General features: G+C 39.9%; 1 protein-coding gene across 1 annotated transcript; it reads right to left on the bottom strand.

Moving 5' to 3' along the window:
• Positions 1-35,620: 35,620 nt before the first annotated feature.
• Positions 35,621-66,196, bottom strand: ptch2 (patched 2). The gene is made up of 24 exons (XM_002937083.5): positions 65,629-66,196; positions 63,497-63,689; positions 53,009-53,198; positions 52,456-52,525; positions 51,924-52,015; positions 48,318-48,513; positions 48,099-48,220; positions 47,741-47,888; positions 46,610-46,741; positions 46,226-46,381; positions 45,987-46,079; positions 45,755-45,880; positions 45,070-45,188; positions 44,526-44,931; positions 44,119-44,431; positions 43,164-43,306; positions 42,501-42,681; positions 41,945-42,225; positions 41,543-41,680; positions 41,291-41,433; positions 39,592-39,691; positions 39,080-39,346; positions 38,335-38,850; positions 35,621-37,618 (listed from the first exon to the last, which is right to left on the bottom strand). The coding sequence occupies exons 1-23, from the start codon at positions 65,773-65,775 to the stop codon at positions 38,335-38,337; spliced, it is 4,272 nt and encodes a 1,423-aa protein (XP_002937129.2). The 5' UTR covers positions 65,776-66,196; the 3' UTR covers positions 35,621-37,618.
• Between the last annotated feature and the right edge of the window lie 693 nt (positions 66,197-66,889).

Here is a 66,889-nt window from a genome sequence, read left to right as displayed (position 1 = left end):
TATCCTTTTATTTATACATATTCTTAAATTTATAATTATTAAGGGCCCTAAAGGACCTCTGCTGGTTTTGCTTCCACTTTTTTTGCCCTCTAACATCCAATCTCCAGTCCATTAGTTTAACTATATGTCACAAACCATCAACATCATCACGTGATGTCAATTCAGAGGGTTTCTGCCCAGTTTTCTAAATGTTGAAAACCGCCAGAAGGTTTTGACCTGAAAAGCCAGGCTGTCCAGGTGAAAAATGGACAGAGAACAGTCTTTTCTCTGCAGGAGGAGAGAAGCTGATGTGCCCCTCTCAGCTCTGCCATGTTTTTGCACTAGCAGTGACTGTCAGCCTGTGTGCAGTACTTGCCTCAGGCGGCACTGGCTGATCAGTTACCAGGGGCAGCAAAAAGCCGCCTTTAGTAACTTTAAGAGCCAGAAGAGAGTGAGGTTTCTCTGCAGGTGAGGATAAGCCAAGGCTGTGCTTTTTATGACATTAGGCTGAGGCCCATGGCAATGCAGCCCAACATTAGACTCAGCCAGCAGGACACCTTGTTGGCCTTGCCCTCCTGGCCTACCGACCAAGGCCAGGGTAAACCCTGGACAACCCCTCCAACACTGATGCAGCCAGTCATTTTTTTAAACAAAGGCAGATTTTAACCAAGAAAATGCCTATTATGGAAAAAACATTCAAGTAAATGACTTGGTACACAGGTACATTCAGGGCCTTTATCTGTCAAATGAAAAACACTGGTGGAAGATATGTCATATCATAGGCCTAAATATAGAATGATAAATACCCAAACAAAGTAATCTGCATTCTCTTTATCAATAACAGCAAATGATATGAGACTATTACTGGTAAAGGGATAATTTATGAGTGGAGTTTGAGCTTATTTTCCTAATAATAAATATATACATACATATGTAGTCCTTGGAACAGAGATACTCAAGAGATGATTAGTAGCGCAAATTGAGGATCAGGTTAAATGCTTGTTTGTCATAGACTCTTTTGTCTCTAGATAAACCGTGATTGTGATCTTATCTGAACCGTCTATGACATAAATTCCTAAGGGTTTAATAGCCATTTAAAAAAAGATAAAACACAAATATGTTATCAGGTGTTTAAACAGAAACTAAATATATTCCTACCATGCACACAGATATCTTTCAGCCTCCCAGGAGATAATGGAAAAGTTAATCAGTAGGAACAAACAGCAGCACACCCAAGACCTTGAGCTCCCTGTTACGGTCGCATGCTACCCTGCCAACCATTTCCCCAGGAACTCTGTGACACAAGCACAGCATAGTGCCAGGCAAAGTCAGCATATAATCAAAACAAGGACTGTATGACTTTTAATGGCACAAAATAAATGAGTAAATGACAAATCTTATAGTAAGCTTGTAGAATACACACACGTATCCAAGTACAGTACTGTATATAGCCAGTTTAATGTCTGTATTCACAAATCTATAGAGATAATTAAGACATTTTAGGCAGTGGCACACTTGGCTTTTTTTGACTGCTTTGGTTATTTCAAGGTGAACCGTGGTAGTTAAGTCACCCTGCAATCTGGTTATTCTATCTTGCTTAAACCCATTTATCGTGCAGAAGGTGATGCGCATTTCAGGGTGTGGGGCTTGGAACGAGCACAGGTAGAAGGTGATAAAGGGGCTGGCTTTGTTAATAAAGATTGTATTTAGTCCTGATTTGAAACAATGCTTAGTGGTATAATGATAGGGGGAGCAGATCCAGAAAGCAGATAAATTGGGCTTCTTTCTCTGAGGAGATAAGAAGATACCTAGTAAAATTCTGAGATAAGAAGCCCATGTGGGAGCTTATATTCTGCAACAGGAAATCTTTATTTAATAAAGGAAACTGCAGGTAACTTATATCTATCTTATAGAGTAGAAGTAGCCATTGAAAATGTACTTACTGCAGTATTTAGTGTGAACTAAACCTTATGTTGTGCTATGTAGGGGAACATCCATCATCACTGGGTTGGTAAATGGTTTCCACCTAGACATTCAGTAAAGTGGCTGGTGCTTTAATCTATATCAGGAGAAAGTCATCACTTTTGATATAACAGGGGTAGGGCGACAAAGTTAAGCCACTGTGGATTTGAGGGAAATGGGGACCTTGACTGGGCAGATTGAGAAATGCAGGGGCAAGTATTGGGTGGCATAACTGGGCAGGTCTAACAACTGGAAAGACATTTACCTATAAATACATAGCCAGTAATTTTATAATAGCCTCGGCTAGGCTAGACAGAAATATAGTCCAGATGGCAACCTTATTGCCTCCTGCCTATTATTTTACCAGCCAAGCAGGTGAAAATGAAAGTTGTAATTTATAAGCGAAAAAATGTTATGAATGCCTAAAGCTAGCCATACACATAGCAATTGCAATCTTTCCTGCGACCATTGGTCACAGGAAAGATTGTTTGTTTCCCCCACTGACGTTCAGGGCTGAATTGCAGATATGGAGGTAGAAACAATAGGAATTCTACCTCCATTTGCCAATTCAGCCCTAAACGTAGATTTTGCTCGGGCGCCTTCAATGGCGCCCAATCAAAATCTAGCCCGATCGTCGAGATGACCGATATCTGCAGCCTTTGCAATATCGGTGTCTTTATTGCAAGCTTACTGAAACACATGGTATAATTGGGATTTTAAATTGGCCTAGCAGTGCTGGGGTCCTGGCACTCAGCCTAGTGTGTGATTGTTGTATGATAATTGGATTGTAAACTACACTGGGGTGGTGGCTGGTGTGAATGATGCACAAACTATATAAAATGCTGTTGAATATGTTAGAGATATAGAAATAAAGAATCAAAAAAGTTACATATGTAGTAAAGTGTAGTGAAGGGGGCGAATCTGTCCCATTTTGCTGAATAAAAAAACTTTGCAAAATTTGCAAAATGCATTGAAGTCAATGGCTTTTTTACAGTAGTGAATTTTTCCAAGCCACACAACTTTTTTTTAAACAATACATTGGAGTGTATGAGCGTTATTTTGCTCCAAAACATTACGAAAAAGGATTGTAATTGTTCATCTTGGTATTCTCTGCCATCTAGTGCAATATGCAGTTACTGCAGGTATTTGTTGAAAATGGGCAAGTATCACACATTCAATTTAGTCTTTCTTGGAGCTTTCTCACCCAGGTAGGAAGGGGATTTTATTATTTGGGGAAGCCACCAATATTAAGCTTTCTGTTATAGAACTCATATCTAAACATTTATATCGGCATTGGTTCCTTTTTGGGGAGAATAAAACATCCTGAATTTCATTATTATTTGCTTGTTCTAACCAAATGATGGCTGCACTGACAAATAGCTTATAGCTGGTCCTTTCAAGGTTTGGTAGGCACTAATGGGGCCCCATTTTCAAACCTACATTAGGAACCAGGGCCCTCTAGCTACACCACTGTCTTAAAGGAACAGTTACACCAAATGAAAGTGTATCAAAGTAATTAACATATTATGTTCTATTGCCCTGCACTGTTAAAAGTTGTGTGTTTGCTTTAGAAACCCTACCGTAGTTTATATAAGCAAAGCTCCTCTGTAGCCATGGGAGCAGCCATTCAAGCTGGAAAAGGGGGGAAAGGCACAGGTTACATAGCCCATAACAGATAAGCTGTTTAGATTCTCATTGCATTCTGGGCTTATCTGTTATCTGCTGTATAACCTGTGCCTTTTCTCATTTTTGACTGGCTGCCCCCATGGCTACTCAACAGCTTATTTATATAAACTATAGTAGTGTTTCTGAAGCAAATACACAACTTTTACCAGTGCAGGGCAACAGTACATTATAGTTTAATTACATTGAAACATTTTCATTTTTTGCTGTTAATGTTTTGTTGTTAATCCAGTATTCCACCAGCTGCTGTGAGACGCAATTGCCACCATACAGCTGAAGTCCAGTGTTGGACTGGGGTACAAGAAGCCCACCAAAGAAACTTGCATTGGTGATCCACATAAGGACACATATCCTGCCTGTTTTATACACTAGCAGTGTGCAGGAGTTCATTACAGAGGAAGCATGTCAGGCCTGTCAGGCACCCTAGGCAACCTGGCTGGCCACTTCACCCCAACCCCACTCATTGACTGTGGGGTAGGTTATGGGTGAATAAGGGGGAATAAGGACCCAGACTAGGGTTAGGCAACAGAAGATCTTTATTGTCCTAGATATTCTTGAAATTTTGCCAGTTATGGCACCAATGTTTTCCTATTCGTATGTATGAAAGATTGTATCTCAAATTCTGGCTCGAACAGAAAAGACCAACAAGAACTTTAACTTATATATGACTAAATGCAGATGAGATCAAACTCCTTGGCTTGAGTGATCTGTATTGAGTGATCTGTAAGTGAATTGACGGAGAATCCACCATAAAATTAAACAACGTGCTGCTTGGGTCTGCTAGGTCAGTTCTCAGGTCCATAGCCCATGGGGAGGTTAGTTCATATGTTTGCCACCCTGCCAGTATTTTACTGGCCTAGCTAGTAAAATACCAGCCAAGGCTGGAGTCAGTATTACAAATTACTAATATGTCCCCAATTGCATCACAGACCCACCCCTGACATCACAGACCTGCACCTTCTGAAACATGCCCCCTGCTTGGCCAGTATAAATTTAGCAAAAAGAAGGTAACCCCATTAGTTGTCCACAGTTAATCTAGGCCACCATGGGCAACTAATCTCCCCAATATGCCTTCCCACTGGCAATAAAGTAAATCAATGGTGGAAAGGCATACGCGTAACTTCATTTTCTGAAGTCGTTTTTTCTGTGACGTGTGTGCCGTTTTTTAGTCGCCTGTAGTTAATCTCAGCTACCGCGGGTGACTATTCTCCCCAAAATGCTAGGTTAGTCAGAGCAGGTGACTGTCAGCAAAAAAATTACAGTGGTGCAGTTCACTGTGCGAGGACATCCCCAGCCTGGCACAAACTGATGAGAATACCAGTGTGGGAAAGCCCTCTGAAAAGGCATGGGATTACATGGGTTGTACCTGATGTCACAGATCCCAGATAAACCATAAATAAAGATTAATTCAAAGTGCTCAAATAATTTGCAATGGACGCTTGGCAAAAAAACTTTTGTCAACACTACTTTGTCACAATCTTTCTTATAAGAAATATTGCAGTTTACTAACATGGCAATTCTGCCCCCACAACAATTAGTGGCTTTGCAAATAGTTTATAAACTGATTCCAGACTTTTGGCATGATTCCAGGCATTGTTATGATTTTATGATGTTCTGTGATGATTTGCAGTTGCTCATTTTGTTGTATGTATTTTTTTTTTTTATTATTTAGCTTTTTGTTCAGCAGCTCTTTAGTTTGTTACTTTAGCAGCTATCTGGTTGCTGGCACAATTTAACCTAGCTACCAGGCAGCGGTTTGAATGAGAGAATAGAAGATGGATAGGAGTGGGCCCAAATAGATGAATAATAAAAAGTAAAAATAAAGTTGTAGCCTTGCAGAGCAATAGTTTTTTGAGTTAGTGACCTTCATTTGAAAGCTGTAAAAGGCAGAAGAGGAAGGCAATAATTAAAAGAAAACTGTAAGAAATAAAAAAAAAATGAAGATCAACTGAAAATTTTCAAAAAACAGAATATTTTTTAACATACTAAAAGTTAACTTACTAAGTAATAAAAGGCACTAAGTTTGCCCAGTAGCTGTAACCTACAGCAACCAGTAAGATGTTTGCTTTTGAACAAGTGACTAGTAAATGCTTCCTGTTGATTGGTTGCTATAGGTTACTGTTCCTAGGCAAACTTAGTGCCTTTTATTACATAACCCTGTTAGCATGTTCTGCCTCTTTCTTTCTTTTTTATAAGAAATGAAATGTATAAAGTTTGTTGCAGTTTTAGCAACATGACCTTTTCTCCCCAGTCTCTTTCACAGCACCAAGAATTCACGCTCCTGGTGGATAGCGCTATTGGAAGTGCACAGCATGCAACCACAGTGCCACTACCTGGAAATAAGAAGGAATTACAGGCAAGTCCCAGTAAAAGCACCTTGCTTAGTGCCAGAACAGTAGAACCCAATGTTAATATGTTGTAGAGGATCTTTTACTTTTTTTGGTTTAAATGTATCATAGTCCTCAATTTGGAACTGCAGTTAGTATATGTTAGATTGCTGAATAAATCTGGATCATTCCTTTGTAGTTCTTTCTGATGAAACAAAAAAATACTTTGGAGTACAGGCAATTTATTTTAGAAATACCAGCAGAGGGCAGCATGTGACTGTTAAAACATCCAAAGTGTATATATATATATATATAAAATAGCCATATATGAAAAAATAGCCAAATATGTGGATATGATTTTGCAGGGTATTGGGATCTTATATACAGGATACCACAGACTTTTTACATGTGATCAGTAGCATTGAGACTGGGGATAAGGATTTCCTTTTTGTTACCATGGATGTACATAGCTTATACACATGCATTCCACATGATGCAGGTATACATGCCGTCAGAGATTTTCTAAGCAATAACCCTAGGTATGCTGGACCACCAGTGGAATTTATTTTGTCTCTCCTGGAGTTTATCTTGTATAACAATTACTTCAAATTTGAGGAGAGTTATTTTCTTCAACTGGCCGGGACCGCAATGGGTCCAATGTAGCGCCCACTTATGCCAACATTTTTATGTATTGGTACGAGACTCAAAACATTTATTGTCACCCGCTTTTCCGTAAATATGGTGGTTACTTTAGGCGCTACATAGACGACCTGTTTTTCCTTTGGTATGGATGAGGAGCTTTTGACATTTGTTCAAGATTTAAATACTGTACCCTCAAGTATAAGGTTTACGGTACACAGGGATAAACACAGCATAGATTTTTTGGACGTGACTGTGTATAAAGGTTTAATAAATAATCAGCTCCATACAAAGTTATTCCAGAAACCCACGGACAGGAATTCGTTATTGCATTACACCAGCAGCCATCCACGCCATCTTCTGGATTCATTGCCCAAATCGCAGATGTAGGGTAACAAGTAAGCAAGAGGAAAGGCGAAAGGCATTGGATGATATGGAAATAAGATTCCTGGAGAGGGGGTAACACTAAGTAACACTAAGACATGGGCTGCATCACTAGATCGAGAGATAACTTTGAGGCATAAACTGGATTATGATGATGGTGTACTGTAGATGATGATGTTTTGTGTTATATGACCACTTATGATGTGCACACCCCGCTGATTAAAAAATCTATATTACAGCATTGGCCTATAGTTAAGACTGATACAGAATTGACAACAATTAACCGCAAATGGATCCGGTTTGGATACAAAAGGAATACAAATACTTTTGTCCCCTGCGGATCCGGTAAGCAAGTATCTTACGCAGACTTACGTGAACAGAATGGCAGTATTTAAATGCGGTAATTGTGTTATGTGTAACACTTTAATAACGGGGGATACTTTTTATCATCCACACACTGGTAAATCATACATCATCAGACACAGGCTTACGTGTGTTTCACGCAATGTGGTGTATATTATTAAATGCCCATGTGGGCTAATATACTGCGGGAAAACCTGCAGACAGTTGAAAGAAAGGATAAATATGCACCGGGCCACTATTAGGGCTACTTTGGACCCTAAACCTGTGAAGAAGGAGGGTAAACAGGACATATCTAAACAACCAGTGGCACAGCATTGGTTACATGCTAGGCATCCAGTATCATCTTTTAAGTGTATGCCAATTGACTGTATTTCAGGCCTACAAAGAGGTGGGGACATTGATCACATTTTGCTACAAAGGGAAGCGTTTTGGAGGTATGAATTGGACTGCGTGGCCCCTAGGGGCCTGAATAGCTCTCTGTCCTTGAATTGTTTTCTGTGAATACTTCTGTGCAAATGCATTTTGTTTATTAGAATTAATTAATGCATTTCTTCATATATATATATGGTTATTAATTATGTGATTCTTCTGGTTGTTGCATCTTGTTGTAAGAGAATATAATCTGTGACTAGGTAATAGTATTTTTTAGATAGATTCTAAATATAATTGGGGGCCCCCATTTATCAGGAAAGGAATTTTTTTGGATTAGCTGGCGCAGCGTATTTATGTATATTTGATTTTATTGATATGGTGTTTTTAATTATATGGTATTGAGGACACTGTGGGATATGAAGTAGGGTGCACCAATAATGTATTATTGGGTGATCACTTTGTACGATTTTTTTATATACACACAGGTAATTCGTACACATTGTATGCAATATAAAGCAATATACCATATAAGTAGGAGATTGGCTGTTTCACTGTTTCACTTTATTGATGCCGTATGATATTTTAAACATCATGATTTGTATTTGAGCACTCATCATTCACTTTCAACATTTTTACAATTACTATTTATTGCACGGATCACTTTGCAGCATCGACTGCTCACTTTACTGCAATAGTCACTTTATGGCATGTTTGCATTGATGTCATTTCCTGTTTGTTTGGTCACTATGGGTATAAATGGGTCAAAGGGTTGGAAAGCATGGTTGCCTTGAGAAAGGTCCTGACGGGGACCGAAACGTAACGTTGGCTGTTCATGTATTTTTCAATATATAATTGATTGCTTGTAATAGATCCGGTGTTGCTGGTCTTTTTTTCCATATATATATATATATACACACACACACACATATATATAGTAAGCACAAACAAAGCAAAAGCAAAAAAATGGTGTTTAATTCAATGTTTTGGCTTAGACTAAAGCCGTCTTCAAGAAAGTTGAATTAAACACCAATTTTTGTGCAGCTTGTTTCTATAGAAAAGAAAATTAGGCAATTTAGTGGTCCAGGGTTTGTCCCACCAGCTAAACATAGAAGATCTCAGGTAAGTACATTTACAGGGAGAGCAAGAGATTAGATTTTGGATTGGGGTGTCTGTATTGCATTCAAAAGCTACAGAAATTGTGTGGAGTGTGGAGAAGAAAACTGGTCATTTTAATCCAACATAATCCAGTTAAGAGAGTATGTGGAGGGTCATGTTTAATATTAAACTGAAATAAAGAATAGATAACATTGTACACCCAGATCCAAAATCTAGTTACAATGAGACAAGTTCACCTTATGTGGTGCATGGAGCCTGTTTGTGAGCAGTCTCTGTCTAAGGGCTGCGTCACATGGGGAAATTAGTCACGCCCAAATCTCCCTTGCCGTGGGCGACTAATCTCCCCGAAATGCCATCCCGCCGGCTAGAATGTAAATCGCCGGTGGGATGGCATACGCCGTGGCGTGATTTGCTGAAGTTGCTGAAGTTTCCTCTCAAGGAAACTTTGGTGACTTCTTCAAATTGCGTCACCGCGAATGCCATCCCACCAATCCATTTTAATCATATTCCAATGTTTTAATACAATTTATTTTACTTTATTACTGTATGGATTTAATTGACTGAGAAGACTCTTTCAGCAAAATGTGTTCATGGTCTGTATTTTTAGCCCAATTCATAGTATCCACAATTAAAGGCCACGGGCCAATAGAAGCTGCCGATATCAGTCCCTTGGACCGACTCGGCAGCTTATCTGCCCGTATAGGGGCAGAAACGAGCGGGCTGGCCGACCGATATCTGGCCTGAAATTGGCCAGGTTAAAAGATTCAGTCGGATCGGGGGCCACATCAGCTCGTTGATGCGGTCCCTGAACCGACTGCCCCATTGCCAGGCCCGGATTTGTGGAGAGGCCACAAAGGCCCCGGGCCTAGGGCGGCAGAAATCTGGGGGGGGCATGCCGCCCAGCCGCACAAAAATCTTGAAATGTGTGCTCCCATACGGAGAAATGGGGACTTCTCCCCATTGCTCCGTATGCAAGTTGGCCCACAGCGCATGCCCGTTTGCACCGCCCCCCCCCGTTCACACATGCGCACTACCGCTGGTCACGCACGCATGCGCACTCGGGGCGGGGGGGGCGTGCGACCGGGGGCGGCCTCTGGGCGGGCGGTTTTCAAATCCGGCCCTGCCCATTGCCGCCTACATAATCCGGGCTAAACTATCGGATTATTTTTTTTTTAACTTCAAGCGAGTGGATCTTACCGTGTATGGGGACCTGAAGTTTTGTAAAATTCGATTTGTTTTTTTTAAATTGAATAAACTTGCATATCAAATGCTCACTTATTTATTCATAAGGAAAACGCATTCAAATAAAAAAACTTGAATACCTTGAATTTTCGAGTTTACACAACTCGAATATCTCAAATTGAAAATATGACTTCACTTTGCTGACTCCAATTGACTTCTAGAAACTCGAAAGCTTTCAGATGGTGAATTTTCACATTCGTATTTTGGGTTTTTTACAGAGAGTAAGAGTGCTGTGTGGAAAGTAAAGGAGCTGGCAGGAGCACTAAAGGCTGCGGGATGCCTCGCTTGGGACAAGTCTTGAGCTCCAGCCTCATATAGAGATTGTTCTGCGTCTTGTTCAGCTGCTATGGATGCCTCATGCAATCAGTGTGTCCCCTGTGTGAGGACAGGTGTTTTTCATGAGCCTGCTACATGGGAGCAACTTATCCAAAGGGAGAGGTACTTTGGGGTGTTAAAGAGCTTTTGGGAAAGGGACATATTGCCAGGGACTGAATTGAGGGCATTTGTCCATCCAGACTAGAGTGTGGGACTATGGCACCTTGGAGACTGTGTCAGGGGTTGATACACATGGGTTCCCTGGGGCAGGATTTACATTTATCATCAAATATGTTCATGCTTTATTCATCTTTATAAAAAGTTATCTTGGTTACTGCAACTGTTTGTGTTTTATTTTCCTAGTGGAATTCCCCTGAGGTGTGCTCCTCAGTGCCCACTAGGTGGAGGCACTGAGCTGTAAATCCCAGTTCCCAGTATCTTTCCTGCAAGGAGGGGTTAGGTTTACTGGATTGCAAATAAGAAACAGCCAATAAATATTTATGTAACATAAGATAACAGAAACATGCTGACTGAATAAAGAAGTTAAGTGGGCCCTACCCATGCCTATATAAATACTTCTTCATTTAGCATTTTATAATAGTATCCCACCAGCCTTACCAGCAAAATGCTTTTCCGCACTTACAGAGCAACTGCCTTGTATATCATCAACGTGAATCAGTTTTCTGATCCCTTGAAACACTTGATGCCAAATAAAAAAGACTGGCCAGTAAGTCAGCCTTTAGATTGTAAGCGCTTATGAGCAGGGCCCTCTGATCTTATATTTATTCTGTAGCCTTTGCTTCTTATATTATTGTTCGAAATCAATGTAAATTGCTGGCACTATGAAAATAGATAAGTTATGATGATGACTGTCCAGACTGCAGGGCTCTACTGATTTGAGTCCCAAATAGGTTGCAAGAGAAGCTGGAGACAATTGAAGCATCTAACATTGTTGGGTCCAAGCAATTTCGACTGATTTGACCAATCATATATTTCTGTGCATGGACAATGTTAGCATGAAGATACTTTCAAAATTATTGGCATTTTATATTGTCAGATCACCTGACTATTACCCCTTCCACTGCATATATATTAACAAGAATTAATACAGGGTCATTTGTCATTTATAGAGCATAATTGAAGAGCTGGACCATACAAAAATGAGTAGATTTTTTTATGTGCAGGCCCCATGTGACCCTACCCTTAGAGACACCAAATAATGTTTGCCTTAATCAGCTTTTGGCTTGAAAATTTTATTTCTATCATTAACAGTCACTCTTGTATGATACATTTGCTTCGAGGCAATATTGTAAATAAATCCATTAAGCCACCATCTTGTACCCTTCTATATACCTAGTATCTGCTGGCGTCTGGCGTCTGTTTGATGCTGTGGCTGACAAAAGCCCAGATTAGCAGCACCCAGTTGAAACAGGAAAGCTACACAATGCTGACAATAGAAAAGGTGGGAAGCTGGGTATTAGTTACAGAACTGGGGGTGGGGTAACTCTGCCTCCCATCCAGTCCCAGAAACCTGTCCCCCCAGGCAAGCAAGAAGAGCAGTGACAAGACAGTTAATCAAGGCAGGACCACACAGCGAGAAGCTGCTTTCACCCACAGCAGAGAACAGACAATGCTGGGGGCAGGAGGTCAGGGGAATGCTGTAGGACGGTTAACCTGTTCACTTCCTTTCATACCAATCACTTTTAATATAAGCAGTGGGAAAAGAAAGAAGACATAGTAAAGCCGTGGTTTACAAGCTACACATTAACTTGCGTTAATCTCAGTGGTCGCTTTATCCATATTACATTGTTCCATGTTACACTGTAAATCTTATGTTTCCAATTCAACTTGTTGCTCAACTACAAATCCCAGAAACCCCTTCCAGTCCTATGCTTTAGCTCAGGGGTTGGGAACCTTTTTGGCTGAGAGAGCCATAAACACCACATATTTTAAAATGTAATTCCGTGAGAGCCATACAATATGTTTGGCTGTGGGGCAAGGTAGCGTGGGTGCCAAGGATGCCGGATGCGATGCGGAGGAGGGCGTGGCCTGCGCTCGGCAGAAAGAAGACGCGTTTTAAGGCTTTGAACACGTGTTCTATCCGCTGGGCGCAGGGGCAAGGTAGGGTGGGTGCCAAGGGTGCCAAGGATGCCGGATGCGATGCGGAGAAGGGCGTAGCCTGCGCTCGGCGGATAGAAGACGTGTTCTAAGGCATAGAACACGTCATCTATCCGCCAAGTGCAGGCCATGCCCCCCATTATTTTTTTTTATTAAAGATTTAGAGGTAGAGGATCTCATATCTTGAAAGCTGTTATCCAGAAACCTCTGAATTATGGGAAGGTCATCTGCCATAGAGCCCATTTTAGGTAAAAAAAATCTCAGTTTTGTAATAATTTCCTGTACTTTCTGTGTCTTGTACTTGATCCTAACTAATCTGAACCAATCCATATCGGTGGCAAACAATCCTATTGAGTTTAACATTTGTCTAATTTTTCAGTAGACAAAGTATAACCTGAAATACCCAGGTCTTGAGCATTCCAGATAATAAATCCTATACCTGAATAATAATTAAATTAGGCATGAACAAAAATTTGTAATTTTGTAAATATTTTGTTTTCTATTCTGTTTTTTGATGCCGAATAAAGCAAGAGCATTATTTGTTTAAAAGTTACTGCTTGGTAAAGGCAAACAATGTAACACGTATATGGCAGTCGAGTCACTACAGGTCTTCCTTTTACATCAGGTTCAATAGAACTGCTCATCAGAGTAACCAGTATGGCTGCTCCTATTCTTATGCATAAACGCAAGTATGCAGATCAAGGCTTCCTGGGCAGTATAGCCTGTGCCAATATTCTTTACTGGACATTTACATAAAAATAAATTCAATATAAATGTTTTGTTTTTTACTTAACGCATACAAAAGATATGATTATAAAGTAGCAGTTCTTATTGTGTCATAGGCTCATTGTTATATGCAACCATGTTGAGCTGGGCTGAAATCGGTTGGGATAAGTGTTAGCCTAAAGCTGGCCATACAGGCACCGATAATATCGTACGAAACCTCGTTTCGTATGATATTCGGTGCGTGTATGTCATGTTGGCGAGTCGACCAATATCGCAGGAAGCTGCTGATATCGGACAACTCGCCGATCGGCCAGGTTAAAAAAATTTGATCAGGCGCCATAGAAGGCGCCTGACCAAAATCTGCCGTCAGGGCTGAATCGGCAGAAGGAGGTAGAAATCCTATTGTTTCTACCTCCTTATCTGCTGTTTCAGCCCTGAACAGTGTGTGGCGGATCTGACGATGAAAGATCGTCAGATCGCCACGTGTGTGGCCACCTTAAGCAAAAGTTTGGATTTAGCCTGGAGATAAAATCCTTCAATGGATGTTTTGTTCATTTTCCATTCTTTACACAGGCAGATGTGTTATTTCAATATATTGTGGCTGGAGCAATGCATGAATGCTTGGGCTACAATTTCTTTACTTATTACACACGGCATTTCTACCAGCTATGCGCAATGCAGCAAATGTCTGTGTTGTATTTTTAGTCAGATGCACGGTGCAGCCGGTAATGTCTGCAACTTTATGTATAGAAGAATAATAATAATGAATGGAGCACATTGTTGGCACCCCTGACAGACTTTGTATTTAGTGGCAAATAACAGGCCATTTGCATTGCTCCGGTGTCTCCCTTGAGGTGAAGGGTTAATGGTTTTGTGTTCAGACAAAGGCTGGTGACATGATGAGTCTGTCTCTCTTCAGGCTGCCTGGGTGGGCTGCGGGACATTGTTCTGCAAAAAGAGCTTTTCTCCCCACCCTGTGGATTATTACAAGTTCACTCTATCACCACCAGAGAGCTGCAGAAAAGTTTTCGGTTTATGCTGACGTATCTTTCTGGGTGGCCTGGCCCTGAGTGTTTACTGACAATCAGATGATGGGGACTGTAAGAGCTAGGCCCAAATGCATGTTTTCTGGACCTGTCATCAACAGATCACTCTGTAGCAAATATCTTGGTGCTTTGTATACACTGCATTATCTGGCAAGAGAAACACTATAGGCAGAGGAGAGTGATCTTGCATCATTTGTGCCTCTCTTACCTAAAACAAAGCTCAGATTGCTCATGGCATGGTAATGAGAATGTAATTACAAACAAGTAAATTCATATCATTTTCTGCCAAAGGAAAGATGGCTTGGCCACAAAGGCCTTGCATAAAAACAAGTGAAAACTATAACAATTTCAACTGAACCGTAGTATAATAAATGAAGCATTCATGGTATTATTTGATACCAAGTAAATTACCGGGGTGCAACAATGTTCATATAAATCAGTGATGTTGGGGCTATTAGAGATACTGACACCAGAATTTAAACCTTTTTCACATCTAACATTGGTTTTGCATACTATTTATAATTTTACCATAAAAGTATTTGCCTGATGCTTTTTTTTCAACTTACTTTTTATTAGTTTTTACAATACATGTAAACCATAATAATTACACAGCTTACTTTATCAATATCTGAGAGAGAAAAGTAAAACATTGTAACTTAACAAATAGAATGGTAGCTCCCAAACCAAAAAAAAAACCTCAGACACATAACACATAATTATAGAGTATCAACACCAGAAATGTTCTTCCATATATTTTGAGCTTTGCCTGATGCTTTTACATTATACATGCCCCTCAAACAAAAGTTTGCTTTCAAGCCAGCAATTAAAAAATAAGCACCAGAATTCAGGCAACTGGGAGCAACATCCAAGGGGTTGGTGAGGAATATATCGCTCACGAGCCACTGGTTGGCCCTAGAAAACATAGACCTCCACACTTTCTCTATAGGAAGCAATAGAGAGTATGCTATGTCCTGACTGTAGTAACATAAAGCAAACTGTAGGGCATTTTCATATCCTTGGCTTTTCTAAGAAGACTGCAGCAAACACTGTAGAGATAGGAACAAGCAGTGTTTTGTATACATTGTGGTTCACGGTAGATATCATATATTTAAATATGAACTAAATGGCACAAGGAGAATTGTATCTTTCATGGTGCCAAAAATACCTTTCCCCTCCTGCAGCTACTGTCCATGCCACCCCCACATCTCCTACGGCAGAAGCTAGTACAGGTATCGGACCCCTTATCCTTTATGTAGAAATAAAACAGAACCTTGTAATTGATTCCAACTAAGATATAATTAATCCTTATTGGATGCAAAACAATCCTATTGGGTTTAATTAATGGTTTATTGATTTTTTAGCAGACTTAAGGTATTAAGATCCAAATTACGGAAAGACCCCTTATCCGGAATACCCTTGGTCCCGAGCATTCTGGATAATGGGTCCTATACCTGTATTGTCAGGGAGAGGCTTTGGTGTTCCATCCATATGATTGGCAAGCAGCAAAGGGCATCTGACACCTTTTATTCTCTCTTAAAGATCAGAGGCGGTGAAAACTCCTCATGTGCCATCATCCTTAAGCAACTTCTATAATAATTTTGTTTGCATCAACAATAGCTGTTAATAGCTTTTAAATTATATTAAACACTGTAGCACAAATAAAATGTCACGAAAACATACTACAACACTCTTATTTTTTTGAGATCTGGAAGTTTAGGAAAGGCAACTTCCAACCATCCTTAACCTTAAGCATCATTTTACTACAGAAGAGAGGGGAAATCAGTCTGACATTTGAAAAGACAGGGGGCAATAGGAATTCCTGTTTGGATTTGCTACTCTACTTATTTTAAACTGACCAAAAATGTTTTCTTACTTGTAGTGATGAGAGAAATTTTTTGCCAGGCGTGGATTTGTGTCAATATTCTGCGTTTCGCCATTGGAAGATTTTTTTGCAAAACAACTGCAAAAATTTGCTGCAGAATAAATTCACAGAGTGAGTAAAAAGTTGCACTATAGCCGTTGATCAGCCATGTTACTTGTTATAAAGACCCACATACAGACTTGTAATAATTTCTCTATAGTGATAGGCATGCAGCAGCAAACCTTTTGAACACCCACTTTTATGAATAGGTGCCTATGTCTAGCGAAGAGTGGGTAGTGAGTCAAAGGGCTGGAAATCCAAATTATGTAGATTAGGAAATGTTCTATAGAGAAGGCAGAAAATTAAGCAGTAAATGCACATTTTCTAACTGCTGGGTAAACCCAAGTACCGGCCCTGAGGTTAAGCCAAGCCTCACCAACCCTGGACCACCTGCCCTTCTCCTCTGTAAATATCTTTTATAGGAAGACCAGTCATTTTTTGCAGAAAAATGTATCTGGCTACCCTAGTCTGGATTGAAGAGAGCCAGGCAGAGTAACCCATAAAAGCTAATGACATGTTTGCACCTTTCATTACATAACTTCATAGTCTTTATGAGAGAAAGTCCCACATATAGAGCAGGTCAGGGTTGGGATCAGCCACACATTTTGCAGTCATTTATGGCAGTAGCTACAGGTTTTTCACAGTGGTCTCTGTCAACAGATGTAGCATACTTTTGTCTTAACAGCAATGACACACTGCACACTGCACAACACACATTTGTCGCCCCTGGGAGAGGAGCACTGGCAGAAAGCACCCCAAAATACTCACCCCTTTTGATGCATGTAAATGCAGTGATCCCTGGTAATCACAAAAATGCCTTCTTGCATATTTTTGCAGTTACCAGGGATCGCTACATGTAAGGTGTTTTACATGCAGTGGTTCCAGTGATTGTGAAGGGCCAGGTATGTATTCCTTGGTGCTGTGTGCAAAAATTGTCTGATCTGTCACGGCCCTAAGAATTATTATCTTCACCTTTTATGGATAGAAAGATAATCTTTCCTATGTCTGTTATCTTACTTCCCTTTTAATAACCAAATGTACTAACCAGTTGCATGTTTATTGGACTGATGATTTGTTTTGACTGTGCTCATATGACTTTACTTTCAGTATTACATTTTGCCCTGTTTAGTTTGTATACAGTATCCTAGTTAAAGCAAAAGGCAAAAACTACATTCAGTATGAATGTCGTAATTTGGAGTATATTGCCGTACTCAGCAAAATGATAATATTGGTGTCTCCCTCAGTAGACCGGTCATTAGAAGGCTCATAAATAAACCTTCTAATGATCATGATAAGGGGTGGAGTCTTAGAACAGTCTCCTCTATCCTCGTTATTTCAACTGTAAATTATAAAATAGTTTGGGACAAAGTGTAGTTGAGAAATCTTTCTTTATTCCCCTATGGACAACAATTTTGTAACAGATTGAAAAATTCAATAAATGCAATACGTTCTGTAACAATTTCAATACGCTAAACACTTTTTGGTTTATCCTATAGGAGTTAAACATAGTTTGCTCTTGAGGATAAGGTGTTCTTAGCCCTGAACACAGGGTGGCGCTAAGCTCATAAGCATGTCTGTGATACAAACAACAAATAACTTTAGTGAGACCTGGTAATTAAGAACTGAGCATCAGAAGTCTTCTGATTTTCATTTTATTACACAAGAGCCTAATATTAGCTTTTACATGTCAAAATATTACACAGTGTTATATGGACTGAGTAAAACATTTACTCCAGAAATGGTGAACTATTACATTAGTGGGTGAAGCCTTATATTTTGGATATAGCCACTACACAATGGTAGGAAATACTAACCTTTCTGGTTTATGCACCAGAAAGAGGTTCCGGTGTCCATGCACAGGCTACACAATCAAAGATGGTGAGGAAGGAGGGGAATAGGAGGGCAGTGACATCCAGGAAGTGCTGAATGGTAAGTGAAAGTAATTGCTCTGCCACAAATGGGGCAGGTGATATTTGATTGACAGTTGAGATAAAATAAATAGAAAAAAGAAGTTGGGTGCCTAGGTGAATTTGAAAAAGACATTTATTATACAACTTTTATGTCTGGGTGACAGATTCCCTTAAAGGCACTGAACTGATTTGCCCGGAATTTGATATCCACACCGAAGTACTAATTCCCTTCGTAACAAACCGCTGGTGACATCACTCCTGGCAGGGAAGGAGATTAGTGTATGAGTATTTGCCAAATGTGGGATGGAATGGCCGAGTTGTGCGCACACCTGTGGATATGAATTAGAGAGTACAGCTCAACACAGGCAACATTGCAATAATCTGTATGGAGATCATTTTTTTTTGTGTTACTCCTGAGAAAAATAAGTATTATGTATCGCCTGTAAAAGTAAAACAATTATGAAGGTCAGCTAGATTTGTTAAAATATATCTGATTTTACAACATTAGTTTTAGAAAAAAGAGGCTATAATGCCCCTCTCACCCCATCATAACCATACAGCTGTCCCTAATTTCACGTTATTCTCCTGGGCTTCATGTTTTCTTAAAACACTATAAATGCCTAAACATCAGACGAACAGTGCTGGCACTTGTCTATTTCCAGCAATTTTCCATCATTCCTTAATCTATCCCGGAAGCAAATTCCCAACAAGACTAGCTTGTCTCTCAAAAAACATTTTGAAGAAGAGCCCCTGCCCCTCTGATTCACTTAAATGAGAAAAGCCCATCAGTACCAACAATGCATGTTTTAGCCTGAAGATGCCTTAGAGTAGCTGTTTCTGGACTTTTTCAGTTCAGGCTCCCCTTGAAGGTCCAACCTTGGGTCATGCCCCCCTTAGCAAATAACAACACTGTACATGCAGGTGAATATTGGTGTAGAATTCAGCCACAGTCCCAAGAATATCTAGGACAGCAATGCAGTTTTTCACCTTAACTGTGTTCTACAGGGCAGGGATCTCCTTCCTCTTGCCTCTTTGACACTTAGCTCTTTAATACTTTGTATTTATTTGTATTTATTATTGCAATGACCCTTGTTTGTCCCATCAATTTATTGTTTTGCTGTACTGTGCTGCATGCATACGTAGCACTATATAAATAAAAATATACATACATACAATTGGCCTTTTAACTGGGCTTGTAGCTGTACCTAGAGAAGCAAATAGGCACTCTCTCCAAATCTTACACTAAATGGCATCTATTTTAATCCCCAATTTCTAAGCCTACCCCTCCCAACTGGGGGCAGCCCCAGGTTTTGGCAACGATTGCTGTAAATAGGGCAGGTTTTGGGTGCTTCTTTGCCAGATGATGAAGGTGAAGAAAATGGCCACTGTGTTGGCACTTGTGTCTTGGGGGCTGTAATAGTAGTGAAAGCAGGTGTCATTTGCAACCCTAGGGGAAGCAAGAGTGCGCTCCTTGGTGAAAAATCCTTGCTGCTTCAGAATGATGCACAAGATATGGGCAGGGAAGGATCCCTATGTGCCTCACCCCACCTGCCCTTTTTGAATCTAGTGCATCCACAGGCCTCACTAGATTTAAAGAGCAGTCCTTAGCTCTCAGCAGATTCTTTCCAGATCAGAGTGCAGAGGCCTGTGGTTATTCACACAATGCCCCATGCAACTGTCAAAATAAAAAAAATGGCTGATTTAAAATATATATATATATTTACCCAGCTAGTAATTCACCAGTCTAGCCAGTAAATAAGCAACTGAGACCAACATCGGACTGGTGTTCTGGGCCCACCAAGGAAATGGATCTCTAGGCCCCCAGGCTTTCTGCCACCAGCTAACATTGCACGACCCCCATCTCCACAGTACAGACCATAATATAGAAATGGCCTGTATTAAATGAAGTAGACATTAGACAAAAATCATAGCAGTTTCTCTTAAATTAAAAAAATTGTCAGTAAATTTATAGATTACAATTTGACAGTGCCAATATGAAATGATTACTCTGTCACTGACAAATCTTTAGGCCATAAACTAGAGAAAGAATGATTTTATGATTTGATAGATGGTTAAAGTAAATCAGGAGATATCATATAAAATGCCCATTGGGCCTTATATTAAAATATGTGTAATACGTGTAATATGTGTGCCTGTTTGACGTGAGAGAGGCCATTATACTCTGTATGCATATGGAATATTGAGAGAGAGAGATCCAAATTGCTAAGAATAGGGATCAACAGCACAAAATGGATCTTACCAAAGACTGGGTGGAAACTGCCACATATTTGGCGTTACACAAGAAGCATTGCCCAACAGCCCCTGGGCCTCTCTATGCCCACCTAGCCTTTATCATAGGGCACCTGTGCTTCCTGCAAAGATTTTAAGGAATTCAAATGCTAACTCAGTATAATGATGTTACATTGAATAAGTGCTCAGAGTAGACAACCCAAAACGGTATTTTGCGATACAATTTGAAGGAATAGCTTTTTGTGTCAATAGAACATTCCTGTTCTGTAAATGTTTTTTTTTACATATAGATAGGAGCTGACATATTGTTTTCCATAAACAGCACAGTGTGTGAGTTTGCATATTATTTGCACAGGACTCTCTTTTTCTACATATTTTTATTGCAGGCAAGGCTGCCATCAGGGGAGACATGGAGGACGCCTAGGCCAATCAGGGTGATGGGGTGCCATCAAAAAGGTTTCAGGTAAATGGATGTGCTCTAGGCTATGAAGCAGAGATTGTTTAAATCTTGAAAGAGTTTGGGTGGGTAAGGGGTGAAGTATATCTAATGATTTGCAGATATCTAATCATTTAATATTTGAGAGCCACAGTAACCAAAGGGTGATAGCTATTTTCTATTTTTAAAGAACTGGGAAAATCTTTAAAATAATGCTGCAGAGACTAAAAACGTGTAGTTCTTGCTGAGATAGTACATGAGGTGAGTCAGAGTTATTAGTCATGACAATTAAAAAATCAAATGGGAAAGTTTGACACTGGAAGGAAGCAATGTCATATTTGGATTGTCCTGTAACTATCTGCATTGAATTTCAGAATGCGTAAACAACCTATGCTGTCAACTACTGTGTCTGTATCCTACAATCCTCGCCCTGGTGCTGTCTCAAAAAACAGACTGCTAAGAAGAAATGTGAGTGCTCACTGTTCAACATAGATTGGGGGTGTGATTGGCGAGTGGCCCATGTCTGGTCACCCATTGTGCCCTGTGGTACCAAGGGTCCTGATCAAACATTTTAGGTTTTCAAGCTCCTTATGTCAAGAATATAATTTGTCCTAAGCCACAGGTCATTCACGCTCCCAATGTACATTTTTTGGACTTCATCCTACTGGATATGTTGAGCACTTATTTTCCTTCTCTGAATAAATCAGCTCAGTGCTATTAGTTCATTTTAAGTGCCACATAGAATCAGTGACATTTTAGAAGCAACACCGTCACAAAGTAGCACTTGAATTCAAAATTCAGGTCCAAAAGAAGACTTTACAGGGCACCTCCCTAGCCAGGACCAGAGTTAAAGATTTGCACCCCTAGGCCGCAGGGCCCACTGGCCACACAACACCTTCACCCACCCATTGCTTGCAGCTTCCCCTGCCACGTCTACTCCAGTACGATCGTTTCCTCTGGGGGCTGGGTAGTTAAAAGATTCAAATGGCTATCAAGATCTCCTGTACAGTCCTCAGTGGAAATGTTGCAGGTGGTGGCACACCACCCTAGGCCAGGGTATTTGTGGCCTGCCCAGAAATCTGTGCCTGTCTCTTGTACACTAACAGGGATCAACTCTGCACACTTTGGTCACAAAAATGCTGGCAGTAGTAACACCATTCTTAAGTGGAGATACTTATTGAAAAATACCTTCCACAACCCTGTAATCCTAGAGCACCAGACCATAAGATCTCCTCTAGCTAGTTCTCATTCATGGGGAGCCATTGCCCTGACTTTACTGGAGACCTCTTTCTCCAGGTTCTGGACTGCAGCTGTCCTCTTTCACTGAGGAGTTCCAAGAGAAAGCTGATGATTTTACTCCTACTTTTGATACAGTAGCGGGTTATCTTGCAGCGGTGGAGCCTTCCTAGTATCACCATTCTTTGACCCCACACAAACACAATCCTTACAGGTTGGTTTCATTTGATTTTCCTATGAAGATATTTGTAACATATCGCTTCTTTCCTACAACTGCTACTCTGCAAGGTTCAACTGTGTGTGGGGCTCAAGGCAGTCCTATAAGATGTGCTCTTCCCATAAACAGCATTGAAGTTCATTTTAAAATGTATCAGGCTTATTAGTTTGAAAACTATTTGCTGTCTTATGTTAGACATGAATATTTGTCAAAACTAGATAAAAATAGCATTGTATGTGGTTTGAGTCCTCCTGTTTTGCATACAAATTATTTTTCAGAACCTCTCATCTTAAAACAAGGTTACAGAAAGGCATCATCCTATTCTTCCAGGAATATGTCATTCAGCCCAATGATGTAACCTGAATCCCCCAAAAAATTTTTAATGTTTTTGGCTCCTCTGGGGGGGGCAGACTTACAGTTTGGGGACAATGCTAATGTAAGGCTATATGGACAGAACCCCAAAACCTCCCCTGTAAAAACACAACCCCCTTAGAGTGCCAGCAAGTAGCAGAAGATAAAATGATTACAATTTTCTGGTTGAGTCATGCTAAACAGGATTTAAACAGCTGCATCAGTTCAAATGACAGTTACTGAAAATGCTTGATAGATGCAATTTCAGTGAATGCAATTTGTTTTAAAGTATTAAGTGAAAACAATGGCAACATGTTTGGGATTGGAGGCCATATTGTAAACTTCATCATATCACTTCATTTTCTTTCTCTGTAAACATCCAAATACATATTTTTATTATTTGTCATTCTGCTTGTTCAGCAATTCGCAGCCTGTGTGGCACTGGCTACAGTTTATAACAATACAAGCACAAACACTTTAGCAGTACTAGAGAATGGTGAGAGAGATTGGTGAGAGTCAAGCAAAGCTAGTAGTGCTGCATTGCATCTGCAACAAATTGTGGCTGTGCCCGTGGTTATTGCCGTACCAAGGCTCAACCATGCGGGAAAGACACCATGGCCCAATAAAATGACATTGTTTTACATATTTGTAAATTATGTACCCCTATATCTAGCACTATGAAAGATGCTGGTGCTTAATAAATAAATCTAATAATAATAAAACAGCGCCCCCCACTACCCTTTATAGTTACACTACTGCTTATCGTATTGATCCAAAAGATCTAAAAATTTGTGTAAATAAAAACAAAACAAAACAGAAATAGTATGTTTCTTGCTTTTAAACCATAAATTGTAAAATATACATCAATTCTGAGGTTAACAAAACAATAACAATAATAAAGGCCAATAGCAATTCTTGTTAGACAAGCATTGTCTGCAGCACAGAAAGACTGCATTTGAAGGTAAGCATCTTCTTTAATCTGTTCCATGCATATTGTTTTTGTGCATAAGGATCAAGGTGCAAGTACAGGCATACAAATGCTAGAGAGAAAATTAAGACCTGTTATATCCACAGCTCAAATTATAAGTTGCACTTGCACAAGCAATTGATTTGCATCTAATGAATTGCACTCTAAATGACATTGAAGACAGAAAAATGTTATCGCAGGAGGGCTTGGAGCCAGTAACGTCCCTGTTTCCTATCAATAGAATATGATTATGGCTGGATTATGCTCTCTAGACACCTGCTTAGAGCCCCATCAAAGCCCCAGGGCCCACAGAAGCTAGGTAACATCATAGAAAACAGTATTGATCAAACTCTTTTGATCTATTGCATCAGTACTTTGGGTGCAAACAATATGTGACCCTAAGATACTTCAGGAGCCTTCGGATCACTACCCATGATTAAAGTGCCCTATTTTGTCTTTATGTATCTTAATTTATTTATTTATTTACTCACATATTGTTATTGGGAAGAAATTGTGAGCAAACAGTGAGCAGACTGAAGTCCTGTTGGCTAATATTCTTTACTCTGGGCAAGGCAAAAGCACATTTCTGGTGCCCAGAGCAAAAGGAGATGTTTCATTGTAATTTTTTGAGTTTATCTATGACATTTGCATCAGATTTAAGAGACAAACTTGACTAGTCTTGACATACTCACATACCATTAAAAATGTGGGTAAAATTTATATCACTGCTGTAATTTTATTGTGCCAGATAATAAAGTAATATAATGTATCTGTGGTTTTTATCTGGCGTAAGTACAGCAATGTCCTGTACTGCACCAGAAAGAAGCTGGGTAAAATACTGTAGATGAGACAGTGATATTTTGTGCACAATATTCATGATCAGACAACACATATTTATGGAACTCACCATGTGCTCAGTGAAAATAATAATGCAGCCTCTATCTGTTCTACTACATGGCTGAAGTACACAGAGAACAAGATGCTGAAAAATATTCTTGAGAAAGTGACATAATGGAGAGTGGAGGGTGAAAAGACAGCTTATAGTGCAAAAAAAAGCAGTCAGTGAGGCATAATTTATTACCTATTTAGAGATATCAGTGAGAACTGGAAGCTTTAGAACTGAATGAGATCTCCAGTCAACAGACAAATGTCTCACTCACTGTCTTTGACCTAATTCATCAGGTGGAAAAAAGATGGACAGGATCATGCATTATGTCTAGGAGATGTGGGAAGTTGCTAAACCTTCAATAACCTTGCAGGGACAGGAATAAAAATGTGGTGACTTTAGTGGTGCTGGTAAGGAAGATGAGGAGGGGGAAGGGAAAATAGGAAGATTTTGTTGTACAACACCTGGAAGCGCTCGCACAGTACCTGATCTGGGAACTAGCACTTATATTGTAGTGTCCTCCATCCTCTTGTGTCTTTGACTTATTGAAACTGTATCTTTTATTTATTTGTATTTATTGTTATACTTTGTATTTATTATATATTCTACTGTACAGCACTGCGTACATAAGTAGCGCTTTATAAATAAAGATATACATACATACATACATAAATACAACACCTGGAAGCCCGGTGTCAGAAACATTCTTCATGAGCATACTAATACCGTCACTGGAGTAAAAGGGATGGTGAACCTACTGTATATACTCGAGTATAAGCCGATCCGAATATAAGCCGAGGTACCTAATTTTATCTAAGAAAACTGGAAAAACGTATTGACTCGAGTATAAGCCTAGGCATCCATTTCTTTTAACACACCAGCACACTAGCTTGTGTCCGAGTAGTAAGGGCAGAGTAGTAAGGGCAGTGCCGGATTACTAGTCCAACCGGCCAACCATCTAAATGTTAGAGTTTTTCAGCACTAAAAATGTGCTCAAAAAGTAACCCTCAGCTTATACTCAAATATATGGATGCTCATGTAACGCGCTCGCACCCCCCACCCGTGGACGGAGGTGAGTGCGTGCGCACGGACACACGTCCGTCCACGGGGGTAGGGGGGAGGTATGTATGCACGGACACAAGTGGAGGGAGGTAGTGGGGAGGTATGTATGCATGGACACAAGTGGAGGGAGGGAGGTATGTATGTATGCACGGACACAAGTGGAGGGAGGTAGGGGGGAGGTATGTATGCACGGACACAAGTGGAGGGAGGGAGGTAGGGGGGAGGTATGTATGCACGGACACAAGTGGAGGGAGGGAGGTAGGGGGGAGGTATGTATGCACGGAGACAAGTGGAGGGAGGTAGGGGGGAGGTATGTATGCACAGACACAAGTGGAGGGAGGGAGGTATGTATGTATGCACGGACACAAGTGGAGGGAGGGAGGAAGGGAGGGTGGGTGTGAGCAACGAGCGCGTTACATCTGCACATCCATCTGCACAATGAGCCAGAGTAAGTAATTGGTACAATAACTTGTTATTTACAAAATTTGTAATAAGTCCAGCATCAAGAATTATTTTGCCCTTGTAACTACTATTGTAGTACTGTAGTGGGACTTGTACACTGGGGTCCAAGTACTTGATAATTAGTATGGCAGCTTCCTTAGCATTCCCAAACTTGCTTTTGTTTGCCGCTGTAGCATTTTTCTTTCCCTAAAGTTATCTATTTATTTATCTGTTATTTATTTGATTATTGAAACTTAGCAGTAGCTGCTGCATTTCCCACCCTAGGCTTATACTCGAGTCAATAAGTTTTTCCAGTTTTCTTAGGTAAAATTAGGTACCTCGGCTTATATTCAGATCGGCTTATACTCGAGTGTATACGGTATGTAGTATGTACTAAGTGTATCTCTGTAAATCTTTCACTAGGCAAGCCAGAACGTTTCTACATAGCGATAATAGTACTATTGAATAGTGTGCTTAATAGATTTTGACTTTCCTTGTCCTTTAAGCACCATTAATTTCTCTTCCAGGCACTATAACTGGTGCCCCTGTTAGGAGAAAACAGCACCAGCCCGGGGCAGCTGTAATCGATTCCTTCTTCTGCATTGGCGCGCTGCGCATTCGCAGTAGAGTGAAAAGCCTGCACCAGCCCGGGGTACAAGGTAAGCGATTTAAGTCACTTGGGGGTGCCTTAAGTCACTTAAGTCACTTGGGGGGTCCTTCTCCTTTAAGAGACAATTTTTCATTTTTTTAAATGAAAATTCAGCTCTGAACTCTCTGGAGTTGTAAGTTGTAAGCGTTTAGCGTGGTAAACAAAAGGGGCTGTGTAAATTAAAAATCAAACTGGAACAGTGCCAGCATGAATGTTTTTTTTCATGATGGTAAAATGACTACTTACTAAACTGAATGTGTGTGAATGTAATAGGAACCTTAGATAGTAAACTCCTTGGGGCAGGGACTGATGTGAATGATGTATAACCTCTGTAAAGCAGAGCAGAAATATCTAGTATAATTAAATCTAAAGCAACTGGACTTGTTAGGTAATCACTGAAGACGTTGCACTCATCCGAGCAGCTCTGCAGAAGCTGCTCGGATGAGTAGTGAAACGTTTTTAATGATTACCTAACAAGTCCAGTTGCTTTAGATTTAATTATACTAGATATACCATGACCTGGATGAATGAAAATCTTCATAGACAGAGCAGAAATGTGTTGCCATTATATAAATATCAGGAAATAATAATGAGGGCACCATAGATTCTACGGCAGGTCTCTGGAGTCACTTTTTCTGGAAAAAATGACACCAACCTTTATATGCTTTTATCTTGCTGCCCTATAAATAACAAAGGCAACAAGCCAAAAGCCCTATAGGTGGCACTTAAATAGTTAAAAGGCAGAATGCCCTTCTTTCTTTAAATTCCGCTTGTAGTAAGGAACTTCCATCTGCTGGAAGATGAGACAAATACCTCACACCTATCGACTGTATTGCCAGTAAAATCCTTTTGGCCACTGGCATTCCTGGAAGGCCACAGTGTCAAAACGCATTCCAGAGGAGTCAGACAGCAATGATTCTGGAAACTCTCCCTCTGTAAAGTGTTACAGTCATTTGCTCAGTCAATTTTATTGTGACACCTGCGCAGGAGCGGATACACATAAACCTGCACTGTCGGAACAGAAGGCAGTATTACACCCCAGATCAGGGGTAGGGAACCTATGGCTCGGGAGCCAGATGTGGCTCTTTTGATGGCTGCATCTGGCTCTCTGCCAAATCTTTAATAAAAAAAAATAATGGGAGGCATGGCCTGCGCTTGGCGGATAGATGACGTGTTCTATGCCTTAGAACACGTCTTCTATCCGCCGAGCGCAGGCTACGCCCTCCTCCGCATCGCATCCGGCATCCTTGGCACCCACCCTACCTTGCCCCACAGCCAAACATATTGTATGGCTCTCACGGAATTACATTTTAAAATATGTGGTGTTTATGGCTCTCTCAGCCAAAAAGGTTCCCGACCCCTGCCCCAGATCAATGTGGGATGTTCTGGCTTACACAGAGGTACTTTTGATGGCCGTGGAACATACATAACATACAACACTACCACATTAAGATTTAATTTTCTAAATGAATTCTACTCTGAACTGAGACCCCATTGCAGACGGTCCTGCTCAGCTCTGCCCAAATTATCCAGCATCATGGCAGTTTAAAAGCAAATTTTGCATTTTTCAAGTTTACATTCAATGGACTGTTATGTAAATGCTTAGGATAATAAATGGGCAAAGATTATTCTGATCAGGAAGTATTATTTATCTGCACATTTGTAGATCCACCAATGGTTCCGTTTTTCTGGGGGGGGGGGACACCTACATCGCACACCCAAAAAGCCAGGTTGTATTTATTCATATAGATCTTTGTTGTCCCCTGTCTATATATTTAAAAAAAAAAAAAAGACATAAAAAGGCCCCGCAATTAAATCTGGAGGTAGAGTTAGGGTAAAGGGGGCATGAACTGTTCACCAAAAGAGGTGAGTGGTCCGATCTGGTGCCTAGGGCAGTATCGGTCAAAGGTCAAAGCAGGGCTTTATGGGAATGTGTGGCCAGAGCAGATGAGATGGTCTGATACATCCCTTATGCAGGTCCCCCCAAAATTATCTCAGAGAAAAGATTAGTGGTAAGAATCCTGCTTACCAGCACTTACCAGCTCTATATCAATAACATATGAAGATTGGTTTCCACATTTGGCTTCCCAATATTAAAATGAATTTTAATAAACACCAGAAGGGGGGGGCAAATTGCTTTTTATTTGTTCAATCCTAAAAAAAATCCCTGGTTCCCTATTTGCCCTGTTTAAATAACAAAAAATATAGATTTTTCGTGATTAAAATAATAGGCCAGAAAAATGTTCAGCACAAGCTCTATTCATTGAAATCATTTGAAACAAGGTGGTATACTGCCCCTTTATGGCAACATATAGAAATAATTTTATAATTATATCACAAGAACTCGCATCACTCATCTCTTATATTGTCACTTACCAGAGACCAGAGAAGCCACAGGGCCCTTTGGAGGCTGCCTCCTAAGTGGATCACTTACCCCAAAATAGCAGAAAAATCCACTCCTTCATTCTCACAATACTGGGAAGACAACATGGAGTCAGCTCATAAATCAACTGTTTGAAATGCTGCAAAGGCATTTGTAAGAGGAAACTATATCTCTTTAATCAAAGCTTCTAGAACTAAAATTGAAGCTGAAATAATTGGAGCCTGTATGGAGCTCAATACAGGTATCGGACCCCTTATCCGGAAACCCATTATCCTGAAAGCTCTGAATTACGGAAAACCCATCTCCCATAGACTCCATTTTAATCAAATAATTCAGAATTTTGAAACTGATTTCCTTTTTCTCTGTAACAATAAAACAGTACCTTGTAATTGATCCCAACTAAGATATAATTAATCCTTATTGTATGCAAAACAATCCTATTGAGGTTAATTAATGTTTTATTGATTTTTTAGCAAACTTAAGGCATGGAGATCTAAATTACGGAAAGATCCCTGGGAATACCCTTGGCCCCGAGCATTCTGGATAATGGGTCCTATACCTGTACCTGCAAGACAAAATAAACTGCTGTTTATACAGAGACAAATCAGCAAAACACGGCATTAGCCCAAATTCAGTTAAATGCATTACCGAGAAGCACTCCCAATGTGAACTTTATACATCTGCTTCATGGTATAAAAACGGGGATACAAATGGCAAACTGTTGGCATTGCTGGCCAAGAGCCAGACCTCCAAACCCCAAAAACTGTCATTTCAGGAGTGCGAGCTGAGGATGGGAATCTCTTAATTGACTGATACTTAATAGCAGAATAGTTTTGTAAGTACATCCAAAATACATATACTTCAATGCCTTCTTATTTCCCTACCTGTCTTCAAGGGTATCTGGTAGGTATTGACTTCCTCTCAATTTCCTCTGCACAAGGAGAATGGCTAGGCAGAGTTATTACCCCGAATGAAATCAAATATGCTATATTGCATGCCCAAATGGTATCTCCATCGAAAGGTATAAAGCCCATATTGAGCCCATATTCTTTTCCCCCATACTACCCTCTTTGTTTAATGGGATTAATGACACTACGTCCCTTGCTGAACTGCAATGCCAAGCTATTTACTAAAGTCATCGCGGTGCATTTGAGTAAGGACACAGGCATCAATATTCGTAGGTTATACTCCTACCTTACTCTCATTCATGTCAATGAAGGTAATAGGACTGTACATAGATGTACGATGTACAGTACATAGATTAAGCAATTGTATAACTGTCCTTGAGCTAAAGTCCTTGTTAATGGGGTACTCTCAGCTGAAATAACCCTTCAGCGTGGGACAAGACAAGGCTGCCCCCTATCCCCAATGGTCTTTGCCCTGGCAATTGAGCCACTGGCTATCTTAATTCGGGGGTCATCAGCGATTAGAGGGTTGAGACTAAATACATTAAGGAAAAAATTCCTTTGCATGCTTTACCTTGCAAATTCCAACGTTGCTCTGAATTATTGTGGGTGGTCTTAGCCTTTGGATTGTTCTTGGACCTCCAAGTTAATAAGAACAAATCAGTTATTTTCACAACGGCTGCAGGAAACCAGGTTGTCATGCTTGTGGCTGCGGCCCTGCACTCTTTAGAAGCACTAGCCAGGCTTTTGTATGGAGGCTCCTCACCCCATTCCTGCACCACCACCTCAATGCTTACAGTGATTATGATTTTTCAAAAATCTCTCCTATTGACACAAGGATACCCACAAATATGCCCCCCCCCTGAACTCCTTTATTGGAAAATTGGAGAACTAAAACAATTTTCAATTCTCAGAGAGGAATTGGAGCTGCCAACCCCTCCGATGTATTTCAATTATCTACAACTTAGGCATGTTTTTATGCCCAGTTTCCTACCAGACTGTTGCAGCTGAAAAAGTCTTCTCTGGAAAAATACCTGCATAGACCTGACTTGAGTAAGGTTTTATCTTGGTTTTATATTCTATTATGGCAGTCTACCCCTGACCCATTAGCTAAGATAAAAAGGAAATGATGTGCCAGACCTTGACAATAAAATGTGGGACAATGCCGTAGAGCAAGTTCCATAAATAACAGTGTCAGACAGGTCAGTTGAAATGGTATTTATTACCTGCCTACTTTATGCCCCACAGACTGGCCAACTATACTCCCAAATGTCAGATTTATGCCGCAAATGCAACTCCAAAGTTGTCTCTTTCTTCCACATGTTTTGGGAATGCCCAGTCATTCAACAATTATGGTTCACCGTACTGAAATATATTAATGTAATGCTGTCTTTTCCCAATATTCTTTCTGCAAATGTCTGTTTGCTGGGGGTGCTGGAGGACTTGGGGTTATCATCATAATGTTTGTGCTACTCGCAATTCTTATTTTATGTAAAGAAAAATAACTTGTTAGACTGGAAGTCCACTGTAGCTCCATGCCCCACCTTTTGAAAGAAACTAGTTAATGAAGTGCTACTCAAACAAAAACTGATATATATGTCCACTTTAAGGGCTCTGGCACAGAGAAATCGCGAAATCGCCCCGCCGCGTCTGCCATCCCGCCGGCGACTTACATGTTCGCCAGTGGGATGGCAGGGGTAGGCAACTCGGGGAGATTAGTCGCCCGCGAACAGGGAGTTAATCGCGGGTGACTAATCTCCCCCGTGTGCCAGAGCCCTAAACAAAGTGGTGTGGGACTCAAGGGGGTAAGTGTGCAATCGTAATGAACATGCCAGGCTCGCATAAGCCTTATATATCTTTCCTATCTTCTCACTCCTCTTCTCTACTCTATTTATTTACTGTTGTTAAAATGTTGAACCTTAAAAAAAAAAAAGAAATAATTTTATACTGTATACCTTTTCTCCAATTCTCCAGGGCAAGCAGTCATGAAAATACTAGAGAATCCTGCAATAAGAATCACACCTGATCTGTACAAAGTGGAGCTGGAATCATCAAACACAATTTAATGGGTTTTACGGAGCTTTAGTTTCCAAGTTTGTCCTGTTTAGCTCAAGAAATAACACCAATTTTTTTCATGATTAAACAATATTGAAATGAAATATTCAGCACAAACCCTATTCATTGAGCTCAGTGGACTACAGTTCCCAGCATTCTTTAACTTTAGACTTAATATAATGGAGTATGCTGGTATGTGTAGTTCTTCAATTCGACAAGGTTGTCGGAGTGGAGAGCCTTCTGCGCATGCCTGGAGGCAGCAGGAGTCAGTCTGTGCATTAGCCGGGTTTTTTATTTTTAATGAGAGACCTGGACAGGAAGTGGGGGCGGGGCTTCACTTTGCACAAGGAAGCAAAGAAAAAGAATACCTTCTGACAGAGGAACCAGGTCAGAGAGAATGCTGGGACAAATGTAGGTAATTCTGGAGGCTGTTTAGAGCAATTTTACTAATAGAAAAAAAAAAGGTTTACTTATTCATTAATGCCAGTGTCCCCAAACTTTTCACAGCTGGTCACTATGGGGACAAAGGTTATGAAAAGTGGGCGGAGCCACCAACAGCTAATCCATTTCCACCCATTAAATTTCATTGGTTTATATTTAAACTGATGCCATTATTTAAGTATTAATTCTAATGTTGTTAGACTTTGAGGTTCAAAGTTAGAAATAGTGGGTGGAGCTGCCAACAGCCAATCACATTTCACCTATTTACTTTTAATGGTGTAATGTAAAATGCTGTCAGTCCCACAATTTTTAGGTCCCCAAACTTTGCAGAGTTGGTCACTGGGGGACTGCAGTTTAAAAATAGGATTGGGCCACTAATAGTCAATCAGATTTCATCCAGAGAACTTATGCCAGGGTGCACAATGTTTGTCACTGGGTGACTTTGACTCATGGTTAGAAAAAGGGGCACACCCACCAACCACCAATCACAATTCACCTACTGACTTTTATTGGTTTAAATTTAAACTGCTGCCATTCTTTAACTATTAATCCTAGGGTCCCTAAATTTTGCAGTTAATCACTGGGTAACTGAAGTGCCAGGTTAGAAAAAGTGGGCAGAGCCACAAACTGCTAATCAGATGTCACTCATTGACTTTCAGTGGGGAAATTTAAATTGCTGCCATTCAGAGACTATTAAAACCAGGGTCCCCAAACTTTGCACAGTGGTTTTTACTATATAACTGTGGTTGAAGGTAAGAAAAACTGTGTGGAGCCAACAACAGATCAGATTTCATTCAGTGACTTCATGTATTTCAAACCAAAATGAAGTTTGTTCTCCCTTTCTAGTTTAAACTAGTATTTCCAAAGTGAGGCCTGACCTGAACTCTAGTTAAAGGCACATTTGTGGAGAATGCATTATTTTCGTTCCTACATACTCATCCTACAAGCCCATCTTCAGATTTAGGGTGAACATTTTCATCAGTGTATTAGATGCTTTTGAAACTATTGCTGAATTTCTAATTTAGCAATAATTTGCTATGATTGCAACCATAATAAGATCTAACGGGCACCCTGACCAAATATTGGGCCTCAAAAAGGGAGCTTAAACCAAATAAGTGTGACAGCCACTGATTTAATCAAAGCATCTCTCAAACAGCGGGATACCACTTTACTCTGTTTGGAATCCTTAATTCCCCAAAAGATACACATACTAATGGTTTCCCCTCTGAGCACTCTGAAAAACAAACTTTTGTAGTGGTTTATACTATGAAATCCAAAGTGAATAACAGAAGGTACCACCAGCAAAAATGTGTAACTGTTATCAATGTGGCAAATTTCACTGTAAAATTTAGAGTGTAAATCACACTAGGGAACTAAAGGAGAACTTCCTTTGTAAAAGGGCCAGCACTTTTGCTGTTTACAAGGAAAGACTTGATTTACACTCCACATTTTACCTTAGTAAAAAATTGCCCCAGTCCATTTGTGAAAATCTTCACAAGATGTGAAGCAAACAGCATTGAACATTGAAGAGAAGCCATTAGGCCAATACTATGGTTACATTAGCAACCAAATTTTTTTTCCAGAGATGATTGTTACCCTGATTTGGGGGGATATATTATCTTTGTTCCAATTAGTACCATCTGTATAACATTGATATACTTTAAAGAATTCTGTCATGGGAAAACATGTTTTTGCAAAACACATCAGTTAATAGAGCTTCTCCAGCATAATTCTGTACTAAAATCCATTTTTTAAATGAACAGATTTTTTATATTTAATTTTGAAATTTCACTTGGGGCTTGCCATATTCTTCATTTTTCAGGGTGCCACAGCCATGTGACCTGTGCTCTGATAAATTTAAGTCACACTTTATTGCAGCACAGTGATATCACCCCCCATTTCCCCCCAGCAGCTGAACAATGTGAAGGTAGCAAGATACCTATTTTGTTAAAAGTGGTAGATATCAGAATAGCACTCAATAGTAAAACATCCAAGTCTGGCTTGGGACTCCTCCAGTTACATCAGAGTAGGAGAAACAATAGGTTATCTGAAAGCAGTTCTAATGTGTTATACTGTAAGCATCACTAGGGGAGAGACAGATGTGAATAATTAACAATCTCTGCGTGTATATAAAGATAACAATACTCTAAAGAAATCTACAATATTTACTCTGCAGGTACCTTAACACATTCACCTTCATTATTTATACACCTGTATCATTCACTGGGTGATGAATGGCACACCTCCAGCAATGGCCTAGGGCAGCAAAAACTATAAATTCAATCACCAGGTTTACAGGATGGAGGCCCTATAAATATATTTCTGTGGGAATGGTTGCTACCTTCTCCTATCTTCTTAGCTTATTTTACCATTAACACTGACATAAAGCAATTTTACCAAGCAGTCCTCCAATTACCTGACAGGTGACAACCTGATCTGTAGCTCCATGGACAGGTATGGAACCTGTTATTCAGCTCAGGGCCTGGCTGGATAAGGGGTCTTTTTGTCATTTGGATCTTAAAACATTGTCTACTAAAACATCAATTAAACATTTACTAAAACCTATAGGATTGTTTTGCCTCCAATTGGGGTTAAGTGTATCTCAGTTGCGATCAAGTACAACTTACTGTTTTACTATTACAGAGAAATAGGAAACCAATTAAAAAAAAATGTATGTATGGTAAATTTTTACACCTAGGACTAATTAGCAGATTTATCCTAATTTCAAAAATGGAGAATTCACAACGGTAAAATGTTTGGTGTATTTATATGAGAATTAGTCCTTGGCTGACTGGTTACTCTGGAAGTTCTGTCAGAGTAGGCATGTCTTAATAGTGCCCTTTCACCTGATAGTAAGCAGATATTCCCAGCAACCCATGGCAGGCTTCAGCTTAATGTGTGTAGAGCTGCAGGTCAGCAGCAGTCACCAAGACTCAAGGAAACCAGGGAGTTTATTATGTCCAACACCGGATCACAGTTTGGTGAACTTGTTTCAAATCCCAGTGTTCTCCTTATGACTCCACATTCAGTATTTCTGGTTCATGTGTAAATACCTCTTTCTCTACCATTATTACAATGAATGTTACTCCAGCCATTTGTACATCTGACTGCCCCTTTGCTATCAGTCCAGCAAAGGGGTAGAGCAGTCAAGCTACATACAAGCAAACTAAGGCACAGCAACAAACACATCAGTCATAATGAGCATCATGTAAAAAAAAAGACACAGGGCATCAGTTGATTATCTTTATATATAATATATATTTTTATATATATATTTATATATTTATATTTTACTCTTTAAAAATAAAACTTCAGTTGAATGGCTAACTCCTGTACAAACTACAAAAATAAAACTTTGCTCTTTTCATATAAATAATTTATAGCACAGTGACACATTGTACCAAGCTTCAGTCCACAAAACAGACACAGACACATAGACAGATCCACTCAGTGGCAGAGGAGCTGGCAGGGAGATGCTGAGCAAACAAAAAAAGGCACAGCAATGTTTCTGCAGGCTCCTGGCAGCAGCTGAGGGGTTAATTAATATATATTTAACATGTTAAAGAAGCTGCCATTTCCAAATAATATACAACACACTAATAATAATAATTATATAATATTAATAAAATACAAATCAGCAAATAATGTGTGTCCCTGCATAGGGACAATAATACAAATGTCCTACTTGGACACAGGATACCAAGGGTTAACATTTCACAGCTAATAGGAGGGGATGAATGGGGAACATTAAACTCTTCAGTGCTTGGAAGAAATTCTGGCAGTGACAGCACTGGAAGGGTTAACTAGCTCTAGTGTAAATCAATAAATGGTTTACAGTAGGTATAGGCAACCACCAGAGCACAGGGTGCTGGAAATGTATCTGCCTGAGGATGCTGGGATTTGGAATCCTGGAGTTCTCCAGAAATTGTCTATACCTGAATGATAGTGCTACAAGACTTAAAAGTAAATAGGTTTTTATCCAGGATTAGCTATTTCTGTGCGAGTTGTGATTTCCATATAAGAGGAAAGCAAGTTGTGGCACTTTGCTGGATTTGACCTTTGGATTTATACCTTGAAGTATAAATGAAGTATAAATCAACCAAAGGCAAATCCAGGTCACATTTACATTCAAATATTGTTAAAGAATACAGTTCTCTCTCTCTCTCTCTCAAAAAAGAGAGAGAGAGAGAGCGAGAACCAGAAAGATGTGATGTATGATTTGCATAGATGCAGTAGAATGCAGTGTACCAAAATGGTGGGACCATGGAAAGCATCCATATTAATTGCAGCATTCTGCTCTTATTTACCACCCCTCCCTCAGTGAACACGACGATGGTAGTTAACAGTTCCTTTGATGTGTACAATGGCAGTCTGTTTTAAATTTAAAATCCCTGTCCACATATATATTTCACTGTACTCCAATTTATTTAGGGGCTGGATGCTAGTTTCTCAAGTTGGTGATGCCATCTTGTCGCAGCATAAAGGCACAAAGCATTTTTCTAGATTGTTAACAAGATTAACAAGGTCTTTTATACCTAAAATATGGATTGCTCCAATATAAAACAGTATTTTGTACCATTCTATATTTTTATTTCATGGATTTCATGTCTTTGCACATGACGAAATGCTGCTGTAACCGCCTGAGCTATTTTCTTTTATATTGTTAAACTGCTTTATTTTACAACTCTTTTACAAAAGGACACCAGGTGCAGCTTTTCTTTACTACCAAAAATACTGCTTCTCTAAAGAAACAGCAAATGCAGCTTAAAATTTGCACCTTCTGTTAATTATTATAAAAAATATATATATATACATTTTAGAACGATACAAAATACCTTGATATGTATAAAAACTGACAGTATGGGGGTTTCATTACCTGCAGGGGCTAAACAGATAGCAGCAACACTGGTAAGTATGGTATGCTGGGTAACTAGACAACAGATGGGGCATGTGCTTACACAATACTGTGCAGCCCAGGGACCCTCCTTACAGTACAAGATCATCAGCTTATTAAATAGGATTTTTTTTGTTGTTTTTGTGTGAATTTTCATAACAAAATATATTCATACAGAAAGTCTCTAATACATAGATTTGCTTTGCATTATAAACATTATTACAATTAGTAATGATTATTTTTTTTTCTTCTTTTAGACAGGTCTTCTTTGAAGATGCTACACAAGGACACAGCTTGTAAGTTTAACTCTTTCTGTTCCACAGCTAGCTCTTGAGATTGACACTAAAAGAGAAAAGAACACAGAAAAAAACATTAGTAACATTGCTGGGCTGGTTTTATTTTCCACATAACTTTCATGGACTGATAATCCCTTTGCTACTGGGAAGTCTGCTCTTATAGCAGCAAAGGGATTAAATGGGTATTTACATTTGGATGGAAAGCCTGCCTCCCATACTAGCCTCTTTTCTCCCACCTTTGGAAATGAGGTGGTTAAGCAGATTTCACTAGAAATGGAAAATCATAGCTTAAACAAATAGAAGCAACCCCTACACAAGGGGGCCTTTTGTAACCTTCATAAACATTTGCTTGAGCACTCGAGCCTTTGTGAAACACAACATATTTAAACATCTACACGGTAGGTGCTGCTTTTAACTGTCTTCATGGGAACAGTCATCTTTAGAAAGGGTAATGTTAATATTCCCTGCTGGGTTTTACAATAGTTGCACAATAGGAGGGCAGAATCAGCTTCCTGTTCTGATGAACACGAAGTGATAAGCGTACAAGGGACATTGGCTTCTTCCAGAAGATTGTTTCCCCTCAGACACAGATCAGTTCTAAGTATCAAAGATTTTGTGGATTTACTGATAGGTTGCAGAACACTCTTTTAGTGGAATGCAAGTCCCTTCATGACTGTGTGTGTATATTTTTTAAAATACATGGCACTAAAGTGCATATACACAGATACAATAAAGGATTTTTAAAAAGTATGGACTACTGACCTAGTGTCGAACAGATGACTTATCCTGTCTTCTATCCTGTTCTAGATCTTCCAATTCGAAGACTTCTGGGTGCTTGACCCTCTTTTTTGCCCACTCTGGCCTTACAGCCATGCAGTCTATATCACTGTCCTCAAAACCTTCGTGATTGTAGCCACGTACAGTTCCAGGCAGGCTTGGGTGTACAGCAACGGTTACAGAAGCTGTAGCTGTCACTGTAGTAATAGAACCATTGGGTGCTGACATCTTTGCACAGTATGCTGGAGGTGCAGTCCTGTGGCCCTGGGGCCTTGTACTGTGCTGAGCCCGAGAATTCTGGGGCTGATTAGTCCTTGTAGGCCCAGATGATGTGGCCAACTGATGCTGTCTCATCCTAGAGCCTCTGGGCTCCTGAGTGTCCTTCTGCTCTTGGCAGGTTCTATGTGATATGTCTTTACCAGGAAGTGCCTCACTGTTATTGATATCCTTGGAGTCTTTTTTCCCCGGTACATCCTGGTTTCCCTTGCAAGGCTTTACCAACTGTAATCAAGAGAAAAAAATCATAATCAGTATTGCTCCATATGATTCTAAGCACGATTGCTATACATAAATGGACAAATACAGCAAATTAAATGCTCTGTGTTCTGACAACTATGCTGATTAGTGGTGATATTTAAAGTATGTTGTTGCTGAAATTCTTAATTCTGTGGATGTGTTTAAACAAGGTTCCTCTAGTCCTATCCTGTAACAAAACATATGTTACCATTACCATTATTTTGGGATAAGTGGGATCCTTGCTGGCTTCCAGGATGATGTGTGGTGGTTTTGGGGGTATGATGTAAGCGCTACGTTCATATAGCTGGGGGTCATCTTCCTCCAATCCTGATGTGGTTGTGGTCTCGGAGTAGTACTCTGAAGAATCTTCAGGATCGCTGAATCCTTTATGGTTCATATAGAAGGCATGGTGGTTTAGAGGTGGGGGAAGAGGTTCAGGCGTGGGAGTAGGCAGTCGGCTACTATTATCAGCTGGAGTGACCTATAGGAAAGATCAGGAGGATATTAATACGTAATTTTATGTGGCAATATAAACTACTATTGCCAAAAAATAAAGAATACTATAGGCATAGGAAAGTCTAAAAGCTGCAATAGAGCCATGACATAAGGCAGTCTATGAAGTGAAATGTACATCCATGTCTAACCATATATACATATAAATGGAAAAAAAATAATGCTGTATATATAATGTATTAGTCTTTTTTTCGATTAAGTTACTAAACTTACTTCAGCAGGTGGTCCAATTAACGAAAGCAACACAGGAAGGAGGACAAGTCCATTGAGCAGGCCCAAAATTGTCAGAATTGTCAGGACAGCAAAGAAGTACCTGGATAGAACAGAAAATCTGTGTTAGTTTGGAAACTGGGAAGGTGAGTATTTTGGTATACATATACATATATACTGGATTATATATTAGTGTCTTAATCTAAGACACTAATCAATTTAAGATATAACATAATGTGCTTGCAAAGCAATGCAATGCCATTTTTACAAGCTTTGAACAGATCTGGAACCAAACCCCAAATGTAATAAACTGGTTTCTTTTAGAAATTAACCAATTAGTTCATAGGGGACATTACTAGGTTAAAATGGTGAGCACTTGGTGATCACAAATATGGGACACTGAGGTGAATAGCAGTGAAAGGGTTAAGTAGGGTTAAAGGAGCACTCCCCTTGTGTTATGTTTCCTGATTAGAATGGCTTCAGGTTGGAGTTTAGGAGTCCGCTCCCTTGGGGACTTTCTGTCTGTCAGTGCTAGTGCCCCTGCTTCCTGCACTTTCCCTTCCCTCCCCCCTTCCCATCCATTAGAACCTGCATTCTAACCCAAAGGAGGGGGAAGGGAGTGACTTTGGAGGCTGAGAGAAAGCAGTGGATAAAGGATGAAGGGAGAGAGCGTCCTTGGCAAAGTTTAAACACTAAAGAATTGACATGAGCAAAACTGGGTCACTTGCTCCAATGCCAAGAAAGTAGTCTGGCCAGAAACTTTCTAAAAGCTTAACTATTTGAGCAGAAATATGGGTTAATGCTGCCATTTCCCTGGGATGTGGCCAAGATTCTGTATGCTGGCAGCACTTTTAGATCAACGTGCCCAACCTAAGATTGAGGCTTCTGCTCCACTTATGGAAGGGTTAACTGGTCCCAGTGCCAAGCTGTGAATCAGTATCATGCTTAGAAGTGGGATTTGATGTTTATGCTGGGTCCTGTAATCTCTCCCATTGAGTGTTTAGTTTAGGAGGGGGCACATGCTAAGGCCTAGGGGGTGGGGGACTGGTGTCAGATCTCTGAACTAGTTCAGCTGTTTATACCAAATTCTGCACAGAAAGTCTGTTTACATGAGGGATAGTTCTGCTATTTCCTGATCAGCCAGGGCTTGCCTAGCTCCCTCCTCCCTCCTCCTCTAAACAAGACCTCCCAGGTTGAAAGGAATGGGTTTGGATAAGATTCAGCAACTGTGTCTTTTAAACAGCACATAGGCTATCATCCCTCGCCAACACAGCATCAACCCAGGAATCACTCATAGCACTAACTACGTCAAACCAAACTGGATTTTTTACTTTTTAAATATTTGGTTTAACTGTTTCACTGCCCAGAGAACACTACTGACATCAAACCATACTGTGAGTCTCATGGGAAGCTTTTACATGGGATTTAAGAAAAGCTCTGACTTACGCATTCAGGGCACAAACTGACACAAGAACCTTTGTAAGTTAAACTCCTTGGTTTTACAGTTACCAACATTCTATCAACTGTGGAAGTAGCTGGCAAATATGTAATTGTAAAACAGCATCATTCACCTCAAAACCACCAGTTATTATATTTCCTTGTTCTAAGCATTGACACATTGTTCACCTATATTGCCTCATAATAATCTAATGATGTATGCTACATTGCATGAAATAAAGCCATTATAGGTACATGTCCTTACCTCAGAATAAAATCAAATTCAGATCCTGCAAGCATAAGTACTCCTAAAAGAGTGGAAATGGCCCCATCCAGGACTGGAGCAAACATATGCTCAAGAGCCAGTACTGAACGCTGGTTTCTGTCTCCAATAGCAGTGAGAAAGCCCTAGGAAGGGAAATAATTCACGGTGGTCACTTTTTGGAAGCAATGTCTGTTTATGGTGACATTACAAGACAACTTCTGAACCAGACTGCATAAAGCTAGTAAGACGTACCAGGGCCACATGCACAGTGAATTCCACTCCAATCCCAACTGAAGCAATGAGAATCACCACTGGAATGGCACTCAGTTTAATACCGATCAATCCCATGATCCCAAAAAGCTCGACTGTCATCATGGCCAAAATGAAAACCTAACAGAACAACAGGCAGGTTAACTCTCATGAGGTGACAAAATTACACAGACACAGCATGAAGATGCAATCTGACATATAAAATGTCAAAAATAGCCTTTAAAACTGCAGCTAGCTTAAAATATCATTGCTAATAAGGGATGTGAGTTGTTGCTCCATGTCACCCATTGTATTATTATTATAATTAATAATAACATGTATTTATAAAGAGCTGTCAGTATGGACATTATTTAGTAAGAACACTGAGACATCTTTAGTACTTACAATGATGCCTGCAGTCCAGGGATTCAAAAGGAGAATGGCACACACAAGAAAAGTGCATGCCAACACAATGCTGATAGCCAGAAGGAACCAGTGTCGGAGCCCAATGTATTGCTCCCAGAAGAGGAAGGGATAACCGCTGGGGTAGCTCTGAACACCCTGCTTGACAAACTCCTCACAAACAGAACGCACACTCTCAATGGCCTCAATAAAATCTGATGTTTGCCGAAGGCCATTCAGGTAAAATGGGAACTGAGCAAATTCAATGGGCTCAGCAGCTGGGACTGTGGGAAGAGAAGAAAAAGAAGAGAATTGTTAGCAGAGATTCAGGGAGAGGATTGTTACATCAGAAGAAAAGCCCTTGGTTTATCATATTAAAAGATCATGGTTAGAGGTAACATATTTTAATCTCTGTAGCTACTAGTATGTGGGTATTATTAAGCTATTACATACATGTTATTAATTAATATAGGGCACAAAGCTAAAAAAATGAGCTGCATAGAAGCTTACTGCTTGTTTTGGATTGGATTGGCATGAGGCTTATACATGAAAAACTTACTTCTCAGGTTTTCCCCAGTGGTGTCATATCGGTCATGTATCCACTCCGGAGGCTGTGGGTAGAAGTTGGCCTGTGAAGCTGCATAGCCAAGGGGGTCATTGCTGACCCAAACAGTTAAGTAGATGTAGAAAGCATCCTGTGGTATCAGCCCTTTCTCATCCACCAAGCGTCGGCTTGTCAACTATTTGGATAGAAAAAGTGCCTTGTTAATAAGGGAACTTAGAGCTAGCAAATAACTAATGCCTGAATAGGATTAGTAACAGGCATACTGAAGTAGAAATATTTTCATAATGTAAAAGAAAAAGGCAACGCATATTCTATCACAACATACAAACTAGGAAAGATCCCAAACCGGTAAGTAGATTTGATTAGTAAATGTCATTACGTCGTTAGCATTTGTATAGACTAATTGCAGACTGCTAAAGAACTGAGAAATTGTCTACCTATTATATTACAAAGTCCCCCAAATTTTTACTGTCATTAGGTATTAATATAAGTGATGATTAAGCATCTTGTAACAGTGAAACACTTTAGACATCTTCCCGTTGTTATTAAACAACAAATGATGGCTGCATAATGCATATTGTATGTGTTATCTAAACAATTTCAGCAAGCTATTGTTCTATTAATAATGCACATAAACATACACAGAACGTTGCCTACCTGATTGAAGTTGAAGGGTTCCTTCTTATTTCCAGTCTGAATAAGAAGCTTGAAGGCCAGAACACTATCTTCAGTGCCATTTCTGTAACTGTCCTCTGTTATATGTCCCAACTCCCAATCCTTGTCAAAGGCAGTCTGAAGGCCTAACCAAAGACGAAAATTTAATAAGCAAAAGTGAGGTACATCTCCTTCAACATTTGTTGTTTCCACCCATTCCTAGTGCTCTTTTATATTTTTTAATTATGTTGCTAGAGAAGCAGTTTTTTGTATCCTTATAAGTTTTGTATGAACTAAATTGAGTACTACATCCACATTAGGATATCTTTTTGCAGCTTGACTGACATAACATGTGACTACCATGTCACACATAATCATTTTTTCAAGCTTGAGAAAGGGCCCGAAGGGCCCCAAAACGTTGCTTTTTTGTATGTACTTGGGTATATAAGCACATTTTTGCATGGTTTATTATTTCAGTGTGCTACTGGATTTTTTTGCTATTGTATATTGATCCCCATACAAGATGGGGCACTTCCAGTATTTGCACCTGACACCCTTATGAATGTACTAACAGAGGGGTGAGCTCCTCAATTATCCGTTACAAATAATCAATGCTGCAACATTGCAGACAATTACTGAAAACTCCTCATGTATCGGAAAGATCTGGTATGATATTTCAGAGATTTGGGAACTGGCTAATATGCCACAAACCCTGACTTTTGTCATAAACCCTGTAAGATATTTTGCAATTCACAGTGTTTCAAGCCAAGTTGCTTTATTAAATATGTGGTTGTATGCAATGCTTTACCTAAGAATCAGTCTCTGTGGGGGCTCCCAAAGTTGTTAAGCGGAGGTGTGTATATCAAAATATAACATAATTCTTTGTAACTTACAAAAGATTTACTTTTCCAAGCTGTTTTATACATAACCACTAAATGTATTTTTTAATTGTGCTTACCTCTGAGCCAGTCCTGAAAGTAATGGAGCCACATTTTGGGCAGGTCTCTTCCTTCTTCACGCACTACATACTTGACAGAGCCAAAAGCTTCATGAAGATCATAAAGAGATTCCTGGGCTTTGGGGTAATCAAATCCATCCTTGGTTACAATAAACATGTTATAGAAGGAGAAATACTTGAACTGGGCAGAGATGAAGTTGTATTCCTTGGTCTCACGTGGGACAATGTCTGTAAGGTACAATCCATCATGGACCATGGTGGTCCCGTACAGCCCAAGACCCAGAAGAGCCATAAATAGTGCCACAACAATTCCCTGTGAGAATAAAATAAAAGTGGTTTAGTATTGTGAAATATTGGATATATGCTCTGCAGTAGCTCAAGAGTGATTATGGATTCACATCAGATACCTTGGTTTCTGCTTTTAGCAGCACAGGGGCATATTTCTCCCGGGCAAAATCAGAGAGGCTCCATTTTAGAAATGGCAGGGGAACACACTCCCTCTTTTCTTTGCTTTCATCTAGTTGGGCCAACAAATCTCGGGTTGAGCTAGACGGGCTGAAAACTTGGGACCCAAGAGGGTCCATAGTAGGCACAATGACTGAGGGTGATGTGGAAATCTGCGAAGTAGGTGGTAAAATGGTAACAATATGATGTCCAGATGGGTCACACTGAGTAAAAGCTTGCACTGTGGTGGTGATCTGAGTGCTGGTGGTGATGGTTGGGTTTCCATATGAGGAGGGATGGTAAGTATGATTGTCATTTGCATCAGAAAACTCCTGAGGTTGAATCTGAATCACTCTGGAAGAGCAAGGGCTGCAAAGTAAAAAACAATATATAATTAGATATACAAGCTAACAAACTGTGAGTAGTTTAACATGTATCCAAAGTCAAATAGTATTAAGCAAATTATTTTCTATTTAGCATAACAGGAAATGTGTTCATTCTATTCACCTGTAAAAACAACACAGGATGTCCAACCTCTGGTCCTCCCTCCTGTGAAGGTCCAGGCTCAGGATGGCAGGAAATATTAATAGGACCATTGCAAAGTTGAAGACAACTACCACTGCTGCCTGTAAAGGGAAAGGCCAATGGTAAGAACACCTGCGAGAACGACCATATTTATAATGTTCACAGAATGCAACTAGGTTTCTAAAAGCAAATGCTCTACATTGTACAGAATACTTTTAGAGAACATTATATTGGCACATGTTTTCTTGATATATATTTTATATTGTGGTATTGTATGGGTTCAATATAATGTGACCGAGTTGATTTAGAAGTGCCTTTCAAACATAGCTCCAGAACAAATAGACCCCTGAAGAGTGGATCTATTCTGCTTCCTCAACAAACCCATCCCCCTCGAGGTGACATCTGAAAAGATGTTTGGGCCTTTGTTCTTTCTTCACCTTTCACCTGAGTTTAGCCTCTTTCCATTAAAGGCCTGTATATGGGTTTTACCTTTCACCGCCCCCCAGGGTCACTGGCTAAGGAAGAGACAGAAGTCAAATCTGCCTCTAAAATATTTTCAAGTATTGTGTATTTTCTAACCTCCATAAAAAAATGCAGTATACATATAACAAGTAATGCACCTAGGCTAGGCCACCATAATCTGACAGAAAGAAAATCACTGGCTTACCTGCAAAGAGAATGCCCGTAAGGCAGGGATAGGCACAAGTGCTGCCATAAAGAACGCAATCATGTTGTTAATCGATGTTAGGGCCACGCTAGTACCTGTACGTCTCAAGCATTCACCTGTCCGCTCCTACCACAAATACATAAAAAAGTTAGATGTTTCTAAATTCTTTTAAAAATACCATGGCATGAATATGCACACTTTCTACACAAAACAACAAAGGGCTGCATCTCACCTTGAAGGGGGTACTTAGGCTGGTCTCAGTGAATGCATGTGCCAGGAGGAACATGTCATCAACTCCAATGCCCAAGGCCAAAAATGGAAGAACCTGTAAAAAGTAGAAAAGAGGCCATTTTAAGGAAGCTTTTACATCACAGCTTTACAGCATTACAGCTTTTTGCATCACAAATCACAGAACTGCAAACTATTAATTTTCACATAATATACTGGTATCGGAAGTAAGAATCTTAGTACCTGTGTAGTAGCAGCATTGAAGGAAATGCCCAGGAGAGAGCAGAGTCCAAGCCCAGAGGCTACAGAGAGAGCCACAAGGAGTACACCAGCTAAGCCCACCGCTCCTTGGGATTTGGAACAGTCCCAGCGCAGCATAGTGACACAGGCATAAGCCAGCTGCAGAGAAAAGATTGAAATGTTAAGGAATAAATATTTGTATAATGCTTTACACACAGACACACACACAAATGCATAGTTATGGACAAACATTGCATTGTATGGCACTGCACCACTTGTTTAATTATTTACCACTTTCATTAACTTTTGCTACTTGAATAGGCATAAAAATGGGTGATTGTAAGCCCATGAGCACATTAGGTCTGAAAACAGGGTTTTAAATCATACCATAAGGAGGTATCCTCCTGCAACGCGGATGGCACTGACATCAGAGAAGGATTTCATGATGTCGTTAAGTGTGGTGGTAGAAAAGGCATGGATGTCCTGGGATGAGTTCTGTGGGATGGACTGTTGTGCTTGCTGTGTAAAGAGAGAAAACAGAAAATGTAAACCATTGGACACAGCTACACAGTATTAGGGTAGACACACAAATGCGTGTAAGTGGTAATATCACGTGTTTAACATGTGTACTTGAACACACCTTGAACATGTGCAGGATACTGTGCACATTCAAGGTGATTTTACAGTGATTGTGAAGCAGAAAGGCAATATAAGTCTACTGTCGACTAAAATATAAGTAATATTGTAACAATATTACAAATAATAAATACCAGTGGGAAATTTGCCTCTGTAATGTCTTATTTTTAATGAATCCTCTGTCCATTATTAAAATTATATTTATTTCAGAATCTAGTATATTGTCAGGTATTGTCAGGTCAGCAATTTTATTCCTACCACTAGGGTAAAAAAACCAAGAGTTGGTCTTTATGAGAAAAAGTAATGGCTGATTTTTGGGGGTAGTGTGCTAGATTTAATGTTTTTCCTTCCCTCCTCCTTATTTTCCTCACAAAATCACCCCTTAATGACAGCAAAGAATGATGAATGCAGATGCAGTAGGTCGTAAGGGGCAAAGGTTGGCTAAGGTCACCAGTCTCTGGAGAAGGTCCATCTCTATATCAGGGTCAGTAAATGACCCAGCCCCCACCCTCTATGATTAAATTCCTTGCACACAAATACAGCCATGTGGCTGACCGCATCATGTCTCAAATTGCCCTGCCTGCTGTCCACTCTGTGGTGGTCACACTACTCTAGATCTTAAGCCTACAAGCTTCACTGTCAACAACATGCTAAAGCTGTCCCCAGCCCAGAAAATAAATCTAAAGTAAAATGGCAATATTCAGAATCAAGAAATCACATGGCACCATAACAGATTCAATATATTCTTTTTAAGGATAGATCGTGTACATAAATTACACACTATGATTTACAGTAAGTTTATTAAAGAGTACTGATAAGCAGTTCAGTGACATAAAACAGCTAAATTCTACCAGTGGGAATTTCACTTGTTGTTTTTTTTACCTCTACAAACTTTCTTTGCCAGGATTCCAAGATGGCTGCTGCTTTCTCCTCATTCCAATTAATGTCATGAATCTCATAGTCATCTTTGAAGTGTTCATAAAGCTGTCCTGGGCTCATCAAGAGGTACATTGTCTGCAGAGCTTCAGCACTGGGGAAAAAAACCATTTTATTAACAGAAGAATGTTGTGTTATCAAATCACAGGCAAGTTCTTTATGTTGTTTAGACTCAGATAACCATTTAGATTCCTGTGGCTCACAGATTAAACAGATACAAATTGTGTTGAGCAAGTGTTGTCTTTGATTACCTAAATCTAGAGTATACTATGAAAGTATACAAACACTATTTGCAACAATTTACCTTTTGAGTTCACCATCTGGCCCTTTCAGCATCCCTCCCAAGATCAGTTCTTTCTGCCAATACATAAATTTCTTGGAAAATCCATAGCAGCCACGACGAAGTGTGGAAACAATATCAGGGTTCTGCAGGGAATAAAACAGTGAGGTATGTAAGTCAGAAATAATGTCCATTAAAACTGATGATTACATTTGTTTTGCTCCAAATTGCTTATCATTTTACCTTCTTTGTCTTTTTGTTAGGAGAACTTTCTGGGCAATCACTGTCTGTAGGGTCCAGGCAAGGTCGTTCCATGTATGCCTGTCCTACTTCAGCCTTGTCCAGCATTTCCTTGAAGCCATCAAGACTGGTAAACTGACCAAGCTCTTCCATTAACTGGATGGGGTCTAGGTTGGTCCACTGAATGTCAGCTCTTCCTCTGTAAGACAAAAGGGGTTCATGTTACCTAAAGAGGTTGTATCTGGCATAAAGTTACCACCATATTTTAATATTTAAAAATATATTGCCACGGGCTAGAATTTACTATTGCACTAAATAATTATGTCTAGGATGAATTCTGTGCAATTAGAACAGAATTTAATATTTTGAAACCAATCACATTAATCCTCATAAGAAAAAAGATTGGTATATATGACAAATCACATATTTAAGATTTATTAATCCATGTGAAGTCATGTAACAATTTCTTTATAACCAAATGCTTGTCACAGTGAACTTAAGGAGACACAGTTAATGGCTTTGTGATTTTATTTTTTGACTGTCACAATTTCCCTCTTTACCTCCCAAGATCTATGTTGTTCCTGGGGGCTACATCCCCCCTTAACTAGTGAGGCGTGCCAGATGCTGCGAAAAAGAGCATGTATTATCCTGTTACACAGGGGAACAAAGCCGTCTGCTCCCATTTCTTCAGCGCGCAGCGCAAGTCAGGGCAATTAACAGCAACTCAGTAACATCTTGATAGACTAGGGAGCTGTGCAAGGAAGGCAGGGGATTGGGCTATGGCTGCAAGTTAGCGAAGGATCAAAGCTTCAAGCAGTGGGGTAGGTTCTTTAGCACTTGGGTTTATTTATTTATTTGTTTTCAAACCCTGATTTTTATTTACTTTTTCTTAATAGCGATAATTCCACTTCAAAGGACTTTTCTATATCTTTACATACAAGATAGATAAGATATTTTTGTTTTTGCCCAAGATAAAAAGGAGAAAAAAGGAAAGTATTTTGCTTCTGGGCACTAATGCATTAACATGGATTACAGAAAATGAGAAAGAACATGAAGTGGAAAACAGGACTTCCTCAACCATGGGAATGCCACATGAGAATACACCAATGAGGAATGAGAATGACTTTACATTAATTACAACTTCTAGAACACAGAACAAATGTGCAAAGTACAAATGAGAAATACAGATTACAGGCAATGCTTAGAATGTTGTTTAGCTTCATGTGAAATCAGAGTGCATTTGCTGGGGGCGTCACTGGGTGTGGTCTGCCCAAGCAACATAGAGAAGGGCCAAGGATCAAAACTGTCATCAGAAGTTCTGAGCAGACAGGGCAGCAGGCAATGGATACCTATCCTATGTTTATATACAAAGTAGAAAAATCTCATCCTATTGAGGTATTAATTTACCACTTCTTCTTTGACTTGTTTTCAACAATTAATAGTGAGAGATACCAAGATTCAGCAAAGTATCTGTTTTTATTTGTTTTTATTTATGTTATAAATATGTTATTTATGATGTTATGAATACATCAAAGCAACCAAATCAGAATGACCAACGATATCAGAAATGTAGGTTCTAGATTAATGAGATGCATCTATTCTTGCACCAAGTGTTATTCATCAACTCAAAGGAAATTCTTTACTTAAGAGGTCCAACCATTCCTATTTATGGGCCCCAAAAAACAGTTTATAGAGGTAGGGGTCCCTGCTTCCCTTTGAGTAGCTGGGAAACTCACATTTCTAGTCCTGCAAAGGATGTGATGACCCCATATAACAAGTTCTGTGTTTTCTCAAGCTCCCTGATAAAGGAAGGTGAAAGAGGGGGGAGCCATTGGGAGGAGAGAGAGGATGGGAGGAGGTAGAAAAGAAAGGAAAAAGAGGTGAGAGCTGGAGGGGGCTCTTTTTTACTGCATACCCATCATCCAAAACAGCCCCAAGCAGAGGACTTTTGAGGGGGGAAACAGAACCCTGCAAAAAATGGCGACACCACTCATTAACCCAAGAAGAAGGAAACTCAATTAGATTTTTACCTCAACAAAAAGATACAATTTCCACAATCCCCTCTCAACAAACTTTGAAGGGACAAACAGATAAAAGGGACACACACATGCAAAAACTGTTTAGCCAGTGAGGGGGGCTAGGCTTACATAGGGGCAGTGCAATAATTCATTAAATCTGGCTAGAAAGGAGGCTGATTCTTCCAGATTCCCACATACCAAGCGGCTGGCAGTTGCTTCCACAGTGAAGTCTCTTTATCTGCCTTTTCTTGCTTCACTGAGCCAACTCAAGGCTTTTGTTTTTTCCACACATTGCTGCCCCTTTGTTGTACAGCGTCTCCCTCTGCCTCTCTTTGCGTTAAAAAAGGGAAAGATCCCCAAAGCTAAAGGGGGAATGGCCTGCAAGAATCAGCCTTACATCTCACAGTGTAATACAGAATATCACCCTACAGGCCAGCACCATATCACTAGCAGGGAAGTCATCTCCAGCAGAAACTGCCACATCAATACAGCTAATTTTAAAAAATCTTATTGGCATTCACAGTTAAACCAATATTTTCCTATTCATTTAAAATTATTTGATATCAGTGGATGCACTGAGCATCAAATTGTGGGCTTAAATCTGTGTTACATTAATAATTTATTTTATTTAGTTGGTTAAATTATCCAACAAAACTATCCTATATAAGAATGAAAAAATTACTTTGTGAAAACAATATATGAATGGAACGGGAAACTGAAGGATTTACAAAAACTATGACAATCTACTTTAAAGCATTTTCCAAAAAAATACCCATGGCTTTGTATCAAGCCTCTGCTCTAAGTCACTTGCTTTCTCGTTCCACTTTTTTTTTTTGTCCCTGATTCTCCCTTTCCAACCTACCCCCCTCTCTGTTTTATAGTTCTTTATTCCACCAGCGGTCTGAATAATGCCAGCATTTCAATTTGTTTAGCAACTCATGCCATTTACAGGATCATTAGCATGAGAATGTGCTCTGTTACCATTTGCTGACAAAGCAGGAACTCAGCTTGGGCCCCATATAGATAAACACACTTGTAAACAGAAAGAATGGGCACTATTGTCTGTGTTTCCATCCTCTATTCCCTCTCCACCCCCCCAAACTCCCCGCTCTTGCCCTCCCCTCCCAAAAACCCTTCACTGCGTTCCCCTTATGAGCACAATCCCCACTCCCTTGGCCTTAATAGAAACATAATTGCATGAGGCAGGCTGAGAGGGAGGGTGAGCTGGGAAGGTATATGAAGGAGTCCAGAATGGCCACAGTGACATCGGCTAAATCAAGGTTACCACAAACTGCAGTTTGCGGCTTAAAGGGGCGGGATTTTTCTTCTTTTTAGTGAAAAGAAAAACAAAGAGAAAGAATATGCTATGTTTTACCACATTTACTTAAAACTACAGCTCCTACTAATATGTGGTAGACAGGAGGTGTGGTTGTATAATTTCAGTACCCATTGCTCTTATGCTTACACTGGAAACCAAAATACATACAATGACCAGGTAAGCATGCTAAGCGTTCTCCAGTTAAAAGGATGCTGAGTCAAGAGATTGTCCTACCACTTAACATTTTATTTTTTTTCATGAAATACTACTTACGGTAGATATGCAGAGCCACCTTGAAGCTGAGATCCTTCCCAAAAACAGTCCAGAGGTGTAATTATTACACAAGGGAAAAGTTTTTCAATCATCTGCAAGGTGGAGAAAATCAATAAGCATCTAGTGAAGCCTAATTTAGTTTGGATACACTTTGGTTAACTCAACTGGCCATGCATTTCCTGCTGAACTAAAACACTCATCCTGCTACTCTGCCTTCCTGGTTCTGAAAGTTTAGCAGTGCTGAACAGGATACCACTAGACTACCATTGTTGGCAATACTTGAAAAATAATTCCCAGGGTTACTTTTTACAACATCTTTGCACTTGCCAACTATAGACTAAACTGCTAAATTACATTTGCTGGCAATGTGCCCATAGATCTGTATTATTTTCTATACATTATACTGATTAACATTTTTTAATTTGCCGGTTAATATCACAAACTGAAAAAGGGGCCAATTTAGTTATATTTAGTTTCTGTTTGTATAATGTGTCAGGGATCTCTTTAATCAGCACAATACAATACAACTCACCCTCTCAATCATGCCATTTTCAATAATTGGAACTCCAGATTTATAACAGATTTTATTCAGGTCCCAAGATCTATAAAAAAAATTGATAAAACATGAATGGCAATTTAGTACATTATACATTATTTACATGTATGCAAAAATAAAAGTATAAAAGTAGGTACACACTTGCAATGTCAAATTCCTTTCCAAACGAGTGTAATATAAAGGTGAAAGTCACAGGAAGAACAAGAGGATAAATAACATATGGTTGTATGAAAACAGGGCAAAGTCTTCCAGTAAGAAAACTAAAATGTTTAGACATGTTAAAATTATATAGAACTTCCTATTTTTACATTGGACCTTGGGGGGAGATTATTTAAACTACAAAGCCTAAGCTCTAGTGTAACTACAGTTCCCAGTTGGATGGAATGCCCTGTGTTGCTAAAACACATCTCTTTAATATGCAAAATGGTAATTATATAAACAGATAAGTGTCTTCATGGAAATAATACCTTATGTTCGGGATATATATATATATACAATACAATAGAGTTGTATGATGTTCTGCACTTACTTCCCATACATAGACACTTGCACCTTACTGGCAGCAAGTGCTGCTCTCAGATGAAGAAGCAAGGCTTCCTGGGTCAGTATATTTTCTCCTTCCCTTTTAGGTGTCTGGATTAGCATTTGTGACGTATATACAGATTCTTCTCCCAGTTTCTCCTTAGTGTAGCGAAGCTCATGGCTCACTCTGCTTCCAGCTGTAGGTAGAAAACATGCTGGTGAATTGGAGGAATACTTCAATAAGAAAAGTTTACACCTGACAGTTATTACTGGCAGTATTGCTTTTCCTTGCCCTCACAGTTAGCAGTCATATACTGTACTGGGAGCCCAAACTGCTTAGCCATCAGGGACTAATATAACTGATTTAAACAATAAAATCATACTTGTATTTACTGGAGATAAGGAATAAGATTTTCCATGCACCATAACCTTTTCATTTGACTAGACCAAAAATATATGCTGTGTATGAAAAAAAAAAGTTGATCTTGACTTTGACGCTAATTCCCTTTCTTTAAAGCTGGTGGATATTAAAAAGCTTCTTCGTGAAAAGTAGGCTAGAAATACATGTCATAACGAGGGTTTAGTCTATGGGAATGGCGTTCCCGAGGTATTCACCGTGCCACTTGCGAACTTTGTGAGGAAGAAAGAAAGTTTCTCGTCATTAGCGCTAATTTGAAGCAGCGCGGGTCCATCTGGGCTTCAAAGCCCATTGAGAGAGGCTGAGGAATTTCAACTCCCTAATTAACCCAGGGAACAGACATGAAAAGAGGAGGCAGCAGGATTGAAAAGACAAACTTCAAATGGGAAGCTGCTGTAAAGCTGGGGGAGAGAGAGGGAGAGAGGAAGGAGGAGGAATGGGAGCGAGAGGTGAAAACTCCTCCAAAACAAGGCCATGGTCAAAATTGGCACTAAAACCAATTTGTTCTGAAAAACACCTGTTAAGTCAGTTTAACCTGCATAGCTCCGCAGTGGCTGTACAACCCTGCAGATGATATCCAGGCCTGGTAATATCAGGCTAACTTAACTGAGTGTGAAGGTTTTGCTGACAGCTGCTGTGTAGGAAGAACCTTGGAAGGAGCTACAATGGTGTGTGAGTGTATGTGTGCCATGTGAGAGACAGAGAAAGAGTTACATAGCAAGCATCATAGGAACTTTGTTCTGGAAAGATGCTCGCAATATTGTGTTATCCTTTTCAGCTCTTCTATGGAGGTTCTAAGAGAGAAAGCGACTGCATTGAGTGGAAGACTTCCCTAATTGTAAGAGGCCCAGGCTATATATCTTCCTCTGCTTGCCTTTTTTCACCCATCTGGACCACCCAAACTGGTGGCTCATCTCTCATCTGGCCAGCATGTGATCCAGCCTGGTGTTATACTCATTCACTAGCAGCAGACACAAACTCCCACGCAAGCCCTTCCATGCGAAAGGAGCACGATGCACACTGGGAGTTGGAAGAGTTTTAATTGTCCAAAACTGCAGACCTAAAAGGTCTGTAAAGTCAATACCCAGAGGAATGTCCAATAAAACCACTAGGAATAACATTTAAAGTTATTTCTTGTTTGGACAGAGAATACTGTATGTTTTTACAAAGTCAAACAGATATCAGCGCTTTGCATTCTCATTTCTCTGCCATTCTCACAGGTCAACGTGCATAATGGAAAATATGTTATTACCCTATACATGACTCTCTATGTAATTGCCATTTTAGCACTTGAATTGCAACACATGAAGGCTCTAACCACATGAAATATATATCCAAATAACACAACTCATTTTACGATAAACAGTTTGTGTACCAGGACAAAAAATGCCTGCGGAAAAACGCACATCACCCATTAATGAGGTGGTTTGAATAGGGGGTGCATAATTAGGCATGCTTATTTTGCAAAGTGACTTTGATAAAATATATATAAAAGCCATATATTTTTCCTGTTTTACTTTATATTCCGGGGTAAATTTAAAAGAAGAAACAAGTTGGGATAAAGAGACCAGAACATCTAAGCTTAGCAGAAAAATGTGGTTTGCTGCCCACATAGCGCTACCCATTTGCCGGGAGATTTCATTTCATTACGTGACATCTTTTTATTTATGTTGGGTGCTAGAAAAGCCACAAATATCTCAGTAATCTATTAAGCTGCAAAAGGTATAAGACCCACAGACCACCTACTTTTGGGGACTGCTAAAGCTTATTTAAATAAACAAATAAATGCAAAAAGAACAAATACTAACTCCTAAATGACATAACTAGCATTTATTTGAGTTGTGATTTGCTGCTTTAACCACTGACACTGGGGTGAAGCAATAAAACGATGCATTACCTATTTCGGGGAATGCAGCTGCACAGTTGTTTCTGGGCTCTTTCTAAACAGCCACTGTGTGAATCAGGCGTAACCTCTGTGTAGCTCAACCTGGTTGACTGAAGCCTTGGAATTGCTGTCATTTCCTGAGCCAGGAATTATACCCCCACACAAACAGCACACGTGTGTTTGGAAATTATAGTATAGGGGTGCTAAATACTGTATCAATTCACAGGCCAAAAAGCATTTCATAAAATAATTTGTTTAGTAGTTATGTGGATGGAGAATCTCCACAGGACTGCCGTGCATAACAGAATAATATTGTGTCTCTAAGTATCCCCCTGCACCTCTGCTTAGACTAGAACTCACTGCTGCATTAAATCTGTCAATCCCAGCTCTGTTGAAAAACAAACAGACACATTCCTCTGTCTGTGGGTTTCTTTAGGGGGGAGAAGTAATAATGGGTTAAAGCATTTTGCTAGTCTTCTTGCACCCAGTCATGTTTAAACAGGAAATATTCCCACCCTATGGTTAACTTTTCCTTCAGCAGCAGATGTGATAACAAGTACTTAACAGCAACCCCACACACACTTTCCACAGGCCTTAAAGCTGCTGCCAGAGCACACACACCTTCTTGGCAGCACGTTCAAAATAAAAAAGTAGCATACCAATCAGAGTAGCAATCTATCCCAGGGCACCCATCCAAACACAAAGCCACAATGCAATGACCCACCCTTGTTCAGTAACATTCAACCACACACATATAGTTACACATAAACAGTGGAAGTCCTAGGTAGATGGAGCTTAGGTTGATGGTTGATACGTAGTATCTAATAAATTCTTCTATATTCATATCTTAGACAACCACTGTTATGCTCAGTGACTGAACCACATTACTGATGGCTGATTTTATTAAACACTCCATTTACTTGCGGTACTAGGAATGACAGTTTTTCCCTTTCTACATTATTACGAGGGAGGCTCACTTTGCTTGCATTTCTCCAGTAGTAACTATTAAGGAGATTAGGTGCTAGAACAATATATTACCCCCCCCCCCCCCCAAGTGGAATAACATTTATAGCAAAAGCAGCCTCTCACACTAATAAAATAGGTGTGTTAAACATGCTGCTATGTTCAAAATTACTTCAGCATTGCTCTAAATGTTCAAATGACACCATTTACAGCTCAGATATTGCAGCAATAATAATCACCACATAGCCATATAATACATGCAAACCAGTAATATGGTACATAACCTTTGATAAAGTAATTCTGAGCATACTGTTAAGTTTAACATGCCTATTTTATTAGTGCACAGAGCTGTTTGTACTATAAATCTAAAGCACTATGCCAATTAGGGTAACCAATAAAGTGGTAACTGTCCACAAAACCTAGAAGCAGGAAGAACTCACTTTCATCATGTAATTCCACCACTTAAACTGAATGTCACAGCATATTTTACCAAGGTCCATCTGGCTAAAAGGTGGATTCAAATGATGACTGCACATCATAAAAATGGATTTTCTGCCAAAATGAATCATAATACATTTAAAGGTGTACTGTTAGTTATCACAAGGCACTGTTCTTCCTTTTAGCAGTTAAGTTCTTTTTGTCAAGGAAAAGGAAGTTGCTCTCCTGGCCTCCTGGTGTAAGGCTAGTGTATACCACAGAAGGACAATTCTCTAAGTCATCATAAAGTTGTCACTTTTGAGGATAACTTATCCAATCTATCTCGAAATGGGTGGAGCTTTACTTTAAAGGAAAATGTGTTTTAAAACCTGTTAACTGTCTCTACAGATGTTAAAAAAACTATCCCTTTTCACTCTTAACCACCACATTGTTTAAATATTCTGGGGTTTTGTAGACCAGAAATCAGAAGAAGAAAAGAATGTTTGAAATATGAATATAGCTACTGGATTATCATTCCTTTCATGTTTATGTGCACATGCAGTATGTGTGTGTGTGTGGTGCTTAGGCCTAAATAAGCACTCTAGTACTTTCAAACATAGGCTTGTTCATACAAAGAAAGTCAGACGTTGGTTTATAATCTTTATTTGGATTGGCTGAGCAGTCTTGGAGGTTGTAACTGCCTCCCTTTACTGATTATCTAGTGTTAGTGCTCATCAGAAAAGCTTGTAATTCTATGCCTTAGTGGGCGTTACAGGTTAACAATAGGACATTGTAAAATGATTAGAAGAACACATTTGCCTAGTTTACAGTTTTCTTAGAAGCAATAACAAACATTCTGGAGAGTATCAGTTTAAATTGCCAAAAACATTACCACATTACATTGCCCAATGTGAATGAATCCACCCTGCATCCAACATATCATATAATAATATGAACTTGCTGTTCAAATCATCACACTAAATAACAACACTTGTCTAGATCTGTCAGCCCTCACTGAAAAATCCCCTAACATCTAGGGGTAGTGTATCTGACTAGCAACATGGAAAATGGCTGTCCATCTGTTTCTGTGCAATTTCATGAGATGAATAGGCGTATAAAACAATGTAAGATAAGTCTGGACCTTAATTAGATTCCAAATTCTCACACTAAAACAATTTCCGCCCACCCACCCACAGTATGAGTGCCGAGGCAGAACTCTGCATGCTGAGTTGTATTACAGTAGGTTTAAGATGGAACGGAGCTGGACATACACTGGTAATATAGGAAGAGTCCAGTCAAAAAGCACATGTGGTTCCAAACCACACTCACTGGTTTCATATTAAAACTTCTATTTACTCAGTTGGTACATTTTTAGGTTACTTTTAAAATGCATTGATGTCAAAGCACATGCCTTCAAGCTGTAATGCAAACTTTCAGCATCGTCACCCAGTCATTGGCTTGATTTTCTGTCTCAAAACAGCACAAAGGCCAAGGACTTTATACGCCATTATTTAGGGGGAATAATTATTTTTCACCAAGGTTTACTTTGCTTGGCAACATACGGAATATATCATCTCTCACTGCTTGCTGTTGTGCAGATTTAGCAAACAGGCTAATGCCAACAGTATCCTCAAAGCTCTGTTTCTACAGCAATTTCTAGGTTTGAATTGGCTTTCATAGTGAAATTTCACAAAACTCAAGCACGAAATCTAACCATAATACACAAATAGCTAGCGCTCCAGGATAAGTAAAAAATTAGGAGGCAGGCCAAGGGAAATCAGTACAACAAAATGGCACCACAAGACTTCAGGAAGTGTTCATGTCACTGACACAGTTTGTGTCTTTATGAAAGTGAGATGTAATCCCAGATTCCCAATTGGCCTTTTATTGCCATGGAGACAAAATTTATCACCAAACACAAAATGGAGAATTTTCACAAATACTAAAACGCAAGGTACGAAAAATTTAAGAATTTGTCTGGTTCTAGATGCTTCAAAATTAAAATAGTTAAGAAATCTGCCAAATCTCAGAAGGGTGTAGTATTTAAATGATTAAATAAGAATAGTTCTGTTTGGTCAAGCAGGGATCAGTCCTTATCTAATTTTGGCATGTGCATCACCCATTAAAAGTAATTAGCCACCAAAAAAACCCCAGCATAATGCATTGCAAGCCAGCACATGGCATGCTTCATTTCCCAGCATCCTCTGCCAACCGTTCCAGGAAGTTGTATTTAAACAAAAGCTAAGAAGCCACAAGTCATGGTTGCTCCTGCTAATATATAACTGCATTGTTTACTCTAGAGTAGCGAGCTCTAAAATCTATTCAGGAGACTAAGAACTTCAGACTATTGGCAACAACTTATCCTAGACCCATAGTTTAACCACAGACTTTAAACTTTTTTTTCCCACACCCCATATAAATGCTGCAACAGCACTCAAGTTCCAGCCAAGCACTCAAAAACCATAAATACCAAGAGCAGATGCACAATCCTCCCCAAGCCTCAAAAGGACTTTACCCACTCAGACTGGGGCTTTTGTCTGCACCCATGAATGTCCTGCTAGATTGTTCTAGCACAAACAGGGCAGAAGGGAATACAGAGAAAGGGGGAAAAGATTCCCCGATTACTAACTCACAAATGAATTTATACAATATTCCCTTTTATTAACCCCTTGCAAACTGAAAAAAACAAGAACATTTTGTGAGATTTGCTCTGTTTATAGATTAATATGAATAAACATAACACCTTGGGCATATTTTGAAATCATGGCTAAAATAATTTATAGCAATAATAAAAGTAATATTTGGTACTATATTACGATTTTACCCCTTATAAGTAAATCTACAAGCAGTTTAACACCTCCACCTACTCTCTAGAGAAAAATTAAATCCAGTTTGTTTACATTGAGAATCCTTTAACTGAGAATATAAGTGCAGCATTTCTTATTGGCATACACTGGAGTGACAAGTGAGGGCTGGATGAGGCCTTCATAGCAGGGTCCAAGTCGTTGGCAATGAAATAACAATTAGTTTGCCAACCTTCCTACATGTTAATGCATGTGAGAGATCCTGTTGGGAAGACAGAGGAATTCCTTTCACACCCAGATGGGGCAATGTCTGTGGCAAGACTAGCTGTTCTAATTCCCTCATATTAGATTTGGGAAACCACAGGAGGCCATTTATGCACCCCCAGAGGTCAATTTAGTGAAGCCTTTATCTACTGCAGACCCTCTTGGAAAACATAATCCATATCATGAAGCAGAGGAACAGTGACTGACAGCTCTGTCATGCTGAAGAGTTGATACCACTTAAAACTGTTGATACCACTTAACGAACCAATAATGAGTGGGGGTCCATCATCTTTGCCTGGCCAGTCTGTGTGCTCAATGTAATTACTAATTAAAACTTCACCTTCACAGTAGCCAGATTGCTTCTGGTTTGCAACATCATACTTAGCAAAAACAGAAAACAATGCCTAAATAGACACATATAAAATTAATTATACTTAACAAAGCAAAATAAAATGTCCTGAAACAGACAAAAATAATATTGCCATAAAGTGCAAATATTTGTTAGTTCACCTAGTAAGGTTATGCAATGCTCCTAATTCCATTTGTTTTTGGGAAGTGTGGTATATTTTCCTAAACTTTTCATAATATAGTTAAGTGTTCAAGCCTTACTCTAGTAATCTCAATTGTATTAACCACTATTAAACCATCTATTGTACCTGCTTTTTTCTATTTTTTCATATAAGAATGACTACATACAAGTAAATGTATATATTAGTAACTATGCCTGACACACATTGGTATCTGTTATATTCCCAATTAGACCTCACAAAAGATGTTATGCTATTTGCTGGTTTTGAAGTAGGTCACTTTGCCTGGGCCACAGGCTCCACATGGATCCTTGGGGGGCAACTGTTGATGAAAGAAATGTTGATAAAAGCACTAAGGACAGCGTGTAACAATTGTTACATATTTTAAGTTTTTACATTAGGGATGTCAGCCAGGTCTGGACTGAAATTAAAAATAAGTTGTGGCATTTAAAATACCCAGAGGACCAGAATCTACAGACTGGCAAGTCAGGGCCAAATGTCAACTTGTTGCTCTCCAACTGCTTTGGAATTGTTATAGTTCAACAACAGCTCAGAGCAACTTGATATTTTTAGCTTTACTCCCCTAAAGGTTTACCTTTAATGCCAGAAGCCCCCATATCTGTAACTTTGGCAGAGTGCTTTGGGGAAGAAGGAAACAATCTTTCATATCATTTGCCAATAAAACAGGTTACCATCACCTCATACTTTGTAAAGCTTTCGCTCAAGACAGATGTTTAAAAACTTTGCCCAGCCCTAATCTACAAATCTGTTCCCTATTTTAAAATCTAATTCCCTTGGAAATAAAATCTTGCATTTTCCAGATTTACGTGAAAATATGTGCACATAGGCAAGCAGGATTAGATGCACGCTCTTCTAATCCTGTCAACCCGAGTGGGAAATTAAAAGCTATCCTAACACGCTTGTCTCCAAAAATGAAACAAAATCTGTATTAAACCTATGACTATTATACAGCCTGCAAAGATCTGAGGTTCTGATATATCAGGCACAGGTTGCGGTTTCAAAAAAAGGAATCTTTATTGTTTTAAATGTATAACTTTACTGTGATGTACATATAAAAAGGTAAAACACATACAGTATTCTACCTATAAATCTATTTCTCTCTAGATTTATTTAATTGAAATGAGTGGATAAATGATGTTTGTATGTATGTATAATTATATATATATATATATATATACACACACATGTACACACACACATATATATATATATATCAGTCTATGTTTAACAGCTTCCCTTCCCCCTCTTTTTACAGGACACAGCTGCTTACCATCCCTGCAGCTCCACCAAGAACCCCTTTGTGGCCCTCCTATTAGGTCCTAGACCACCCACTACCTATGGTGACCACCCAAGAACCCAGCACTCCCCCCTCACCCCTCCTCCTCCTTTTCCTGCTTACAAAAAGGGACCTATAAGCAGGCGCATACAGCAATCCTTGGTTTGTTTTCTCTGTCTCTGTATATGGAATGTTTTCTTCAGCGAGGCTTGATTCCCTGACCTCCCTACCTCTTAAAAGCATGGCTTTCTTATGTGTCTTCTTAACCCATAATGCTTTGCAGCCCCTTTCTCCTTGAACCCACTGAAATAGATTACTTAAACTGTTCCCTGTAGGTGAGGAATATACCGAAAAAATATTTTCAAGTTCTGTGAATCCTAATAACTAAATTGTGATGTCTTTATGTCAGTAAGACACATAAAAGACATAGTGAACTGAATTGTGCCCTGCAATTTGACCTCAAAAGCAACTAATATTTCTTGCACCGAATCTCCAGAACAGATCAGATAAAAATATAAAAACTAAAGTTCAACCTTATGAGAAAATAAATAAAACAATATAAGGATGGTTAACTGAAGAGTCATTTGAGACAATAAAAAGGGGCATCCTGCTTGGAACTCACCAAAAGTTCTTCCTAAAATACAACTCCCAGAATTCTCTGTCATCCATGGAAGAAATTTTGTCCACTAACATAATCGAAATATATATAAAAAGATACTTTTAGAATGGATTGAGTAAAATCAAGCCATTGGTAGAATAAATATGCTACAACATTGAATGTGCAAACCAAACCAGGCTAAAACCTCTGGCATCACAGAACTGCACAAGAACAAAGACCATAGGTTCACATATATAATATAAATGTTTCTCTTTCAGTGTGGCATTCACAAGTCAGTATGGCCAAGTGGAATGTTGAGGGGTTTCAATCAAGTGTGTATTTACAGCAGGACTGTGAAGGCAACAAATGTCCTGATGTCTAAAGCCTGAAATTCTATTTGCTATCCAGGCCAGCCAAGCAGTGGCTGTCCAATAAAATTAATAATTTTAATAAAAACACCATCCGTTCTGCTTGCCAAGGCCCTCTTCCTTTACACATGGGATAAATATCTGTACACAGAACTCAGCGTTTTGGATATGGTTCTGCATATATTTACTACAGTGTGACACAGAAAGCTGCACATACAACTGACACTCTGTGTGCTGCTCATAACACTCTCTCTGTTACACAGCACTTACCCTTAACACAAGCACTCCTGTGTGGAACGTTTAATGGTTTTATGGATCACGTACACAAAGTCATAAAGAGATCTCCTCATACCAGGCCATCTTTTTCCAGTAAATAAAACTCCTGAAGAGAGATATACTACACACTGGCAAAGTTCTCCTACTCTATGTTTTTATATGGGGGCCTCCTATTTCAAACTGAAATGTCATTCAGTTTAGGAAAAGGCTCCACAGAATAACATGGAGACTAAAGAACTATTGCTCCCTCCAAACTGATAAGTGTGTCTTCAAATACTGTTGAACGATAACTCCCAGAATTCTCTAAATATGCTGGGAACTGTAGTTTAAGACCAAGTGAACAGACACAAGTTGGAAAAGCCCTGCATACTACTGCATATTAAGTCTGTCATCGTTTAGCACCTCTTGACATAAATCCAGAATTTCATTTTTGAATATCACATTATTATGACTAAGCCAAACACCATGTGGAGCTTTAGATATAATTTTTGATGCTATGATATTACTAAGGGTTTGAAGAGAAAAGTATATTATAAGTGACTAGCACAAATGATATGGAGTGAACAAATTTTTTAGTTATGCATCTCAACCTTCCAAAACTTGAGCCTGGATATCAGAATGACAATTTTTATAGTTAAATACTGATGAGCATACATGTGCCCACATCAAAACACTTACCTTCCACCCACAACCTTTCGATATCAGTCTCAATGGAAGCCACACGAAGGCCCACAGCGAGAGCCCCAAACACCAGCAATCCAATGAACAAGACCTTCCCACAGTGTCTCTGGATGGAACAGCCCAGGGAGAACAGCAAGGCTTGGAACTGAGCTCGTAGCCAGAGAGGGGCCTTTTGGCCAACAGCCTTGCCCTAGAAACAGATAAATCATACTATCAAACACAAAGCCATGCATCTATTATGTCTTGACGAGTAAATAACCCATCTATAACAAGCGCAACACAGCTTAATTGCTTAATTAAAAATCTATGGGGACCAATTCCAGTCTCTCATGATGAAAACAGACCATGTTCTAGACCTGTCCCACCATGAGCCCAAACAGATCCCATTAATTTTGAGCGATGTGCTGTGCACTTCGTGGGAATTCTTGAAAATCCTGTGTGTATGCATCACCCACAAAACTAAGTTGCCTACCCTTCAACTCAACCATGAGCCAGAAAACTGGCCAAGGACTGTGACTAAGATTCCATCTAGCAGGTTGTGCCAGCGGGGAGATTACTCACAGATGTTTCTGTACGGGAGCTTTCTAGACCATGTGTCATCCGATGACCACTAATTCTTTGCAGGTTGATGTAGGTTTTATGGGACAGCTCTTTATTGATGTTGTACATAAGCTTTCAAGGCCATAAAAGTCTCCTCTTATGATGTGTAAACTCAGACTTTAAATATTAGGTCAGGCAACTTATTAAGCACCAAACAGCCCACCCTCATTCACTTTGTTCCCTGCAAAATCTGCCATAACCTACAGCCTTGACAGGGTTAAGTCAGGTAAATTCACATCTTCACATCTTTAAGAAAAGAAAAGAAAAAGGAGAAAGCCTAAGAGACTGCCATTAAAACTACCAAGGATTAGTACTAGAATGGGTAAAATTAAAACACAACAAGATCTGGCAAGGGAGAAGGAAGCTGTTTTCTCCCAAATATTTGTGGCCAGAGACACAGCCTGCCAGTCACCTGTGGCTGGAAAACTGAACTTGCGCCAGCCACAAAGAAACCAAAGGGGGCAGCTGGCATCCAACAAAAAGGGAGAATTTCTGCTGTCCAGGTGGCCCTGTCTCTGCCATTGCCGCAATATTTCCTGCCTCTAGCTACTGACAGGACTGATGTCTGGCCCTCCTTACTAACACACAGACAAACCCCAGCTGAGGGAGGGTGATCTAGTAAGAACGTGAAATGATATTGGATAAAGTGCTGTGAGTGTAAATACTAATATTCTATCAAGGGAAAAGTTGCCACACAGTGAAGGGAGACTTGGTAACTATATTTAGGGTGACAGTGACACACCGTAATTCACTTGATTAGGACACATAGAACAGTGTGTGTGCTGAATGGCATAACTGACTGAAACATACTGAGAACAGTACAATTCCATTATAATATTGGGAATCACAACACAGGCATATAAATTTTATTATGACCAGTTCCCAAAGACGTGTGTATGTATGATCCCACTAATGACATCTGATAACCAATACAATGCTCTCTTAGTAACTCCCAGGAACAAAACCCAAACTGAGTTTACATGACAGAGGGACAGTGTCACATATAAACATAATCCCTGTGTGAGTGAACCATGTGGAATGACCATTTCTATTTAATCTTCCCAGGATCAGCGTCTGACCTGAGACCCTTCAGTAATCTCAACTCCCTTCACCTGCTGTTGGATGCTGGGAGATGCCCCCAGCAAGGGCCTAAGAGAAGCAGTTTAAAGCAGACACTGCATTTGTAATGTGACTTGGCAATTCCTATATTCAGTACTTACACCAATAATTTATACTGCATTTCTATCTGTCACTGAATGATACATTTTCCATTCCCCGATCATGTACATGTAATAATGTGTATCTGTTGTGTGTCTGTGTACAAAAGCAAAGCTGCTTGTCAGTGTGTGCAGGAGACCCATGCTGTACTCTATGGGAACTCTGTCTCTGGAGCTCCTTACACAGGCAGGAGCCCTGGGCAATCCCAACTTGGGAGATCTGCTTAGTGACACCCACATGTTTCTCTCAGGTCACACTGACTGTAGGTGACCTGCCCTGACCCGAGGGTATAAGCCCAACCAAGTACTTACCTTGGCGATCTGCTTGAGTGCAAAGGCGGCATGGCAATAGCTGGGTCTCCTCAGCAGATCCGAGCTGGGAGCTGTGTGGGTCGTTTTGTAACCCGGGGGGAGATCTGTAAAGCCCCTCTCCCCCGCACCGGGGGGAACAGAGGCCATTGGTATCCTACAGCAGGCAGGAAAGGGGGATACACCAGGGACAAGTGAGCACAAGCCGAGGGGTCCCGAACTCAGGGGCAACTATAAGCGGCGCAGGCGGGCCACCAAGCCAGAATAATCCATACAGATCAGCAGCATCCGCCGAGGAGAGAAAGCTCTGCGGTGGGTGTGGGGGGTTCCATTTAGGTAGGCAAATCCTTAGATCCTTCCGTTCTCTTCATGCTCTCCACAAATGATCAATGGGAAGCGAAGCAGCACTGCAAATAGAAGGCAAGTCCCCAAGCGAGAAGGCAAGAAATCCCCGGGTGGATCAGTGATGGGACAGCTCTGGCCCGTATGAGCATCTGTACTAAAGGCGACTCCTTACAGCCCCTGAAAAGAGAGAAAGGGAAGGAGAGGGAGGGGGGCTGCATGGAAATGTGCTGGGCTTCCCATTGGCTAAGGAAGAGGCAAATTACTCTGCAAACAGCTCCTATTATTAGCTGCTAAGCAACAGCTCACCAAAGTGAGGAGGGAGAGGGAGACCACCCAGGCTGCTCTCCCTCTCTCTCAAATCAATGAGGGGATGAGGGGGGGGGGGCTTAACAGAGAAGCCGCACAACTTTTACAGGAATTCTGCTCCACAGACCTCCAAATGCTACAAATTTCTTACCACCCTGCTCTGTCCAAACAGCCCCCACCCCAGCCCTTCCACATACCCCCTCACCTCTTATTTAGCAGAGCAATGTGACAGACTGCACAGACAGCTGCAAACCAGGCCTTTGTAAGGCAGGACAAAAACACACAACCTTTACATGAACATTCAGGAGAAATCAAAGCATTGGGGGATAAGGGCACCCCCACATTTCCACAGGGTACTTTTCTTATATATATATGTTTTTTAAAGGTCATCAGCAGAGCTTGCTTCCTATCTGTCCAAAAGGCCAACCATGCCACAGTGAGAATCCCCTGGAACAGGGTCTTGTTCTGAATGTGGTGCGCTTTATACAAACAAAACAAATGCAGAAGTACATATTTAACATGTTTATCATTAGGGATGAAACGTTTTGTTGTTTTCTTTTTAATTTGGAAAAACCCAGAACATCACTGTTTAATCCCCTTTTTTTTAGTTGAG

The sequence above is a fragment of the Xenopus tropicalis genome, chromosome 4 (genome assembly GCF_000004195.4).
Source record: "Xenopus tropicalis strain Nigerian chromosome 4, UCB_Xtro_10.0, whole genome shotgun sequence".
NCBI classification, from domain to species: Eukaryota; Metazoa; Chordata; class Amphibia; order Anura; family Pipidae; genus Xenopus; species Xenopus tropicalis.
This window is presented reverse-complemented; position numbering and strand designations above follow the sequence as displayed.

Coding starts and splice junctions, on each gene's coding strand:
- ptch2 (XM_002937083.5), bottom strand. CDS start 65,775: ATGGCCTCTGTTCCCCCCGGTGCGGGGGAGAGGGGCTTTACAGATCTC. Junction 44,432..44,525: donor TGCTAAAAGCAGAAACCAAG/GTATCTGATGTG, acceptor TTATTCTCACAG/GGAATTGTTGTGGCACTATT. Junction 43,307..44,118: donor CTTTCAGGACTGGCTCAGAG/GTAAGCACAATT, acceptor GTCTTTGGTTAG/GCCTTCAGACTGCCTTTGAC.